General features: G+C 34.4%; 4 protein-coding genes and 2 non-coding genes across 7 annotated transcripts; 5 read left to right on the forward strand and 1 right to left on the reverse strand.

The window, feature by feature from the left end:
• Nucleotides 1–1,536: 1,536 nt before the first annotated feature.
• LOC128289800 (small nucleolar RNA R71) lies at nucleotides 1,537–1,643 on the forward strand. Its single transcript, XR_008279444.1, has one exon. It is a non-coding gene; the product is annotated as a small nucleolar RNA R71 (small nucleolar RNA).
• Nucleotides 1,644–21,967: 20,324 nt separating this feature from the next.
• Nucleotides 21,968–22,074, forward strand: LOC128289734 (small nucleolar RNA R71). Its single transcript, XR_008279378.1, has one exon. It is a non-coding gene; the product is annotated as a small nucleolar RNA R71 (small nucleolar RNA).
• Nucleotides 22,075–36,165: 14,091 nt separating this feature from the next.
• On the reverse strand, nucleotides 36,166–38,374 carry LOC108466786 (protein NEN4). 2 transcript variants are annotated; one of them, XR_008279083.1, is made up of 5 exons: nucleotides 37,861–38,374; nucleotides 37,670–37,780; nucleotides 37,422–37,586; nucleotides 37,146–37,337; nucleotides 36,166–36,384 (listed from the first exon to the last, which is right to left on the reverse strand). XR_008279083.1 is itself a non-coding variant. In XM_017767153.2 (4 exons), exons 1-4 carry the CDS (start codon nucleotides 38,308–38,310, stop codon nucleotides 37,245–37,247), a joined length of 819 nt encoding a protein of 272 aa, XP_017622642.2. In that variant the 5' UTR covers nucleotides 38,311–38,374; the 3' UTR covers nucleotides 36,993–37,244. The 2 variants fall into 2 exon arrangements, 1 of the variants encoding a protein (XP_017622642.2); XM_017767153.2 differs by lacking the exon at nucleotides 36,166–36,384 and having other exon boundaries at nucleotides 36,993–37,337.
• Nucleotides 38,375–40,155: 1,781 nt separating this feature from the next.
• LOC108466798 (uncharacterized) lies at nucleotides 40,156–41,428 on the forward strand. The gene has a single exon (XM_017767161.2). The coding sequence runs from the start codon at nucleotides 40,226–40,228 to the stop codon at nucleotides 41,273–41,275; it is 1,050 nt and encodes a 349-aa protein (XP_017622650.1). The 5' UTR covers nucleotides 40,156–40,225; the 3' UTR covers nucleotides 41,276–41,428.
• A 13,415-nt stretch (nucleotides 41,429–54,843) lies between these two features.
• LOC108466525 (L-ascorbate oxidase) lies at nucleotides 54,844–56,951 on the forward strand. The gene is made up of 3 exons (XM_017766890.2): nucleotides 54,844–55,311; nucleotides 55,406–55,807; nucleotides 55,884–56,951. The coding sequence occupies exons 1-3, from the start codon at nucleotides 54,916–54,918 to the stop codon at nucleotides 56,841–56,843; spliced, it is 1,758 nt and encodes a 585-aa protein (XP_017622379.1). The 5' UTR covers nucleotides 54,844–54,915; the 3' UTR covers nucleotides 56,844–56,951.
• Nucleotides 56,952–61,509: 4,558 nt separating this feature from the next.
• On the forward strand, nucleotides 61,510–63,245 carry LOC108465483 (uncharacterized). Its single transcript, XM_017765807.1, has 6 exons — nucleotides 61,510–61,704; nucleotides 61,762–61,866; nucleotides 61,942–62,049; nucleotides 62,226–62,361; nucleotides 62,425–62,606; nucleotides 62,877–63,245. The coding sequence occupies exons 1-6, from the start codon at nucleotides 61,510–61,512 to the stop codon at nucleotides 63,243–63,245; spliced, it is 1,095 nt and encodes a 364-aa protein (XP_017621296.1).
• The last annotated feature ends 8,844 nt before the right edge of the window (nucleotides 63,246–72,089 follow it).

Consider the following 72,089-nt stretch of genomic DNA (forward strand, 5'->3'; position numbering starts at 1 on the left):
ATTCAATTTAATCCTTTTATCTAATTATCCTTTATTTAAGCTAATTTGCTTCATTAAACTTTAATTAATCACTCTCTTAACTTCGTAAATATTTTTAATAAATATTTACAAATCTATATTTTTGAAACGGAGACCCGAAAATGTACTTTTTTGATAACTGTAAAAATTCGGGTCATTACATCTTCATCCATGTCAAGCACAACAAAATCAACAGGGAATATAAATTTATCTACTTTTACGAGTACGTCTTCTATAATACCCTTGGGATATTTAATAGATCTATCGTCTAATTGAATACTCATCCTAGTGGGTTTAGGTTCCCCAAGACCAAGTTGTTTGAACATTTTATAGGGCATCAAATTAATACCACCGCCTAAATCAGCTAGTGCTTTTTCAATATTCAGATTACCAATTAAGCAAGGGATAGTAAAACTTTCTGGATCTTTTAGTTTGGTTGGGAGCTTATTTTGGAGTATGGCGGAGCACTCCTCGTTGAGTTCTACTGTAGATAAGTCCTCAAACTTCCTTTTATTTGTTAAAAGCTCCTTTAAAAATTTTGCGTATGTAAGCATCTGCGAGATAGCTTCAACAAAAGGTAAGTTGATATGTAATTGCTTAAAAAGTCCAAGAAACTTACCGAATTGTGCATCAATGCGATCTTTTTTTAATTTTGCTAGATATGGAACCGGTGGTGAATATTCCTCCGGTACTGGTTTGTCACTATTTTCGAGTTTTTCTTCCTTCCTTTCGCTTTCCACGACTTCTTGTGCTAACTTCTTTTCAGATTCCCCTAACTCTTTCCCACTCCTTAGTGTAACTGCTTTGACATGCTCTCTGGATTTGGTATTACTAAATAAATTTCCTGGTGGTCTTTCCGAGATTAGTTTAGAAAGCTGGCTTATCTGAGTTTCTAATCCTTGGATCGATACTTGTTGATTCTTAAGTGTTGTCTCGGTATTTTGGAAATGGGTTTCTGACACCGAGATGAATTTAGAAAGCATCTATTCAAGGTTTGGTTTCTTCTCTTGTTGATAAGGTGGCTGAGGATTTTGTGGCTTTTGATTCCCTTGACCACCCTAGGAGAAATTTGGGTGGTTCCTCCAACCTGCATTATAGGTATTACTATATGGGTTATTTTGAGATCGGAAGTTATTGTTACCCATATAGTTGACTTGTTCTTCTTCAGTTGTAGGATTGAAGGATTGGTATTCTGTATGCACACCTCAGCCACTTGAGTTACACCTCATTACTGGATGTACCTGCGTAGAACCAAGTAAGCCGTTAATCTTTTTATTGAGAAGTTCTACCTGATTAGAAAGCATGGTGACTGAATCGATGTTATAAACGCCGGTTATTTTTGTTGGCTTAGTCCTCATAACTTGCCACTGATAGTTATTCAGTGACATCTCCTCTATAAATTCATAGGCATCTTTCGGTGTTTTATTGTTGATGGTTCCGTCAGCAGCTGCGTAAACCATTTGCCGAGTCGAGGGATTCAAGCCATTGTGGAATGTTTGTACTTGAAGCCAAAGTGGTAACCCATGGTGAGGGCACCTTCTCAGTAAGTCCTTGTATCTCTCCCATGCATCGTAAAGTGTTTCTAAATCCATCTGCACAAAAGAAGAGATATCATTACGTAATTTAGCCGTTTTAGTCGGCGAAAAATATTTTAGTAAAAATTTCTCGGTCATTTGTTCCCAAGTTGTGATAGACCTTCGTGGTAACGAGTTCAACCACTGTATAGCTTTGTTTCTCAATGAAAAGGGAAATAACCGAAGACGAATGGCATCATCAGAAATGCCATTGATTTTGAATGTATCGCAAAATTCCAGGAAATTTGCTAAGTAAGCATTGGGATACTCATCCTGCAAACCATCAAACTGAACAAACTGCTGCATCATTTGAATAGTGTTAGGTTTTAATTCAAAAGTATTTGCAGCTACAGCAAGTCTAACTATGCTAGATTCAATTCCTGTTAAAGAAGGTTTAGCATAATCATACATAGTACGTGGAGCAGGATTTTGATTAGCAGCAATTGCAGGAGGTAGCTGATTGCCTTGGTTTTCAGCCATCTGGTCGGTTGGGGATTTAGTATCGTCTTCTCTCTCGTTCTCCGTGTATCTTAAGCTCCGCCTTATTTCTCTTTGATTTTTGCGAATTGTACGATCGAATTCTTCGTCAAAAAGTAATGGTCCCGACGGGTTTCTTCTAGTCATAAACTATAAAAACCTTTCAAGAGAGAGAAAAAGTGAATTAATAAATAATAAAATAAAAGAAAATTGAAAGAAAAATAAATGGCTAAAGTAATAAAAATTTAGTGTTCCTAATATTTCAGTTCCCCGGCAATGGCGCCAAAAACTTGATCGCGTGATTCGTAACAAGTAATAAATATTTATAATGAAGATCAGACCTAGACTAACTATTATCATGATGAAAAGGCAAGTGCACCTATCAAACAATAGTATAGTAATGACAAGACCGGGATATCGTACCCAAGGGAACCAAAAGTACTAGTAATAACTATCTTTTTATTATCTAGCCTAAGAATAAAAGGGTTTGTTTTAATTAACTAATTATTTAAACTAAAAACGCGTAGAGAAAAGAATTGGGGAATTGCTTTTGGGAAAATCGATTGACTTGAGACAATACCTAAGGAAAAATCCACCTAGACTTTACTTGTTATTCTGGCTCCGAACCGGACGATTTATTCATTCAACTTGTTCTGTAGAGATCCCTTAGTTATGTTATTAACCCTATTCAAGACTAATAACGTCTAATCCCTAGATTGAATAACCGAGACTTTTCTCTAATTAACACTCTAGGGTTGCATTAACTCGATCTAAGGATCCCCTTATTAGGTTTCACCCTAATCCGGCAAAATCTTGTTACCCTATTTCTAGGCGCGCAATCAACTCCGCTTAATTATGACAAATGTACTCTTAGACAGAGTCTATTTTTCCTCTGAATAAGAGCGTGTCTTGAATCAGTATCCTGGGATATCAAAACAAGAATTAAGAACACATAATTAAGAACAAGTTAAATATTTATCATATGATTCAGAAAATAATAACAATATTCATCTTAGGTTTCATTTCTTTAGGTATTTAGGGGTTTAGTTCATAACTAAATAGGAAAACATCTCAGAAGAATAAAGAATACAAAACATAAAGAAAACCCAAAGCTCCTGCAGGGAAATTGAGGAGAGATCTTCAGTCCTGATGATGAATTCGGCTTCTGAGATGGATCAATCGGCTTCCTTGGGGTAATTTTTACCCCTCTTCTCTGACTCTATTTTCTCCTCCTCTAGTGCGTATTTATAGGCTTTGGAATGCCTAGAAACCCTCCAAAGTGGCCTTTTCTGAATTGGACTTAACTTGGGCTTAGCAGGGACACACCCGTGTGACACGACCGTGTGACGTGATTGCCAGGCCGTGTTCAATCCGTTAAATTGCACACGGCCGTGTGGGTCAATGGCCAGGCCATGTGAATCGTGAAAACCTTGGTCGACACCCTCGAAAGACACGGACGTATGAGCTGCCCGTGTGGCAAGGCTTAGGTCGTGTCATCTTCTTGATTTGGTCCGTTTTGTCCCTTTTTGGCTCGTTTTTGGCTCCTTTTGACTCTTGGTGCTCTCCTGAGTACAAAATATGAAATTAAAGCATTAGGAGCATCAAATTCACCAATTCTAATGAGAACTCATCTATAAAATGCATTAAACATGGGGTAAAAATATGTATAATTTACGATTTATCATGCTAATATGTACTACGTGATACATGCAGCTTTTCTATTTCTATTTTTACATACTCTACTCTAACGTGAAGATGCAAAATGTTATGTTTGTCGAAGATCTAAAGGTAAAAGGCAAAAGCAATATAAGATAAAAGGTTAAAAATAATATATATATATAAGGAAAAAACTGAGTAAAACATTAAAATTACAGAATCACTCACAAGGACACAAGCTGATTCAAAGATGAAAGATTTGATTTTTTATATCTAAAATACTTAAAAACTTATATTAAATTATCTGGATATCATTCAAACAAACTAATATTTAATATTAATCTAGAATTAGCCTCAAATTTGTCCATTTGGTATGACATGCATAGCGATGCTCAATTTCTTTCAACTTACTAAACCCATGTTCTACCACCAAATTCCTAAACCTGCCACATATTTTTATGGAACAAACTAGAAAGCACCAAAATGACAAGATAAAGAATAAATTACTTAGGTCATCCCGACATGGATTTGATGCTTCTAATTACACATCAGTTTCTGAACATAGTCTAATTGAATAGTAACCACCTATGAACTTCAGCCTCAATTAGTATACACAAATGGCAAGCACTGAACTATATAATATGAACACTACACCAACTCCCAAATGATAATTAACTTGTTTTTACTTAAAAATTGCAGCTACATATTTCCAAAACCTCAACACTAATTCAAACAGTAGCCATCATCTATGTTGAATCAAGAACAAATTCATAAAAGAGCATAATTTTAAGTAAAAGCCTAACAAATTACAACTTGAGAAAATAGAGATTAAACAATATGACCATGTGATTCTTGTAAGATAATAAAATCCCTTATAGTAGCCAAACACGATAGAGAGGGAATTCTAAATTTAAAACATCACAACAAAAAATGCAGCCCAAACACAAAAGTAGGTAGTACCTGAATTAGCACTTTCCTTTCTGTATGTAGCTCATCATTGCTTTGACACTCTTTGTATATAAGAGGTTTTTTTGTTGACTCTAGATCTTGCAGATCATCAATCTTATCTTGCATCTTATTATTCATCTCTTCCATCTTCTTTTGTACAGCTGCATCATCTTGACCAAGATATTATTCGGATATCTGCTGAATGAAGTATATTAATAAATATGAAGAATTACTATCTGATTAGAAGAAGAAATTATTTGGATGTCGCACTTTCTTCTATGGATTAAGCTTTCAAAGCAAACAGCTTTTTCTTACAAGAAAAATTACAGGATCCCTCAACATGAAGAAAAATTCAGTGAACATGACATTCAAAGCAAAATATGTATTTGGTCCCTCTTTTTTTTTTTTGAAAGGGCTTGCACTACAACACTTATAAAAATGGCATATAAACATTTTTTTCCACATTTTCAAAATTTAGATTCATAAAAAAACAAAACTATTAGGCTAGTTTGCTCTCTACATTTATCCGCGTATAAAGAAAGGTGGCAGTTTTTAATCGTAAAGAGTCTATTTTCTTAGCACATAAAGAAAAACACAAAGCTACTAATAAATCGTAGGCCAACCTTATCCCTGAAGTGTAAAAAGAGTCAACGATAGAAAGCTTTGTTGAAGGTACTGTGACAGCCTTAAAACGACCCTAGTCGGAATGTGGTTTTGGGACCACAAAACCGAGGCATAAAAATAATTTAATATTCATTTTGATGTCTATAATATGTGTTAATTCGTGTGTGACATTTTTGATGTTTTGATTTAGGGTTATAAATGTGAATTTCACTAAAAAGGACCTAATAGTAAACTTTGAAAGTAGGATGGGGAAATGTGTAAGGACTAATTGAATCATGCATGCAAAACAATGGTTTTGCATGTCAAATACCCCTCTTTTTATAAGTGGTGGCCGGCCATGACAAGGGAGGATGGGCAAAACATGTCATAGACATGTTTTGTTGGTGCATTATGGAAAAAAAAACAATAAACTAAGGTTAGGAATAAAGAAGTGGAAAAAAAAAAAGAAAAGAGAGAAGGTGTGATTCCCCCCCATTGCCGTGAGTTGAGGGAGAGAAAGAAAGAAAAAAAAATGTTCGTCATTTTTGCTTCTCTTGGCCGAAAATTCTAAAGAAGAAGGAGGGAGTTCTTGCTTCATGCTTGGTTTGGAAGAGGATTAGGAGAAGGTTTGGCCATACCTGTGTCTAGATTAAGGTATGTTTGAGGTTGTGCCATGAGATTCATGCATGTTTTTAGTTGCTAGCTTGAGTTCTAATTAGCCCATGGTTCAAATCTTTGCTATGTCATGGGAATGATGTTCGGCCAAGGTGGATTTTGTGTTAATGCCATTGCATGCTAAATATGAAGCTTGATAATGATACATGTGATGGTGGATTGAGGACTCTTGGATTTTCTTTTAGCATTTTTGGAGTGAGACATTAAGTTCTTTGTTTAATCATGACCAAAATTGAAACGGTATGGTGTTGTGGTGTATTCGGCCATGGTATATCCATAAGTATGATTTATGCATATTGCATGGTAGGTAAGATTTGAGCTTTGGATATATGTTTATATTTGGTTATAAGCGACTTGAGATTCGGCCCTTGCACCTACATGTATATATGTTTGCACATGATGTATTGGTATGACATATATACTATCTCAAGGTATATATTTACTTATGATGATGTTTCGGTTATGAAGTAAATGATAGATGTGTATTGAACTACAATATGTAATACATTAGTTAGTAAAATGTATGCCGTTCATGTGTGGTATTAAACATGTAATTGGCCATGCATAATCGGCCACATGAATGAGTACATAGGTTGATGTGTTGTTCGGCCATAAGTAAGCATGTTGAAGGCTTTATCTCGACCTAGAAAATTCGGCTAAGGAGAGTACTAACTAATGTGTTGAGTTTGATGCATGATTTCACATGTATGTGACTTTAATGTCTAATGTATAAGTGTGGGCTAAGTGCCTTGTGTTCCTCTTTTCGATGCTCAAATGATTAAATCGATTTATTTATTTAATTAAGCTCAAGAGCAAAGGGGAGCTAAATCCGATAAAGGGAAGGAAAAAGTGGTCGAATAGCCATCGGAATCATTCGACAACATCCGAGGTAAGTTCTTGAGTAATAGAGCTTAAATTATGATTTGATTAGATCATGTCTCAAGTAAATCGAAATCATGCTCTTTGTGTGTGGATATTGAACCGAAATGTGCAAGAGTGATAAGTGTATTGTATTTGAGTTTTGCTAATGAAAATGAAATACTGAATGTGTCATGATTTAGTGTTAAATGTGCATGTTTATTCGAATGATGTCCTGCTAAGTCCCAAGGCTTTTGTGCTAAGTGACTAAATCCGGTCAATTCAGAAGGCATTTGTGCGAGTTACCAAAATCGGGTTAAGTCCAGAAGGCATTTGTGCGAGTTACCAAAACCGGGTTAAGTCCCAAGGCATTTGTGCGAGTTACTAAATCCGGGCTAATTCCCGAAGGCAATTGTGCGAATTACTATAACCGGGCTATGTCCCGAAGACAATCGAGCTAGTTGCTATATCCAGTTAAATTCCGAAGGTACGTGATTCAGGAATAAGCAATCTTGCTGTAAAAATTTCAGTTAATACACTTGCAAAAATTCCAGCAATGAGGTATGTTCGTATGTGCATTGGAATAGTTGAGTTCCTTTGAATAATATTCGCCAGCTTGAGTAATGAGCTTCCGTATTTGGCTAAGATGATCCCTTATGTATGAACATAGGGGTTGGAATGTAAAGTAGAAATGATTTGAATATATGAATACGCGGAATTATTCGTTTAATTATGTGAATGCTATACTTCAGTTGTGTTTAAATTCTTGCTCAAAACTTACTAAGCATAAATTGCTTACTCCGTTTCTTTGTTCTCTGTTTTATTTATTTTGCTCTTTAGCTATCGGATTCGGGATCATCGAAGTCGAAGTCATCCACACTATCAAAGCCCTTTTGGTACTCTTTTAGTTGAACTCTGGATATGGCATGTATAGGACTACCCTTTGTTGTTTTTCAAGTACTTTTTGTGATGTATGTGTGTACGGCCATGCGAAAATGGCTCGTAGAAGTGGAGTATGGCATTAGACCATTTGTGTTTATGTATATATGTATGGTTTCATGATGTGACTATGGACTGGAATGGAAGTGTTGGGCAAATGATCAGCCATTGGAATGGCTAAATATGATTATATGTGGACCTATGTATGACAAAACTCTAGTTGGTCCATGGAAACCACGAAATAGGTAAAGTTTACCTTGAAAACAGATGCTGACAGCAGCAGTGGTGTGGATTTGAAAAATCACTAAAATTTGTAGGAATGGAATTAAATGGGGAATAAATTATGTAAATTAACCTTGATGAATCTACTTTCATATGGAAGAAACGAAATTGTCATATGAGCTATATGATAAGAGATATTAAAGTTCTCGTGAAACAGGGCCAGAATAGTTTCTGGATCCCCTATTCCGACTTTGGAAATTCACTATAAATTAACCAGAGATAATTAGGAGTCATGCCATATATTTATAGATTCCTCTTTTAGTCTAATTTCTATAGAAACAAACTTCATCAGTATTGAAGCTCTGTACAGGGAGATATTCAAGTTGTAAATGGCGAAGGTCAGTGTAGTCGATCCCTGTAACATGGGAGATTTTAACTAATAAACTGTACTAATTGGCTCGACCAAAAATTCTAGAAAAAAATCTGTAGATGGAAATATGAGTCTAGTTTCAGGGAAAAATTACGAAACTGATTTTTGAGTTTTGAAACTCAAGATATGATTTTTAAGGCGACAGTGATGCAGTAACCAGCTTGTCTGGAAAAATTTTTAAATGGACTGTGAAAATAATTAAGTCTGTGTGCACCTTGTGTTCGACTCCGGTAACGGACTCGGATACGGGGTGTTACAATTTTATTGGTATCAGAGCTATGGATTAGTCGATTCTAGGACTACCGTAATGCGTTTGGGTCTAGCTATACATGCCATTTTATGTGATTATTTGATAGTGTGGTGATTTCTGACATTTGCAAATGTGTTTATTTATAGTAATGGATCCCGATCCCGACCGAGCAGTAGATGATGATCTTGAGAGTGTAGCGCCTGCTCCCGCACAAGGGACAGCGCCGGCGAACTCTCAACCTAATGCTAGTAATCTGAATGATGAGGCTAGGCAAGCTTTTTATAGCGTGATGAATGATTGGTTCAACCAATACATTCGAACTAATAAGGCTGTTCCATAACCTCCATTCCCGACAAATACCACCTCAAGACCTACAATACCTCCCAGAATCGACCAAATAAGGTCAAATAAGCCCCAGTTGATAGAATCCGAAAACATGGGGCTACTGAATTTAAAGCTACGGATAGCGGCGATGCCGAGCAAGCTGAATTTTGGTTGGACAACACTATCTGGTACTCGATGAGCTACCTTGTACACCGATAAATGCCTAAAGTGTACTATCTCCTTGCTACGCTAATACGCCTACTATTGGTGGAGTACTCGACTTGTTGTGCCCGAGAGCAAGTAACTTGGGAGTTTTTCCAAACCGAGTTTGGAAAAAGTATATCGATCGAGATTTGTTGATCAAAACGGAAGGAATTTCTTGAGCTTAAGCAAGGTTCTATGTCGATTCTCGATTCGAGCGAAAATTTGTTAGACTTAGTAGATACGCGGGAATGTATTTCGTCCGAGGCTATCATGTGTAAACGCTTGAGGATGGGCTGAATGAAGATATAAAAATGTTCGTTGGCATTCTTGAAATACGAGAGTTCGTAGTACTTGTCGAGCGAGCTTGTAAAGTCAAGAGCTTAGAAAAGAAAAACAAAAAGTGGATGTGAGAACGGAGAGTTTCAGTAAAGATCCTCGAGAAAGTCTCTTCAACAGCATCGAAGAAATTTCGTGATGATGTGGGCGGTCTAGAGGTACTTCGGCCTTTTAGAAGAGATCGTGATCGACCCCACAATGGTACGAGGAGGCACTTGATCGCCGGTGTTGGGAATGAACGTCGAGACGAATCGGAGTGTCGACATTATGGCAAATGGCATTCGGAAGTTGTAGATTCCGTGACCACTCCTGTTACAAGTGCGGATCAGTTGACCACTTCATTAAAGATTGCCCAAGGTTGTCTGAACAGAATGTAGATCAGAGTGGGAAACCGGGTGCTACCACTGCTCGAGGTAGACCATCTAGAAATACGGGCAATGCTAGTAGTGGTCGAGAGGATCTAGAGATGCTATGACCAGATCCGAGGCTCGCGCTCTGCTAGGGCTTATGCCATACGCCAGACGTGAGGATGCTTCCTCGCCGATGTTATTACCGTAGTACTTTCACTCTCTTTGATATTAATGTGATTGCTTTGATTGACCCTGGTTCTACTCATTCTTATATATGCGAAACCTTAGCATCCAGTAAGACTTTACCTATTGAGTCTACTGAGTTCGTAATTCGGGTGTCAAATCCTTTGGGTCGTTACGTGCTTGTCGACAAAGTGTGTAAGAAATGCCCCCTAGTAATTCGAGGTTCCTATTTTCGGCGGACTTGATGCTGTTGCCGTTTGACGAATTTGATATTATCCTCGGTTTAGATTGGTTGATCGTGCATGATGCGGTTGTGAATTGCAAAAGCAAGACTATGGATTTAAGGTGCGCAAATAACGAGATGATCCGAGTTGAGCCTACGGACTTAAAGGGGTTTCCAGCTGTAATATCATCAATGTTGGCCCAGAAATATGTAAGAAAGGGGTGCGAAGCATACCTTGCGTATGTACTTGATGATAAAGAGTTAGAAATAAAACCCGAATCTGTCTGGGTGGTTTGTGAATACCGGATGTTTTTCCAAGAATTACGGGTTTGCCACTGTTCGGAGATAGAGTTTGGTATTGAGCTTGTACGGGGACTACGCAAATTTTGATAGCTCAGTGTCGTATGGCACCAACCGAGTTAAAGGAGTTGAAAGCTCGGTTGCAAGAATTGACGAATAGAGGTTTCGCTCGACCAAGTTTCTCACCTTGGGTGCACCAAGATTGTTTGTGAAAAGAAGGACGGAACCATGAGGTTGTGCATTGACTATCGTCACCGAATAAAGTGACGATAAAGAATAAATATCCGTTACAGCGTATTGATGATTTGTTTGATCAACTAAAGGAGCCTCGGTGTTTTCAAAGATAGATTTGAGATCGGGTTATTATCGATTCTTGGATTCGAGATTCGGATGTACCCAAACCGCTTTCGAGCGAGGTACGGTCACTATGAGTTCTTAGTGATGCCGTTCGGGCTCACTAATGCCTACGGTATTTATGGATTTGATGAATCGGATCTTGAGCGATATTTGGACCGGTTCGTAGTTGTGTTCATTGATGACATCTTGGTCTATTCAAGAGATGAGACCGAACATCTTTGAACACCGAGATTAGTGTTGCAAATTTTACGGGATAAGCGATTATATGCTAAGTTCAAGAAGTGTGAGTTCGTTAAGAGAGGTTAGCTTCTTGGGTCATGTGGTATCTCAGACGGGTATTCGAGTCGACTGAGCAAAATTTCAGCCATACTTAACTGGAAGCCTCAGAAATATTACTAAGGTTCGAGCTTTTTGGGACTTGCTTACATTACCGACGGTTTGTAAAAGGATTCTCGATGATAGCCACACCCATGACGGCTACTTCAAAAAGATGTTAAGTTCGAATGGACGGAAAAATGTCGAAAAGTTTTGATCAACTGAAAACTTATTTGACTAAGCTCAATTTTAGTGCGGCCGAATCGTGCAAAGAGTTTGTCATCTATAGTGACGCCTCCCTACTTGGGTTAGGTTGCGTATTGATGCAAGAGGGTCGAGTTGTGGCCTATCGCGTCGAGACAATTAAAGCCACATGAGAAGAATTATCCGACCCATGATCTCGAATTAGTCGCCATCGTATTCGCCTTGAAAATATGGCGACATTACTTATTTGGTGAGAAGTGCCATGTATTTTCGGATCACAAAAGTCTCAAATATTTGATGACTCAAAGAGACTTGAATCTACGACAAAGGCATTGGCTTGAGTTGTTGAAAGATTATGAGCTGGTCATTGATTATCACCCGGAAAGGCTAATGTGGTTGCGACGCCTTAAGCCGAAATCACTTTTCGCTTAACGAAGCGATGAATGTACACTTGTCTCGTTTCTACCCGACAATGTGTTAGTGGTGAATTAAAAGCCAAACCATTATTGATTCATCAAATTCGTGAAGCTCGTAAAGTCGATGATGAATTGGTTGCAAAACGGGATGAGTGTGTTCGAACAAGGAATCGGGGTTTCAAATTGATGATGATGATTGTTTGAGGTTCAGAAGTCGTTTGTGTGTTCCAAGGAATTCGGAACTCATTTCGATGATTCTGAACGAAGCCCATTGTAGCCGAATGTCAATTCACCCGGAGTACGAAGATGTACAACGATTTGAAACGCTCGGTTTTGGTGGCATGGTATGAAACGAGACATCTCCGACTTTGTTTCGAGATGTTTAATATGTCAACTAGTGAAAGCGGAACATCAAGTGCCTTCAAGATTACTTCAGCCGATCAAGATACCCGAGTGGAAATGGGATTGAGTCACAATGGACTTTGTGTCCGGACTGCCATTGTCCGCAAGTAAGAAGGATGCGATTTGGGTTGTTGTTGATAGATCGACTAAGTCGGCTCACTTTATCCCCGTGTACGAATTTTTCATTGGATAAACTCATTTGAATTGTACGTTTCTCGATTGTGAGATTACACGGGTACCGATTTACATTGTGTCGGATAGAGATCCGAGATTCACCTCGCGATTTTGGAAGAAATTGCAAGAAGCTTTGGGTACCAAGCTACATTTTAGCACCGCTTTTAATCCACAAACCGATGGTCAATCCGGCGGATAATTCGGATACTTGAGGATATGTTGAGATGTTGCATCCTCGAGTTCGATGGTTCATGGAAGCGGTATTTACCTCGATTGAATTCGCACAACAATAGTTTTCAATCAAGTATTAAGATGGCACCTTACGAGGCTTTGTACGGTAGTAAATGCCGTACACCATTGTTTTGGACCGAGCTCGGTGAAAGTAAAATTTTGAGTTGATTTGATTAAAGATGTGAATGTAAAGTAAAGGTAATCCGTGAAAGTCTGAAGGCGGCCATAGATCGTCAGAAATCGTACACGGATTTGAAACGAAAAGACATTGAATATCAGGTGGGAGATAAAGTATTTCTTAAAGTTTCGCCTTGGAAAAAAATACTCAGATTTGGCCGTAAGGGCAAGTTGAGCCCGAGATTCATTGGGCCGTACGAAATCTTCGAACGAGTTGGTCTAGTTGCGTATCGTTTGATTTTGCCCCCTGAACTCGAAAAGATTCACAACGTCTTCCATGTTTCGATGCTTCGACACTATAGATCTGATCCATCGCACATAATTAGTCCATCAGAGGTCGAAATTCAAGTTGATATGAGTTATGAAGAAGAACCGATTCGTATCCTAGCTCGTGAAGTGAAGGAGTTGCGAAACAAAAGGGTTCCATTAGTAAAAGTGTTATGGCTCAAACACGGGATGGAAGAAGCTACTTGGGAACCGAGAACTCTATGAAAGAGCGATACCCAAACCTATTTACTGGGTAAGATTTTGGGGACGAAAATTTCTTAAGTGGGGGAGAGTTGTGACAGCCTTAAAACGACCCTAGTCGGAATGTGGTTTCGGGACCACAAAACTGAGGCATAAAAATAATTTAATATTCATTTTGATGTCTATAATATGTGTTAATTCGTGTGTGACATTTTTGACGTTTTGATTTAGGGTTATAAATGTGAATTTCACTAAAAAGGACCTAGTAGTAAACTTTGAAAGTAGGATGGGGAAATGTGTAAGGACTAATTGAATCATGCATGCAAAACAATGGTTTTGCATGTCAAATACCCCTCTTTTTATAAGTGGTGGCCGGCCATGACAAGGGAGGATGGGCAAAACATGTCATAGACATGTTTTGTTGGTGCATTATGGAAAAAAAACAATAAACTAAGGTTAGGAATAAAGAAATGGAAAAAAAAAAAAGAAAAGAGAGAAGGTGTGATTCCCCCCCATTGCCGTGAGTTGAGGGAGAGAAAGAAAGAAAAAAAAAGTGTTCGTCATTTTTGCTTCTCTTGGCCGAAAATTCTAAAGAAGAAGGAGGGAGTTCTTGCTTCATGCTTGGTTTGGAAGAGGATTAGGAGGAGGTTTGGCCATACTTGTGTCTAGATTAAGGTATGTTTGAGGTTGTGCCATGAGATTCATGCATGTTTTTAGTTGCTAGCTTGAGTTCTAATTAGCCCATAGTTCAAATCTTTGCTATGTCATGGGAATGATGTTCGGCCAAGGTGGATTTTGTGTTAATGCCATTGCATGCTAAATATGAAGCTTGATAATGATACATGTGATGGTGGATTGAGGACTCTTGGATTTTCTTTTAGCATTTTTGGAGTGAGACATTAAGTTCTTTGTTTAATCATGACCAAAATTGAAACGGTATGGTGTTGTGGTGTATTTGGCCATGGTATATCCATAAGTATGATTTATGCATATTGCATGGTAGGTAAGATTTGAGCTTTGGATATATGTTTATATTTGGTTATAAGCAACTTGAGATTCGGCCCTTGCACCTACATGTATATATGTTTGCACATGATGTATTGGTATGACATATATACTATCTCAAGGTATATATTTACTTATGATGATGTTTCGGTTATGAAGTAAATGATAGATGTGTATTGAACTACAATATGTAATGCATTAGTTAGTAAAATATATGCCGTTCATGTGTGGTATTAAACATGTAATTGGCCATGCATAATCGGCCACATGAATGAGTACATAGGTTGATGTGTTGTTCGGCCATAAGTAAGCATGTTGAAGGCTTTATCTCGACCTAGAAAATTCGGCTAAGGAGAGTACTAACTAATGTGTTGAGTTTGATGCATGATTTCACATGTATGTGACTTTAATGTCTAATGTATAAGTGTGGGCTAAGTGCCTTGTGTTCCTCTTTTCGATGCTCAAATGATTAAATCGATTTATTTATTTAATTAAGCTCAAGAGCAAAGGGGAGCTAAATCCGATAAAGGGAAGGAAAAAGTGGTCGAATAGCCATCGGAATCATTCGACAACATCCGAGGTAAGTTCTTGAGTAATAGAGCTTAAATTATGATTTGATTAGATCATGTCTCAAGTAAATCGAAATCATGCTCTTTGTGTGTGGATATTGAACCGAAATGTGCAAGAGTGATAGGTGTATTGTATTTGAGTTTTGCTAATGAAAATGAAATACGAATGTGTCATGATTTAGTGTTAAATGTGCATGTTTATTCGAATGATGTCCGGGCTAAGTCTCGAAGGCTTTTGTGCTAAGTGACTAAATCCGGGTCAATTCCCGAAGGCATTTGTGCGAGTTACCAAAATCGGGTTAAGTCCCGAAGGCATTTGTGTGAGTTACCAAAACCGGGTTAAGTCCCGAAGGCATTTGTGCGAGTTACTAAATCCGGGCTAATTCCCGAAGGCAATTGTGTGAATTACTATAACCGGGCTATGTCCCGAAGACAATCGAGCTAGTTGCTATATCCGGTTTAATTTCGAAGGTACGTGATTCGGGAATGAGCAATCTTGCTGTAAAAATTTCAGTTAATACACTTGCAAAAATTCCAACAATGAGGTATGTTCGTATGTGCATTAGAATAGTTGAGTTCCTTTGAATAATATTCGCTCAGTTGAGTAATGAGCTTCCGGTATTTGGCTAAGATGATCCCTTATGTATGAACATAGGGGTTGGAATGTAAAGTAGAAATGATTTGAATATATGAATACGCGGAATTATTCGTTTAATTATGTGAATGCTATACTTCAGTTGTGTTTAAATTCTTGCTCAAAACTTACTAAGCATAAATTGCTTACTCCGTTTCTTTGTTCTCTGTTTTATAGATTTTGCTCGTTAGCTATTGGATTCGGGATCATCGAAGTCGAAGTCATCCACACTATCAAAGCCCTTTTGGTACTCTTTTAGTTGAACTCTGGATATGGCATGTATAGGACTACCCTTTGTTGTTTTTCAAGTACTTTTTGTGATGTATGTGTGTACGGCCATGCGAAAATGGCTCCTAGAAGTGGAGTATGGCATTAGACCATTTGTGTTTATGTATATATGTATGGTTTCATGATGTGACTATGGACTGGAATGGAAGTGTTGGGCAAATGATCAGCCATTGGAATGGCTAAATATGATTATATGTGGACCTATGTATGACAAAACTCTAGTTGGTCCATGGAAACCACGAAATAGGTAAAGTTTACCTTGAAAACAGATGCTGACAGCAGCAGTGGTGTGGATTTGAAAAATCACTAAAATTTTTAGGAATGGAATTAAATGGGGAATAAATTATGTAAATTAACCTTGATGAATCTACTTTCATATGGAAGAAACGAAACTGTCATATGAGCTATATGTTAAGAGATATTAAAGTTCTCGTGAAACAGGGCCAGAACAGTTTCTGGATCCCCTGTTCCGACTTTGGAAATTCACTATAAATTAACCAGAGATAATTAGGAGTCATTCCATATATGTATAGATTCCTCTTTGAGTCTAGTTTCTATAGAAACAAACGGAATCAGTATTGAATCCCTTTACAGGGAGATATTCAAGTTGTAACGTGCGAAGATCAGTGTAGTTGATCCCTGTAACATGGGAGACTTTAACTAATAAACTGTACTAATTGGCTCAACCAAAAATTCTAGAAAACAATCTGTAGATGGACATATGAGTCTAGTTTCAGGAAAAAATTACGAAACTGATTTTTGAGTTTTGAAACTCAAGATATGATTTTTAAGGCGACAGTGATGCAGTAACCAGCTTGTCTGGAAAATTTTTTAAATGGACTGTGAAAATAATTAAGTTAAGTCTGTGTGCACCTTGTGTTCGACTCCGGTAACGGACTCGGGTACGGGGTGTTACAGATGGAAAATTTCTGGTTAAGAAAATTTCTGGTGAAGATGGAAAATTTCTTCAAAGCTTTTTATTAAGAAATAAAGTAAGATTCACTTAACAACTTAAAAATTAACCAGTATAAAACCATGTGATCCATTCTCCTTTACATTATTCATAGGGTTTGTTGTCTCACTGTTGATATTATTCATAGCCAAATGATTAAACTATCACTACATATCAAAATGTGAGAAAGCAATAGACATTGAATATTGCATTAATTATTTTTTAATGAGAACTTGACACACGTCTCATATGCTTCTTCAATTAATTTATAATTTATCGTTGTGTGAACCCTAAGCTAGAAGCACTTAGAACATTCTAGATGGTATATGCTTGAAATTTCTTAGTTCTATTATACATCCTTAATGATGGTGCTCTTTATTTACCTTCTAGATTTGCATATTGGGAATCTAATGTTTCTCTGTTTTTTGCTCCTCATTTTGTTTTGTAGGCTGTAATGGAACATAATAAAATCTCATCTTCTTACATTTCTCTAATAGGTTCAACTTTAGGATGAAAATATACCTTTTGATTCTGGTCTATCAGCAATTCTATTAGGAAAGGAATCTCCTATAGGACATCTTCTTTTAAACCTTCTAAGTACTGTGAATAGAGGAGTCAGAGTAATGAACTGAGGTTTTATTGCTTACTTTTACCCCCAAACTTTAAATATCACTTAGCTAAAACGTTTTCTTTAATAGCTTTAGGTACCATGTGGATGATTTCCTCTAAAAATTTACTTTCACTTATAGGTCACATCTTAAATCCCTTTGCTTATGTAATTTTTCCCCCTGATATTGTAAACCTGATTATAAACTGCCTATATATGGAGAGAGATGAAGTTTACAAACCTTCATGAAGTTAGCAATAATAATCTTTCCATCTTCACTCTATGCTTGAATCATTTGTTTGAAATGGTGATGACTTATCTGAACAACCTGGGAGAGCCTCTTCATTCTCACTGTAAAAGGTTGGGGAATATTGAAAATTACCCCAATTTCTCCTGCCATATCTGTAGCTCCTAGTTTAATTCATCATGTGCATTTTTTAGGCTATTAGTAAAAGATGCCGATAATTAACTTGCTTCGTTTCTGGTTTCAGGTTGTTATTAAAACAAAGCATCCTTCACTTTGTTCATCTTTCAACAATATCTCTGTTACATGCTGAAAATCATACTATGATAAAGCCTACCCCACTTCCGTAATGATGGTCGCTAAACTAACTAAAAATTTTACCAAGGCAAGCGCACCTATCGAACAATAGTATAGTTATGGTGAGACCAGAAATATCGTATCCAAAAGGACTAAAAGTACTAGTAATTACTATCTTTTTATTATCTAGCCTAATAATTAAAGGAATGTTTTAACTAAAACTAATTATCTAATTAACTAAGATTACAACAGAGATAAAAGTTGAAAAATACTGTTTAGAAAATCGATGGAGAAGACAATACCCAAGGAAGAATCCACCTAGACATCACTCATTATTTCTGAATTAGACGATTTATTCACTTGACTTAATCCGTAGAAATCCCTGATTTATGTTAATATCTCTCTCTAGACTAAAAACAACTGACTCTAGATTGATTAATCGAAATCTCTTTCTAATTAAAACCCTTATTGTCACATTAACTCAATCTATGGATTCCCTTATTAGATTTGACTCTAATCTGGCAGATTTATGTCCTCCTATCTTTAGGATTGCATGCAACTCTGCTTAATTATGGGAGATCTACTCTTAAACAGGGAATTTTGCTCCAATGAATAAGCACATCAAAACCTGAATTAATATCCTGGAATATTAAAGCAAGGATTAAAACTCACAATTAAGAATAAGAACAAGTATTTATCATATAATGCAAATAGTAATAAGATCCGTCTTAAGTTTCATCTCCCTTAGGTGTTTAGGGAGTTTAGTTCATAATAAGGGAAAACATCTCAAAATTGGAAAAACAACAAAACATAAAGAAACCCAAAGAACTTCTAAGGAAATTGAATGGAGATCTTCAGTCTTGAAGTAGATCCTGCTTCCAAGCTACTTCCAATGGCTATCTTTGAGTATTTTCTATCTTCTACCCTCTGTGTCCCTTTTAATCCTCTTCTAGGGTGTTTATATAGACTTTGGAATGTTTCAAAACCCTCCAAATTAGCCTTTTTTTAGTAGAATTAGACTTGGTTTCATAACAAATCTGCAAGAAAGCAATTGACGAAATTAAAATAGATATGAGCCCATAAGGAATCAAAATCTTAATTAAACCAAACAAGAGAAATATTAATGACATTGACCTATAAAAGAATCTAAAAAGTAAGTGATGCATAATAATGCACATAATGAAACCACTATCAAGAAATATTCAATAGCATCAAGATCCTAATATATATATATATAATAATAAGCTATGTGAATACATCTAAAAATAAATGCTAACTAATCTAGTTGTACCAAATTAATATCCTCTAAAATAATAAGAGAAATTTAAACTAAAACTAAAATAGAAAAATAATAAATAATAAATAAATAAATAAACGAAACTGAAATAACATAAAAGTGCGGGTAAAAGGAGGAACCACAGACGGAGGTGGGGACGAGGTGGGTCAAGGAGGCTTGCGGTGGTGCGTGGAGGTTGGCGCGAAGGGTGGACGGCGAGGAAACTGGCTGGTGGTCATACGAGAAAGGGGGAAAGAAAAAGAAAGTAGGGAGAAAGGAAAAAGTGAGGGGAAGAAGGGAAGAAAGGGAAAGGGGAGGTTGTGGCAGGTCGACGGCCGGGGAGAGGGAGGAAGGAGGTGGTTGGTAGTGAGGGGAAAGGGGGACTGCGGCGGTGGCTGGTTGAGAGGGTTTAAGGAAGAAGACAAAATAAAAATTATGTTTTGGGGGGTTAAAATAGGGGCACGGTAGTGTTAAAGCCCCATGTTGGCTGTGTTAATCTCAAATATTGAATGCCCATTCGTCACACTGCTTGGGACACGTCTGTGTGTCCAGGCCGTGTGGCTCCCACGGTCGTATCGCACGGTCGTGTGCTACGTTGTTCATTTCTCCCACACCCGTGTATCTCTTTTAGCCCGTGTTTGTCGAGTTTGGGTAATTTTAAGCCCTATTTCTACACGGCCAAGGACGCGTAAAAAATAGATAAAATAAATGGGTTAGTGGTGTTAATGCTCAAGTTACCTCTCGAAAAGCGCTTATTTATAGTCTAAGCTCAACTCACCTCATATTTGCACGGTCATGGTGGTTCGAGGAGTTGAAACTCCTCATCCCTGCTATCAATTTTATCAAAATAAGGTTTTAGACGAGTACTGTTTACCTTAAAAGTGTCAAATTTGGAATGAGTTACCTCTACTGTACCGTATGGGAAAACGTTGAGTACCATAAAATGGATTTCTCTATTAGGTTCAGAAGTGGCAACACGAGGGTCTGCTTCATCTAATAGTACTTTATCTCCAACCGTAAGTTGATTCGATTCACCTTTAAGTTTGTCATGGCACTACCTTGATTCATCGTGTATTCCCGGTTTCTCCTTAACCTGTGTTTGCCATTCATCTAGTTCCTCGATCTGTAGCCTTCGCTCTTTATGGATAGTCTTGTTATTACATGGACTGGAACGTGGCTCATTTGTACTTCTCAAAAGTTTTTGCTGTAAAGAGGGTTGAACAACAAGGTTACTCACATTAAAAGAAGTTGTGTAATCATCTCAATCACTAGTCTTTTTTACAGAATCACGTGCTTGGATTTTAATCATGTCGTCGCCTACCCGAAGTATTAACTCACCTGTACTGACATCAATAATAGTCCTAACAGTTGCTAAAAAGGGTCGTCCTAAAATTAAAGGAATGTCACTATCCTCATCCATGTCTAAAACAACAAAGTCTACTAGAAATATAAATTTGTCGATTTTAACGAGCACATCCTTAATTATACCCCTAGGAAATCTAATGGTTTTATCATCCAATTGAACACCAATCCTAGTTTGTTTGGGTTTCCCAAGACCTAGTTGTTTAAACATTTTATAAGACATAACATTAATACTTGCCCCTAAATCAGCTAAAACATTGTTAACATTCAAACTACCAATTAAACAAGGAATTGTAAAACTCCTTAGATCTTTCAGTTTGTTGGGTAGCTTATTTTGTAGAATAATTGAGCAGACTGCATTTAACTCCACATGTGATGACTCATCTAACTTTTGTTTTTGATAAGAGCTCCTTTAAAAATTTAACCAAGTTGGGCATCTGAGAAAGAGCTTCAATAAACGGTAAGTTAATATGTAACTTTTTAAGTAGTTTAAGAAATTTACCGAATTGTTAGTCTGTGCGGTCTTTCCTTTTTGCATTGGGATATGGTATACGAGGTTTATACTCTTTGCTTACCGGCTTCTGTGTACCATGATTCATCTCATCCTTACCATTACTTACCACAGCTTCGTGCCTTGTTTCAAATTTAGATTCAACTACCCCTTCTTCGTCGTGTACAGTGATGGCATGAAGTTGCTCCCTTGGGTTAGTTTCTGTGTTACTGGGCAAGCTACCTTGTGGTCTTTCAAAGATCAACTTATCCAACTGTCCTATTTGATTCTCGAGTCCTTGAATCGATGTTTGTTGATTTTTAATTACAGTTTCAGTGTTTTGAAAATGGGTTTCCTCTACTGAAATTAACTTCGTCATCATCTCTTCAAGGTTCGACTTTTTCTCTTGCTAGTAAGGTTGTTGTTGGAATCCTGGAGGTGGTGGTGGTCTCTGATTTCCTTGACCACCCTAAGAGAAGTTGGGATGGTTCCTCCAACCTGCATTGTAAGTATTACTATATGGATTATTCTGTGGTCTAGAATTGTTACCCACATAGTTGACTTGTTCGTTTGTAGTACTATGGTCGTAGGCTAGCCATTCTGGCTTTTTTATCCCTCCTCCATTTGTATCACACTGCATCACCGGATGCACCTGCGTAGAAATACATAAGCCATCAATCTTTTTATTTAAGAGCTCTACCTGGTTTGATAACATGGTGACTGCGTTGAGGTTGAAAACACTGACTTCTATATTAGGCTTTGTCCTCATGACTTGCCACTGATAATTATTCAGCGACATCTCTTCAATAAACTCATAAGCTTCCTCAGGTGTTTTATTATTTAAGGTTCCATCGGTCGCTGCATCGACCATCTGTCTCGTTGAGGGGTTCAAACCATTGTGGAAAGTTTGAACCTGCAGCCATAAAGGTAATCCATGGTGAGGGCGCATTCTCAATAAATCCTTGTATCTCTCCTATGCATCATATAGTGTTTCTAAATCCATTTGCACAAAAGAAGAGATATCATTCTTCAATTTAGTCGTTTTAGCCGGCAGAAAATATTTGAGTAAAAAGTTTTCCATTATTTGCTCCCAAGTAGTGATTGATCTCCGTGGTAACGAGTTCAACCACTGTTTAGCCTTATTCCTTAATGAAAAGGGAAACAACCAAAGGCGAATGGCATCGTCAGAAATGTCATTGATCTTAAAGGTGTCACAGAATTCCAGAAAATTTGCTAAATAAGTGCTTGGATCCTCGTCCTGCAAACCATCAAACTGAACAAACTGTTGTATCATTTGAATAGTGTTAGGTTTCAGTTCAAAATTATTTGAAGCAATAGCAGGTCTAACTATACTCGATTCAGTTCCTATTAAAGTAGGTTTAGCATAATCATACATAGTACGAGGAGTAGGATTCTGATTTACTAGATTTTCAGCAATCACAGGAGGTAACAGATTATTTTGATTATCAGCCATCTCCTCGGTTGTAGTATGGATATTGTTCTATCACTCTTCCTCTATGTATTGTAGACTTCGCCTAATTTCTCTTCGGTTTCTGCGAGATGTGCTCTCGATATCACTGTCAAAAGGCAAAAGTCCTAACGGGTTCCTCTTAGTCATAAACTAAAGACACCTTCCAGAAGCATTTAAAAAGAAAAATTTAGAAAAGAAAAATTAAACTAAAAACAAAGAGCAAATTGCAATAAAAGTAAAAATGGCTAAAGTAATAAAAATCAAGCGTTCCTAATATCTTAGTCCTCGTCAACGGCGCCAAAAAATTTGATGGTCGTTAAGCTAACTAAAAATTCGACTAAGTCAAGTGCATCTATCGAACAGTAGTATAGTTATGGTGAGACCGGAAATATCGTATCCACAAGGACTAAAAGTACTAGTAATTACTATCTGTTTATTATCTAGCCTAACAATTAAAGGAATGTTTTAACTAAGACTAATTATCTAATTAACTAAGATTACAACAGAGATAAAAGTTGAAAAATACTGTTTAGAAAACTGATGGAGAAGATAATACCCAAGGAAGAATCCACCTAGACTTCACTTATTATTTCTGAATTAGACGATTTATTCACTTGACTTAATTTGTAGAAATCCATGATTTATGTTAATATCTCTCTCGAGACTAAAAACAACTGACTCTAAGTTGATTAATTGAAATCTCTTTATAATTAAAACCCCTATTGTCACATTAATTCGATCTATAGATTCCCTTATTAGATTTGACTCTAAGCCGGCAAATTTATGTTGTCCTATATCTAGGATTGCATGTAACTCCACTTAATTATGGGAGATCTACTCTTAAACAGACTCTTTTGCTCCACTGAATAAGCACATCAAAACCTTAATTAATATCCCGAAATATTAAAGCAAGAATTAAAACTCACAATTAAGAATAAGAACAAGTATTTATCATATAATGCAAAAAGTAATAAGATCCGTCTTAGGTTTCATCTCCCTTAGGTATTTAGGGAGTTTGATTCATAATAAGGGAAAACATCTCAAATTTGGGAAAACAACAAAACATAAAGAAACCCAAAGAACTTCTAAGGAAATTGAATGGAGATCTTCAGTCTTGAAGTAGATCCTGCTTCCAAGCTGCTTCCAATGGCTATACTTGAGTATTTTCTGCCTTCTACTCTCTGTGTCCCTTTTGATCCTCTTCTAGGGTGTTTAAATAGACTTTCAAATGCTTTAAAACACTCCAAATTAGCCTTTTCCGAGTAGAATTAGACTTGGGCTCGATAGGGACACGGTCGTATGCCACGCCCGTGTGAAGGTGCTGAAATCGTGTATATTTCTGAGTTGGTTTTTAGTTGACACGACCATGACACACAGGCGTGTGGCCTGCCCGTGTGCCTCACACGGGCTTGTGGCTTACTCGTGTAGAAGTGCCTACGCCGTGTGAAATACTGAGATAAGCCCATTTTGTCTGTTTTTGGTCCGTTTCTTGCTCTTTTCACCTTCCTATGCTCACCTAAGTATAACACATGAATTTAAAGGATTAAGAGCATCAAATTCACTAAATCTTATGATAAATCATCCAAAAATATGCCAAGCATGGGATAAAAATATGTATATATTATGGTTTACCAAGAAACATTATGAACACCAAAAGTAAAAGGAAAATCTGTAATATAGTTCCTTTTACATTTTTCCTAAGTCAATAGGAATGTTATTTATTTTTCTGACTCTCCTTTTTTTGGAAGTATTCATGTTCTACATCTTAAACATAATACAGGAATATAACCATTAACCCTCCAATGACCTTCTAAATGTACGGAAAAACTTCAAAAAGAATTGAACATACTCGCATTAGTAACATTCTTGTATTATCATTTATACTCGAGTATGAGTAATATAGAGAATATTATGCTCCAAGTCTATAAATGCAATCCTTCTGAATTTATACACTTAGTAGAAGGCATACTTGTTATGTTCCATTCTTGTATGTCAGCAAATCCTGCAGTTTCAAAAAGTTTAGGTTTTTCATCTTAGGTTAAATAGTAGGCATAAACATTCAAAAAATAATGATAACATACCACTGCTCCTGAGACTAGAATGTAGAAATCTGTAGGTATTTCATTTTGTAATATAATTTCCACTTTTGGAGGAAAGTTTTCTACTTTCATGTCAGACAGCTGAAAGAAGAAAATGCCATGAAAACATTCAGCACACCCCTTGCAATTGCCTATTCATAGAAATAAAACAGTGTGTAAGAATGGTACAGGAACTAAGTTCTTTAATATATGTAAGACTGCACCTATCCCTACCTCAAAGAATGAATTAAAATTCATTCACAAAAGGAAACGTCTAAGAAATGGAGCTCGCTGACTCCCAGCAATCCTGCTCCTGCGCAATATAGTATATAAAGAGTTTGATTTCTTGTTAAATTTCTAGAAAAAATGGTTCGGATCAATATCCTTTAAATACATAACCATGCAAATAGTAACTTGAATAATAAATTCCTAACAACAAGTTAATCAAACAACTTATATCTATCATTTCCTTTATATAAATTTGATCTATCTCAAACGTTAAAAAATTAGGCAAATTGTCAAAACCACCTAATGCCAAGTTGTAAATGATGTTGGAAATTCAAGGCACATGTCCATAATATTCACTAAGTCAAAATACTTATTTTTGCCATGTTAACTACATAAGCAAAAAAAAGATTCCAGATATGGGTACCTTAGTTATACGTTTTAGTTCAGATGTATTTTGACTACTTTCTGGGTTCTCAATGTTCCAACAAAACTGTAGGCAAAGATTCACTCTCCTGTCCCTAACAGTTTATTTTTGTTATACTTTGGTCCGGTGGTGCCCAACGTTCATTGTTATCAACCCTCCTTGGTAAGTTATTTTTTTACAACTAACCATTCCTCTAAATTTTTCCTTAAAAAACAAACAGTTTTTGTGGTTGATTGTTGTATTTTTTCATGCAACTCTATTTTGTCCCATCCACATTGCCCATATAGTGGCAAACAATAGTTGTTTCTGTTGGTCGCTACTTCTAGTAAGATGTTCCCTTATCCATTCCTGTATAGTATCATTTGATATTATTTCCTGTTTCCCAAAGTTGAGTTCTGACCATACCTCTTGTATTGCAGGACAGTCCCTAATTGCATACTCCAAAGTCTCTAAACCCTCATTGCATCTTGGGCACGTCGCTGACTTACTAATTCTTTTGTTCCATAAATTTCTAAATGTTGGGATATAGTTGTTGTATACCCGCCAGTTTGTAATTCTAATTTTATTTGGGAGATATATATGCCAAAGGTTGTTGTAAAATTCTTTACCTGTAATGTTATTGTTAGCCATTTCTGGGTTTGAATTTTTCGTCAATAAGTTTCTATAGCTGCTCCTTATAGTAGGTTCCCCCTGTAAGTTCGCCACTCCAAACACTTCTGTCCTCTTGCAAGTGTTTCACCAACGGAATCTCCATGATAGCCTCTGCCTTTTTATTACTAAAAAGTCTAGTAATTACTTCCTCTTTACACTGTCTTAAATTTAAATCAATCAAGTTTGCCACTTTTGTTACACTATAATCACTAGCTGACTCTTGAATTCTTTGGTTTTCTAGTTTAGGAACCCAAGCATCTTGCCAAATAGAGATGTTATCACCATTACCAACTCTCCAAGCCATACCATATTGCAAGACTTTCCTTTTTCCCAAATGTTTTGCCAGGTATAAAAAGGGAAGTTTCCTAACTCTGCTTACATAAAGTCTGTTTGAGGATAATATTTAACCTTTAATGTCAATGCAAGTAACGAATCGGGATACTCTAATAATTTCCAGCCATGTTTTGCGAGAAGGGCCATATTAAACTCAGGCAAACTATGAAAACCCATCCCACCATCTAATTTTAACGCACATAACTTCAATTGCACCAATGCATTCACCGCTTCCCCTTCTATTTTTGCCATCAAAACTTGTAAATAATCTGCTCCATTTCATGGCATAAAGAATTTGGTAAAAGAAAACACAACATAGCATAGGTTGGGTTTGCTTGTAACACACTTTTAATAAAAACCTCTTTCCCACCTTGTGATAATGCCTTAATGCACCAATTATTAACATATTCTGCCATTCAATCCCTTAAGCCCTGAAAACTCCTCCTCTTCTATTTTTCAACCATATTCGACAAACCTAGATACTTTTCTAGTTCCTCCAAAAATCTTACTTGCAAAGTTCACGAAATCAAATCTCTGTCTTATATCGGACTATTAACACTAAAAAATAAAGCTTTTTTGTTTACTCCAGATCTTGCAGATCATCAATCTTCTCTTGCAACTCATCATTCATCTCTTCCATCTTCTTCTGTATAGCTGTATCATCTTGTCGTCCTGCAGGTGTTTCACCAACAGAATCTTCATGATCGCCTCTGCCTTTTCATTACTAAAAAGTCAAGTAATTACTTCCTCCTTATACTGTCTTGAATTTAAATCAATCAAGTTTGCCACTTTTGTTACACTGTAATCACTAGCTGACTCTTGAATTCTTTGGTTTTCCAATTCAGGAACCTAGGCATCCTGCCAAACTGAGATGTTATCACCATTACCAAATCTCCAGGTCATACTATATTGCAAGACTTTCCTTTTGCCCAAATGTTTCACCAGGTATAAGAAGGGAAGTTTCCTAACTTTGCTTACATAAAGTCTGTATGAGGATAATATTTAGCCTTTAATATCAGTGTAAGTAACGAATCGGGGTACTCTAATAATTGCCAGCCATATTTTACGAGAAGGGCCATATTAAACCCAAGTAAACTGCGAAAACCCATCCCACCATCTACTTTTAACGGACATAACTTACTCCAATTGCACCGATGCATTCCCCGCTTCCCCTTCTATTTTTTCCATCAAAACTTGTAAATAATCTGCTCCATTTCATGGCATAAAGAATGTGGTAAAAGAAAATACAACATAGCATAAGTTTTGGATTGTTTGTAACACACTTTGAATAAAAACCTCTTTCCCACCTTGTGATAATGCCTTAACGCACCAATTATTAACACATTTTGTCATTCTATCCCTTAAGCCCTGAAAACTCCCCCTCTTCTGTTTTTTGACCACATTCGAAAAACCTAGATACTTTTCTAGTTCTTTCAAACATCTTCCCTACAAAGTTCACGAAATCAAATCTCTGTCTTATCTCGGACTATTATAACTAAAAAATAAAACTTTTTTTGTTGACTTCAGATCTTGCAGATCATCAATCTTCTCTTGCAACTCAATATTTATCTCTTCCATCTTCTTCTGTACAGCTGCATCATCTTGTCCAAGATATTATTTAGATATCTACTGGATAAAGTATATTAATAAATATGAAGAATTACTATTTGATTAGAAGAAGAAATTATTTGGATGTCACACTTTCTTCTATGGATTAAGCTTTCAAAGCAAACAGCTTTTTCTTACAAGAAAAATTACAGGATCCCTCAACATGAAGAAAAATTCAATGAACACAACTCTCAAAGCAAAATATGTATTTGGTCCCTCTTTTGTTTTAAAAAGGCTTGCACTACAGCACTTATAAAAATGGCATATAAACATGTTTTTTCCACATTTTTAAAATTTAGATTCATAAAAAAACAAAACTATTAGACTAGTTTGCTCTCTACATTTATTCGCGTATAAAGAAAGGTGGCAATTTTTAATCGTAAAGAGCCTATTTTCTTACCACATAAAGAAAAACAGAAAGCTACTAATTAATCGTAGGCTAACCTTATCCCTGAAGCGTAAAATTAATCGTAGGCTAACCTTATCCCTGAAGCGTAAAAAGAGTCAACGATAGAACACTTCGTTGGAGGCATGTTAGATACTACTCTCCTGTCAATAACAATAGAAAACTTCTTCAAAGCTTTCTATTAAGAAATAGAGTAAGATTCACTTAATAGCTTAAAAATTAACCAGTATTAAAACATATGATCCATTCTCTTTTACATTATTCATAGGGTTTGTTGTCTCACTGTTGATATTATTCATAGCCAAGTGATGAAACTATCACTACATATCAAAATGTCAGAAAGCAATAGACATTGGATATTGCATTAATTGTTTTTTAATGAGAACTTGACATGCGTCTCATATCCTTCTTCAATTAATTTATAATTTATCGTTGTGTGAACCCTAAGCTATAAGCACTTAGAACATTCTAGATGGTATATGCTTGAAATTTTTTATTTCTATTATACATCCTTAATGATGGTGCTCTTTATTTACCTTCTCGATTTGCATCTTGGGAATCTAATGTTTCTCTGTTTTGTTGCTCCTCATTTTGTTTGTAGGCTGTAAAAGAACATAATAAAATATGATATTCTAACATTTCTCTAATAGGTTCAACATTAGGATGAAAATATACCTTTTTATTCTGGTCTACCAGTAATTCTGTTAGGAAAGGAATCTCCTGTAGGAAATCTTCTTTTAAACCTTGCAAGTACTATGAATAGAGAAGTCAGAGTAAAGAACTGAGGTTTCATTGCTTACTTTTATCCCCAAACTAATCATGGAACCATTTATTCAAATTTAAATATCTCTTAGCTAAAACGTTTTCTTTAACAGCTTTAGGTACTATGTGGCTGATTTCCTCTAAAAATTTACTTTCACTTATAGGTCACATCTTAAATCCCTTTTGCTTTTGTAGTTTTTTTCCCCTGATACTGTAAACCTGATTATAAACTACCTATATATGGAGAGAGATGAAGTTTACAAACCTTCATAAAGTTAGCAATAATAATCTTTCCATCTTTACTCTGTGCTTGAATCATTTGTTTGAAATGGTGATGACTTATCCGAACAACCAGGGAGAGCCTCTTCATTCTCTCTGTAAAAGGTTAGGGAATATTGAAAATTACCCCAATTTCTCCTGCCATATCTACAGCTCCTAGTTTAATTCATCATGTGCATTTTTTAGGCTATTAGTAAAAGATGTCGATAATTAACTTGCTTCGTTTCTAATTTCAGGTTGATATTAAAACAAAGCACCCTTCACTTTGTTCAACTTTCAACAATATCTCTGTTACAAGCTGAAAATCGTACTTTGATAGAGCCTACCCCACTTCCGTCTCTAGAAACATTAGGAAGACCAAAAGCAAAAGGAAAATATGTAATTGTAGTTCATTTAACATTTTTCCTAAGTCAATAAGAATACTATTTGTTTTTCTGACTCTTCTTTTTTCTGGAAGTATTCATGTTCTACATTTTAAACAGGATAAAGGAATATAACCATTAACCCTCCAATGACCTTCCAAATGTATGGAAAAACTTCAAAAATAATTAAACATACTCGCATTAGTTACATTCTTGTATTATCATTTACACCCGAGTGTGAGTAATATAGAGAATATTATGCTCCAAGTCTATAAATGCAATCCTTTTGAATTTATACACTTAGCAAAAGACATACTTGTTCCATTCTATTTTTGTATGTCATCAAATCCTACAATTTCAGAAAGTTTAGGTTTTGCATCTCAGGTTAAATAATACGCATAAACATTCAAAAAATAATGATAACCTACCACTGCTCCTGAGACTAGAATGTAGAAATCTGTAGGTATTTCATTTTGTAATATAATTTCCACCTTTGGAGGAAAGTATTCTACTTTTATGTCAGACAGTTGAAAGAAGAAAATGCCAGAAAACATTCAGCACACCCCTTGCAGTTGCCTATTCATAGAAATAAAACAGCGTGTAAGAATGGTACATGAACTAAATTCTTTAATATATGTAAGACTGCATTTATCCCTACCTCAAAGAATGAATTAAAATTCATTCGCAAAAGGAAACGTCTAAGAAATGGAGCTTATTGACTCCTAGCAATCCTGCTACTGCACAATATAGTGTATAAAGAGTTTGATTTCTTGTTAAATTTCTAGAAAAAATGGTTCGGATCAATAACCTTTAAATACACAACCATGCAAATAGTAACATGAATAATAAAGTCCTAACAACAAGTTAATCAAACAACATATATTTGTCATTTTCTTTGTGGAAATTTTATCTATCTCAAGCGTTAAAAAAATTAGGCAAATTGTCAGAACCAACTAATGCCAAGTTGTAAATGATGTTGGAAATTCAAGGCACATGCCCATAATATTCACTAACTCAAAATACTTATTCTTGCCATGTTAACAACATAAGCAAATAAAAGATGCCAGATATGGGTACCTCAGTTATACATTTTAGTTCAGATGTATTTTGACTACTTTCTTGGTTTTCAATGTTCCAGCTAAACTGTAGGCAAAGATTCAAATTCCTGTCCCTAACAGTTTATTTTTGTTATACTTTGGTCCGGTGGTGTCCAACGTTTATTGTTATCAACCCTTCTTGGTAAGTTGTTTTTTTACAACTAACCATTATTCTAAATATTTCCTTATAAAACAAACAGTTTTTGTGATTGATTGCTATATTTTTTTCATGCAACTCTATCTTGTCCCATCCACATTGCCCATATGGTGGCAAACAATAGTTGTTTCTGTTGGCTGCTACTTCTCGTAAGATGTTCCCTTATCCGTTCCTGTAGAGTATCATTTGATATTGTTCCAGGTTTCCGGAAGTTGAGTTCTGACCATACCTCTTGTATTGCAGGACAATCCCTAATTGCATGCTCCAAAGTCTTTAAACCCTCCTTGCATCTTGGGCACATCGTTGAGTTACTAATTCTTTTGTTGTATAAATTTCTAAATGTAGAGATATAATTGTTTTAAATTCGCCAGTTTGTAATTCTAATTTTATTTGGGAGATTTATATGCCAAAGTTTGTTGTAAAATTCTCTACATGTGATGTTATTGTTAGTCATTTCTGGGTTTGAATTTTTCGTCAATAAGTTTCTGTAGCTGCTCCTTACAGTAGATTCCCCTTGTAAGTTCGCCACTCCAAACACTTCTGTCCTCCTGTAGGTGTTTCACCAACGGAATCTCCATGATCGCCTGTGCCTTTTTATCACTAAAACATCTAGTAATTACTTCCTCCTTACACTGTCTTGAATTTAAATCAATCAAGTTTGCCACTTTTGTTACACTGTAATCATTAGCTGACTCTTAAATTCTCTGGTTTTCTAGTTCAAGAACCCAGGTATCTTGCCAAACTGAGATGTTATCACCATTATCAACTCTCCAGGTCATACCATATTGCAAGACTTTCCTTTTGCCCAAATGTTTCGCCAGGTATAAGAAGGGAAGTTTCCTAACTTTGCTTGCATAAAGTCTGTATGAGGATCATATTTAGCCTTTAATGTCAGTACAAGTAACTAATCACGCTACTCTAATAATTTCCAGCCATGTTTTGAGAGAAGGGCCACATTAGACTTAGGCAAACTACAAAAACCCATCCCACCATCTACTTTTAACGCACATAACTTCAATTGCACCAATACATTCCCCGCTTCCCCTTCTATGTTTGGCATCAAAACTTGTAAATAATCTGCTCCATTTCGTGGCATAAAGAATTTGGTAAAAGAAAACACAACATAGCATAGATTGGGTTTGCTTGTAACACACTTTTAATAAAAACCTCTTTCCCACCTTGTGATAATGCCTTAACGCACCAATTATTAACACATCCTGCCATTCTATCCCTTAAGCCCTAAAAACTCCTCCTCTTCTGTTTTTCGACCACATTCAACAAACCTAGATACTTTTCTAGTTCCTCTAAACATCTTACCTGCAAAGTTCACGAAATCAAATATCTGTCTTATCTAGGACTATTAGAACTAAAAACTAAAGTGGATTTATCCAAATTAACCTTCTGCCCTGACATGCACTCATAGTTCTTCAAAATGTCTTTCAACTCATTTACCCCTTGCGTTGTAGCCTCTCTAAACAAAATGCAATCATTTGCAAAAAGCATATGGGTAATCTACAGGCCCCTTCTACTTACCTTCACTCCTTTTTATTTTTCTTTCCTTTCTCGTCATTCCCATTAACGCTAAGAGCCGATCCACACATATTAAAATAAACAAGGGCTAAGAGGGTCGGCTTATCTTAGTCCTTTAGTCGGTTGAAATTTCTTTCCTCTTTCTCTATTTAAACGAACTGAATAAGAAACAAAATTTATACATCTCATTACGAAATTAATCCATCTTATATCAAAGCCTATTCTTACCATCATCTCTTGTAAAAATCCCCATACCATTATGTCATATGCTTTGCTTATATCGAGTTTAAGCTTAAATGAGCCTATTTTTCCCACTCTCTTTTACTTTAGTATATGCAGAATCTCATAAGCAAAGAGTACATTATCGGTAATCATTCTACCTGGTACAAACGCACTTTTTGCTTTATCAATACTAACATCAAGCATTTTTCGAAAACAATTAGCCGTTATTTTTTAGATGACTTTGTATAAAACAGAACAAAGGCTAATTGGTCGAAAGTCTCTTAAATTACCTGGTTTGGAAGTTTTTGATATTAGCACAATGAGTGTAAAGTTAATCTCTTCCAGAGGCTTTCCTGCGTTGAGAATGTTAAGACAAAACTCTCTCACTTTTTTACCTATAATATGCCAGAATTTCTAAAAAAATAGAGCAGGGAACCTATCCTTCCTTACTGCCTTCATCGGGTTCATCTCCTTTAATGCTAATATGATTTCATCTGTAGAATGTCTATTGTTAGCATCATATTCAAGTTCTTTGTTATGCACTTCTCAACTCCTTCAAGGCCCCAGATCACTTCTCCTTTCCCAACTAATATGAAAAGATCTGTGAAATATTCCTTCGTTATTCCAGCCATCTCCTCCATATTGGTTGCATGTATACCATTCTCTCTTTCAAGTTCCTTTAAATTATCTTTTCTTCGTTTCTGAAAGGCAAACCTGTGAAAAAAATTTGTATTTCAATCTCTATTTTTTAGCCAATTCACCTTTGCCCTTTGTTCCTAATATAATTCTGTCTTTTCAATTTCCATGTTAAAGTTCTAATTTTGTGTCAATAAGATCACCAAGAATAGTGTTCGTTCGGTCCTCTTCCCTAAGCTCCTCCATTCTTTCCTCAAGGTCCTTTATCTTTCTAACTTTCATACTGCTCAATTTACCCGCCCACTTCATTAAACCTTTTTCCTCCATCTCAAGACGCTTTGGAACATTCAAATTACACCCCTCTTATAGCTCTCTTATCTCCTTTTCACATGATTCCTCTAGTAACTATTACTGTTCAAATCAAAAATAATGCACTCGAGATCTTTGATTATCAAGCTCTATTTCCAATAACAAAGGACAGTGATCCGAAATAGAGTGTCTCAAATGTTTGACCCTGTACTTAGGAAATACCTCTCACCATTCCATATTTGCCACAAAGCGATTAAGCCTTTCCCTTATATTGTTGTTCTCGAAGTTACCCCTTTCCCAGGAATACCAAGGACCGATAAACCCTATAACCTCCCATTGACATTGATCTAACGCTTCCCTGAATACTCTCATTCACTTCTAATCTCTTACCACGCCTTCTTTCTTCTCAAAATAATATAATATTTCATTAAAATCCGCCTCAAATTTTGCAGTAATGACTTTAATAGATTCTAAGTTGATTCCTTAAATCAAGTATCAAGAGACCCATAAAAACTTGTAAATCTCCATTGCCTTTCAATGGTCTCATCTTCCACTTCCACATTAATGTGATTTTTCGAAAAACTTTTTAAACTAACTTTACTTCCTTCCATCCATCCTAAACTCAACCCTCCTCTCGTACCCTCTGTCGGGACGTCAATCCCATTGTGATAATCACATCTTTGCCTAACTCGCTCTATTCTTTTGCTATCAAGTTTGGTCTCTATCAAATAGACCATGTGGGGACGCCAACAGTAACAATTTAAATTTGAATTCAATTGATTAATCCAAATGAATGTTACAAATAATAAATGAATAATCCATAAAAAAATGTGTCTTCCAAATTATTATATTAAATTATGAGATAAATTAATCAAGTCAATTCAATAAGCTAGGGAAAGACCCTTTTATTCTTCATGCTATATTCTCACCTTAAAGTTAGAAAGGATAATCGTCCTTTAATTTTTGTTCTTCCATATCAACAATAATGTAAATTTTGGCCTTTTGTCTTTTGATTCATCTAAGCACGAGAATGCTTAAGCAAGTTATTAATAAGCTAAATTCGACTAATGAATGTTTGATATGCATGCTTTAATTAAGGAAAGTTCATGAATGTTTGATGTACTTAATTGGAACACAAAAAAGTTCATGAATCAAATTGATCATTAAAGTCAAACTCAATCACTTAATTGAGATAAAAAAAAGACCTCAAGTATCAAATTAAAAAACCTTCAGGTACCAAAGTGAACATTAAAGCCAAACTTAGATACCAAATTGAGGAAAAAAATATTCAGGTATCAAATTGAATATTGAAAATAGACACAGGTATCAAATAATATATCAACCCTAAAAACTTTATCATTATTTTTCTTTGGCATAATAATAAATTTAGCTCTCAATGTTTACATTTTTTTTTGTAAATTTAGCTCTTATTATTTTTTAGCTAAATTTGACCCTTATCTTTCCAAAAAGAGTCAAATTACTTTTTTTTAAAACGAAAATGCTATCTAAAACATTAATTTTTTTACAATGTTAGTGTGACAACCCACGTGACAATCTACATGTACTTTACTAAAACATTAATTTTTTTACAATGTTAGTGTGACAACCCACGTGACAATCTACATGTACTTTATATTGACATGTCATTATTTGTCTTATATGCCACGTTGATGATCGTTTTATGAACCACTAAACTAGACTACGATCACGACTAAGACAAGCGCACCTATCGAATGGTAATATAGTTATGGGGATTCCAGAATATCGTATTCACAAGAACTAAAAATACTAGTATTAACTTTCTTTCTATTATTCAGCCTAAAATATAAGGGGTTTGTTTTAATTTGAAATTAACTAACTAATTAACTACTGCAAGCGATAGAGAGTGACGAAAATAATCGAATAAACCAATAATAAAGACAATACCCAAGGAAGAATCCACCTAGACTTCAGTTACTATTCTGACTCTGAATCAAACGATTTATTCACTTGTCTTGATCCGTAGAAATCCCTAAATTATGTTAATATCTCTTTTGAGACTAAGAACAACTGACTCTAGGTTGATTAATCGAAATCTCTTTCTAATTAAAACATCTATTGTCGCATTAACTCGATCTATGGATTCCCTTATTAGTTTGACTCTAATCCGGAAAATTTATGTCACCCTATTTCTAGGGTTGCATGCAACTCCACTTAATTATGTGAGATCTACTTTTAAATAAGGACTTTTGCTCCACTGAATAAGCACATCAAACTTGGAATAATATCTTGAAAATATTAAAGCAAGAATTAATAGCACATAATTAAGAATAATATCATTAAATTCAGAATATTAAATAATAAGATCCATCTTAGGTTTCATCCTCCCTGGGTATTTAAGAAGTTTAGTTCATAATGTAGTAGGAAAACATCTCAAAAATAGGAAAATAACTTCGAGAGAAATTGAAGGGAGATCTTCAGTCTTAAAGGAGATCCTACTTCCGAGCTGAATCCGCTGGTGTTCTTCAAGTAATTCCTGTGTTCTCCTCTGCGTCCCCCCTTAAGTCCTCTTCTAGTGTGTTTATATAGACTTTAGAATGCTCAAAAACCCTAAAATTTTGCTTTTTTCGCGTATTTGGGAAATAGGGAGCGATATCGACACGGGCCACCACATGGGCATGTGGCCAGCCCATGTGGATCACACGAGCGTGTGCTCAGCCCATGTGGAATTCGTCTTGGCCTTATGGACTTTCAATTAGCCCGTTTTGTCTGTTATTGGCCCATTTTATGCTCCTTTTGTTCCCCTATGCTCTCCTGAGTGTAAAACATGAAATTAAGGTATTAGTAACATCTAATTCACTAAATTATATGATAAACTATCCAACAATATGCTAAGTATGGGATTAAAATGTGTTACTTTTATGGTTTATCACACATCAACAAATAAATTAAAAATTATAAAATCTTCAAAAAATAAATAAATAATATATAAATAGTTCATAAAAATTCAAAAAATTAGCATGAAGTACACGTACATTACCATGCAAGCTAACATATTTAAAAATTTAATGCTTTAGTTAGTATTTCCATTAGAAAAACAACAATACGACCCTTTTTGAAAAATTGATAGTCAAAAAAGACTCTTTAAAATGATTGAAAGTGAAATTTAGTTCAAACAAAGAATAAGGGCCAAATTGACAAAAAATGTAAATGTTAAAGAGCGAAATTCATCATTATACCTTTTCCTTTCTGTAAAAGTTTGTTTTCTCTGCTAGTTTTTCCCTAACGGGGTAACTTTTCAATCTGATTTATTGATTTGGCTTAGTAAAAAAAAGTAATAGAGGGATAGTTTATGATATATATGGCCTGGTTTAAACGTGTTAATTGAATTCAAAAAATTCATTTAATAAAACTCAACTTGATTTTAAAAATTAAAAATTTAAATCTGAATTCAATTGATTAATTGAAATGAATGTTACAAATAATAAATGAATAACCCCCCAAAAAGGGTGTCCCCCAAATTCTCATATTGAATTATGAGATAAATTCATGAAATCAGTAAGCTAGGGAAAGACCCTTTTATGCTTCATGCTAATATTCCCTCATTGAAGATGGAAGGGATATCATCATTTAATCTTTGTTCTTCCAGATCAGCAATAATGTGAAATTTTGATTCATCTGAGCACTGAATGAGAATGCTTGAGCAAGTTGTTGATAGGCTGGCTTCCTTGTGCTTTACACAATAGATTCTTCACTCTTTCTGTCATCTGTTTCATTAAAATTCACTTCTCTTTGTCATTAATCAAAATTAAGAAACCATGTTACATAGCTAATTATTGACACATACAAACCTTTCCCAAACTTTCCCTTGTGTAGGGAACTGTTCTTTGATAAGTTGGTGATTTTCTGCTGGTTTCTTCCTTGCATGTCAATTTCCCTGCACTGCTTCTACTTCTTGTCGTTATTGTTGAGGGACTGTGCCAACTCCCATTCAATATGCTTGGGAGGCTTGACTCCTATACAAACTCAAAACCCTTTAAACATTTCTTCTTTCAAAACTGGGTGTTGAATTGAAATTGAGTAATGTTTGAGAACATACCAAAAATAGCACAGTTGCACAATGTTTTAGAACCTCTAAATTCATACGAACATCATCCAGGCTCCTGTGTTTTTGTTGCCCAAGCCCAAAGTAAGTAGCTAAGCTTGCCATCTGCATGAACATATGACAGGTTTATGATCATGTCTTAAAATTGCATGAATTTCAAGCTTGGATATATGAATGCTTTTTACCTTCATGTTACCAGCTCTTTTGCCAAACTTCTCAGTGAGGACACCTAAAGAATCAATGATCCCAACAGGTACAGGAGGTGGTCTACCAATGTCAGCAAAGGCCTCCCTAATACGAACACAATCGAATCTCTGAATGTTATGACCCCCCCAAACCCTACCATTCAAAAGGTTGAATATTTTGTCGGCAACTTCTTCAAATCCAGGTGCGTTTGCAACAGCATCTCTAGTTATCCCATCAGACCTGCCAGACCTCAATGCAACAACAGACAAGTCCTTGGGCTTTATCAAGGTACTATAACTCTCTAGCTCAACCAGGTTCCTTGGACATACTACAATGGCACCAAACTCCAATACACAGAACCTTTGTCCGGTTCTGTTGGGTACTGTAGTTTCTATGTCGAAAAACACAATTTCTGCTGACCCTTCTTGGCATGGAATAATACCCTCCATTTTTCTGCAAGTTTACTGGTTTTTGGTTTCAAGTTTTTTTTGGGTGATGTGGATTGAGATTGTGAATCCTGGTATAAATGGGGGATGGAAGATGGGAAAGAAAAGGAGATAATACAAGGGTGGAAGAAGAGAATTCTTGGCATTAGGGATTTGATTGTCTTGTAGTTCAAGTCTATAGTTTTTAGGCTTTGGAGGATTGCCTTATGCAAAGGGCTTTGGGTTGGTTTTCCTTCATTGTTATGTTACCATGTTGTTAGCCATTTCTGTTTGGAGCAGCAACCTTTTGGACAAGTTGACGCTTTTCTCTCCATTAAAATAATAAAGATGTAGAGAACATGATATTTACGTTGGAAGATATGAAGCAAGCTTGTTTGGAAAGGGAATTGATTCCTTAGAATTCTACATCTGCTTACCCTACAAACAAATATTCCTTGGGAACATTCACATCTCAGGGCTGGGAGAATTTTAGGATGAACATATACTATATTGACGTCATTGGAGGAAAATGGAAACTTTGGGATAAAGGCTCTCTTTTTCCATAATCCTAACCATACATGCATAAATGAAACAAAAATAAGGAAAATGAATATAAATTCTCTATTCTTTTGTATTGCAAGTTGCAACACACCTATTATGTGTTTGGTTGAAGACAGGAGCGGCCCAAGAAGCCCAAGGCAATTATATCAATTGGGCCAAAAAGTTCTCACTTCTACTTTATTCTGTAGATTTGTCCATAGTTGGATTGAATCCAGTCATTATCTAATTTATTTGGTAAAATACCCTTCTTAATGAGGAAATTCACCACTTTTAACGGTGTTAATATTTTCTGTTAATTATACATAATTTTGATTAGTTTGAAAATAATTTTAGTTCTCAATCTTTACATATTTTATGTAAATATTATGGCTAAATTTGTTAAATCAAAATTAAATTAACAAAATATTTAGATATTGCAAAAAAAAATTATTAAAACAAGACTAACTTGATAAAATGAATAAACATTTGAGTTAAATTTATTTAAAAAAAAAAACTCAATAACAGTGAGCTAAAATGAACAAAAATGAAAAGCTAGCAAAGCAAATATTGTGGAGATAAAACTCTATTATTTAATCAACTTAACGAGGAAACTATAGCTCCTAGCCATTTATAGCAGACTGTAGCAGCACACACATCACCATAGTGACCGTGCAACTGATTAATAACAGTTGTAACAGCTACAACAACTCATAACAAACTTACAACAAACTCAACCAGTCTAACAGACTATTAACAGCTTAAAAGAGACATTTAACATGTGCAATTGGCAACAAATTATTAGATAGTGATTAATTGTTTTTAGTTATTTATTTTTGAAGTTGACAATAATTAAATTAGTATGATTTTTAGAGATATCAATTTACTCAATATTAAATTAAGAGACATCAAAGAAATTTTTATTTATTTTAAAAAACTTGTAGACTGTTGAAGGTAATATTGATGTTAATATATTTATTTTAAAACTAAAATTAAATAAAATATTTATAATTATAATAAACATGATTCCAAGAGTCAATTTTAAACAAATGAAAACAAACCGACTAAAGTGTTAACAAAAACCAAATGGTTTGATCTGTTTTAAAAATGATTTAAGATTGTGTAGTTTGAGAGAAAATGAACGTGCAAGCATTTAGAAGCACAAATAAATTTTTAATTATTTTTGTATTTTGACAAAGTTAACAAAGTGAGTGGTGTTAGAGTGGTTGTGGCACGCATCAACTGTTAATTATTGTAAAGATAAGTGAATTTTGTAATGATCAGCCTTTAATCATGCGACATGCAAATCACTTACAGAGCTGCTCTACCAATATATGGTCCTGGCTGTTAGACGATCTCATCGTTTCATTTCATCCTCACATTTTTGTTTCTTTTCAATTCAATGGCACTTTCTACTTCGAAAATAGTTCCCACCACCAACAAAATTGCTCGAGAACTCGATGAAATTTACAAGGACCTTCATGAGCTTGACTTTGCTATTCAAGTGCCTAAGATCCTAGCCAAGAAGAATAGCCTGCAAAGGGAAAAACAAATATCCGTTGATCCAATTTCATTACGAGAATCATCCATGGGAGAAATAAGTTTCAACATGATGTTACCACCTCAAGCTGAAACTGATTACCCTCTTCCACCCCCTTTGCTCCCCGCAAAGCACAAGTTCTTAAGTTGCAGCCTTCCAAACTCCGCGACTTCTTCCCCTCGATTCGGCTCGAGGAAGAACTTGAAAAACGAAAGCCAAGCGTTGCCTCAACAGGTTGACAAGTTGGTCAATAAGAACCCATCACTTCAAAACACGACGTTTTGGAGAAGCAAGTCATGTGGAGATGGAAGAACATATGGACCACCAGATGAACTTGATGATCTATGGATGTACAAGCATCATAGGCATGGAGGTTTAATCTCCAAACCCAATGTTAACAATGAGGAAATGGATGGTAGTAATGAAGTTGACTTCAAATGCGGTGCCCTTTGCCTGTTGCTACCAGGATTTACCAAGGCAAAGCAAGTAAGGCCAAGAAAAAGAGAACCTATGGTGAAGGAGAATAATGTGAACGTGATATCCAGAACAGTTTCCCTTGAAAAGTTTGAATGTGGATCATGGGCTTCATCAACAATAATACCAGACCATGATGTTGGTGATCTATACTTTGATCTTCCATTGGAGTTGATCAATAACCTTGGGAATGATGCACATTTACCGGTTTCAACTGCTTTTGTGTTCGATAATAAAGATGTAAAAGGGGTATTGAAGAATGGTTCAAATCAAACAAGATCAACAACAACAGGAGGCAGGAAATCCCATGAATCATCATCTCGGCATGTTAGGTTTTCGACGTCATCCCCAACATCGTACCCTGCTTCACCGGCTTCTTGCATTACGCCTCGTTTACGTAAAGCTAGGGACGATTTTAATGCTTTCTTAGAGGCATGAAATTTTTCTATACTCGAATTTTGTTCTTTAACACTGTGTATGAATTTTTTTTTTCGGTCCCTCTTTTGTTTGCCGTTGAGGCATTGCCCCCCAAGAAAATAAAACTTTATGCAATAGGAACCCAATGATTTTAGAAGACGAGACCTACGCGATTGACGCAAATTTTTTTTCCTAGCTATAATATATACTGGTGTAATTTTCTTGCCAAATTAATATGTTGGATTTGCTTGATATAAAATGCAGAAAGCAAAATGGTGGAGTCCGTCAAGTAATCAAACACATTAGCACCTCCAAATAAATATCTAGCGTATTATGTGTCTAAAGTAAGCATTATTGATGGTATTAGAGTATCATTAGTCTCCCACGAGAATTCATCTTAATCTGCACATTTCTTTTTCTTTTTCTCTATTCTCGATCTACACAATCACATTCCATCTTTCTTACCACATCCACAATCAACACTCCCATTATCACAAATCTCAAATAATTTTATCGTCTCGAATTTGAATATTATGAATAAAAAATTAATATATCTTATTTTCAGCTCTGATTACAATTTTAATAAAGTCCCAATGTGCGCAATTTTAATAAAAATGCATTAAAAACAAAAAATAAAACATGTAACTAAGCCTATTCATAGGTTGGGTTAGTCATTTAAGTACAAAAGCTTATTTAAACTTTAGGAGAATTTGGGTAGAAATATTAAACTCTTTAAAATATAGACCAAGCTCAAGTTCAAACATTCGAGACACAATCCCGATCCATTTTATTGGTCTATAATATAATATATTATGTAATCTATAATGTAAACATTTAAAAAAGTTCATTGTTTATATTTTTTAATAAATGTAAAATATATATTATTTTTAAATAAAAATAATATAATATAAATATTTTTAAAAATAAAAATATAGTTGGACCTAAAATGAGTTTAATTTAGTCATTTACAAATATGAACAAACTTAAGCTAAATTTTAGACTCATATTTCAAATCAGTCGAGTTTAGACAAGAATAAAATGTGTTAGTATTATGATTAAACTGAACCTGATCTATAAGTACACCTTATGTAACTGAAAATTACTTGCATTAGAAACAAACTCTTAAAATTGCCTATTATTTTTATAAATATTTTGGAAGTTAGTTTCAATAATTTTTAGAATAATATCATAATAAATACAATAGTTGATATTTTTGTGATTATATATAACATTGTAGAATGTTGTTAGAACATTTGGCAGCAAAACCGAAAAGGAATTTTGGTTAGAACAAGTCAAGAATTAGGGGCCATTGGCTCATTTTAAAGAGCAAAATAAAAAATCTTTTTGATATTAAAATTTGCTGTGGTTGTACCAATTATGCAAGTGTTCACACATAAAAGAAAACAGTGCTTTAATACCATCGAGATTTTTGCTTAAAAAAAAGTGTTTGGAAGGTGGGAAAAAGTTGTAAAGGTTTTGAATTCAATATGAGAAAATGGGAGCGAATTATGGAGGATGGTGTGCTACAAATGCCACCACAGTTTCTTTTTGGGGGGCCAAAGATAAAAACCAACAGTTGACTCCTTTTTTAAGGTGACTTTGCAGTCAACTTTTTTTAGGAAAAAAATTTGTATTCAAAGGATATTATTAGTGAGAAGATAGACAATTACGCACAATGATACCCAAGTGAAGTTGAATTAACATATATATATCCAATGATCCTATCAACCTATATTGCTCTCCAGGTCATTGTTACAAGAAATTAGCTAGCTACTTAACAACTAAAGGACGTGCTCACTGAAAATATGACCATCTTTCTACGTAAGGTTGTTATTTTTGCTCCTTTTGATTTGGGTATTATGTAAAGACCCAAAACAAAAGGCCAGCATTGTTAATTCCCCCTCTCATTTTTCTAAAATTGTTGAAAAGGATCAAGTTTATGAAACTATAAAGTATATGTTGATGGAAGAGAGGGACAAAAACTCAATCGCAACTTAATCAACATCTGCCAGACCTTCCCAGGCTACTCGACAAGTCACTGCCTTAGGCACTTCTTTGAATAGAAAAGGGGAGGAAGATGGTGCGGTGTAGGGTTGATTGACGATGAGGGTGAAGTTTTGTTTTGCTTTGTTTTTGATTTATTTTTAATATGATAAAGTTTATGCCTCGTATTTAATTGTTAATGTGTATATTTCTTCGTATTAATGGTTGAAATCATGATTTAATTATATGGATTTAAGGAGTATTAAGTTAACTAATTCTGAAAGTGTTACTTGTCAGCTTCAATACTAATTGTAACTTAAAAAGAAAATTTGATAAAATGCTTTTAACCAAATCTGCTTAGACCTTGAAATTGGTAGTAAATGTTGTAAGATTAATTTAAGCAAGGATGGAATTAAAATTTTTGAATACAATTAAAGTGGAGTTTGATGACTAGAAGATCTTTGCTATTATGTCTATTATTGAAGATCATTTTACATGACTATTTTAAAGGAATAAGTGGTTGTAATTCAATAAGCCCTTTAATTTTATGTGTATATTGACATCTTATTTAAGTTGAAAGAATAGTTTATTGTTCAATTAATTAAGAACTATTTTATCTGAGTGCAAATATTGTAAGAAAATTAAATTTAGTCAAAATTTTGGTACCCATTTTCATTTATGCTATTAATATAACAAAGATGTGTCTATTGTTGTGCTTAGGATTTTGTAAGATTCTTAAGAAGAAAAGTCATTGTTGAAACATGAGTTAGTGAAGTGTTTAAAAGTATGGATTTGGCATTGGTATTGGTTAGGTTGGAATCTCTCTTTTTCTTTTACCCAAGACACAGAGTTTAATTAGTAAGTCCAAAATAGCAGAATTTAACTTGTTTCAAGAAACACGGTTTAAGCAACCACATACGCGGTCAAAAAAAAAAAAAAAAGAACAAATCATTGGGGGAAATTAAAATATCAAAAAGCAAAAGGAAACATATCAAGCCACGCGTTATTACAACCTGTTCTCACGTTTTTTGTCTTAAAAAAAAAAAACTGCTTATTCCCTAAAACCAATTCTGCATGTTATTTATGTTTTAGATACAGCGTTACGTAGTTTTTAATAGAAAATGAGACTCCAATTACTTGTAATTTGCCATTACAAACAGATTCTTCATTTAGCTTAGAATTGGATTTTTATTAATCACAACATTTTTTAATTTCTATTTCATTTAATTAAAGTCAATTGTTTTATTTTGAGTATTATTGTCCTGTTTCACATAATCACATTCAACAAAATCAAAATATTTATTTATTTTTACTTCATGATTTTCCTTTTTTTTCTTTACAAAGTTAATTTAAGACTAAAAGCTTAATTTTCATAATAATTTATTTGGCTCTCTACTCTTTCATTTTATTTTTGTTTTTAGTCTTTAAATTTATGTTTTTGTCAAATCATCTTAAAATAAATGAAAAAGTTAATATTTTTAACTTTGTTAACATTGCATGCACGTGAATTGCTACATGAATGAAATGTCAACATTTAATTAATTTTAAAATTTTAAAAATTCAAAAATATGAAACTATTTTTTAAAAATTAAAAATCATTAAAATTATTAAAATTAAAAAAATAGTTAAATGTTAACATGTCATTTAGATGGCAAGTATACCATATCAAGAAAGCTAATAAATATTAATTTTGTATCTATTTTAAGATAATTTGACAAAAAATAAATTTAAAAGTTAAAAGAAGTAAAATTAAATGAATAATTAAAATGATATTTTCTTTATAAAATTTGAAGGCAAAAATTCATTATACTTTTTGAAAATATAACTTTTTTTTCAAGGTATATAAATTTATTTATTTTATCTTTTTTATATGCCAATATATATTTTTTAATATAGTAAAAAATTAAAAGAAAAGTAAAAGCACGTGGACCTCAAAATTGAAACAACTTGTAAAGATACTTGCTTTATGTGGACCGTTGTTTTGTGGAAAATAAAGTTTTGTTTTACTTTTCTTTAACATGGAAAAAGGTTGACTGACAAATCAAAATTAGACGCGGTTTTCTTAAAAAATTCTCTTAATTTATAAATTAGCATTTAAATAATGCTTTTTTATTTTGGTATTTAAATTTTTTAGTAACAAAAGTATCTAAATTATTTTTCCCTAATTTGGTATATTGGTTAGTTAATCGTTAAATCTTTTTTATAAAAATATTCAATCCATAAATTAGTATCTAAATTATACCATTTTTTCTCAAATTGGTACCTAAATTTTTGGGGTTACAAGTGATACCTCAATTATTTCGTTACCCATTTTACACCAAAATGTTTAATCCATTAAAAGAATCTTAACCAATAATAAATTGTCACATCATATAAAATTTTAAAATTAATTATTATATTTTATACATTATTTTTCTCTTATTTTTTATTTGTTCTTCTTTTATAATATCAGACAATGCCAACAATACTTAAAATTGGCTCTCCTAAGGTCGAGATACTAGCAATTAATTTATTTTTGAACCTTACCACGTTCTTTCATTGATTAAAACTAATGTTTTTAGAACTGGACCAAACTTTCGATAGGAACTGGAATTGGTCAGGGTACTGATCTTGAGTTAGGGGTTAAATCAATTGACCTACTAACTAATACAAATCAAATGAACTGAGCTTAAAAAATCGGTTGAACCAATTGAATCGGTGTTTTGTATTTTTAAATTTTTATGTTTTATTTTTATGAATTTTAATAATTTTTAAATATATAAAGAAAATATTTTTTGTTTTTTACTACACGGTTATTTTTAATTTAATATCATTTTTTCAAAATAAACACAACATTTTGACTAACTATTAAACTAACATGGATATAAGCTACGGAAAAAAATGTAGTTTAAGTACCACTTATGAAAAAAAAATGTTTAGATACCAAAATGAGAAAAATGACATAATTTATTTATCAATTTGTGGGATAAGACTTCTTTTAAAATAGACTTAATAATTTAACTAGCGGGAATACTTGAAAAAAAAAAGACAATTTTACATGTTATAGTTTAAAATTTTCATTTACCTTTTTATTACTTACCTTGAGATTTAACAAAAAAATACACTAAGTGTTGTAAAGTCTAATTATTAAATGAATTTTAAATTAAAAAATAACTTTACGAGTTATTAATTATTATTCTATTTATATTTCTTACTATATATCTATCTTTATATTAATGATTTTTAATTCAAAATCTAATTAATTATAGCTTTTAATCGTTGTTAAATTAAACTATACATTGCTTTATATTCTAATATAATAACATGTATAATATGTTTTGTGATTAATATATAATTTTTAAGTTACAAGTATGGTAATTGCAAAATAAGTCCAAATAACTATAAATAAAAATAATTACTATGAAACATGACTGGATTAATAATTATAATATATTTAGACTTAGATCAAAATAAATCTATAAAAATACACATGATAAGACAAAATCATAATAAATATGAATTAAGAATTCAGGTATAGTTTACACAAAATGAGATCTAAAAGTTCTTGGGCCTTAAATTTGCAATTAACCCAAGATCTAATTGGATGTATTTTTAAAAAATTATTATCAATAATAATTATATTTTATTTTGTCTTGTCTTAGTTTTTATTTTTAGATAATTTTATGCAAATACATGTTAAATATTTAAAAGACATAATGATAAATTTAGATCTTAATGTTCACATCTTTTTCAAGTCATTTTTCTAATGAAAATGTTAATTAAAACATTTTTTAACAATGTTAGTGTGGTAACCCCTATAATAGTTCACATATACTTCATGTTAACATAACATAAACCTAAATGTACTAAATGTGTAAACCCAAACCCTGAAAATAAAACCTAACTCTCTTAAAGTTCTCTCAAAAGGGGTATAAAATTCTTCTTATAGTTACCACAAAAACTCTCACTAAAACTCATCTGCGACTACATTTTGTCGTCTCCAAAAGAAAAGCTCTGTTGTACTGCATTTTTAATTGCCTTATTGAAACAAGGATACAAGGCCCCTTTAAATAGGTTAAGTTTAAAAGGCTAAAACGACTAAATATCCTTGAAGTAATTAAAATTAGACTAGGAAAAGAGGTACGTCGAAAAAATTCTCCGATGAAGAGGATAAAAAATCACGAACAAAGAAAACTTCACTAAGCAGCAAACAAACATAAAATACAAGATGGAGAAAAATAAAAACAAACCCAAACCCCAAAAACAGAACCCTAATTCTCATAGAGTTATCTCAAAAGGGGTATAAAATTCTCTCTATAGTTATAAAGAAAACTCTTACCAAAACTCATTTGTGACTACATCTTACCCCCCCAAAAGAAAGGCCCTATAATACTACATCTTTAATTGACTTATCGAAACAGGGATACAAGACCCCTTTAAATAAACTAAGTTTAAATAGCTAAAATGACTAAAATATCTTTGAAGTAATCAGAGTTCAATTGAGAGAAGAAATCTTGTTTGACTGTCAAAATGTGGTTGTATTACTTGAGGAATACATCGTGTCGTCGTGACGTCCCATGCATGCTCGTCACGACTTCGCCCTCTCCGTCAATTGGAGAACTCGTTGCATTGTCACGATATCCCTCGTCGTGACGTCTCTCCTCGTCACGACGTTGGTGTCTTCCACGTCATGATGTCGTGCCTATTTCACCTCTGTCTTTTTTAAGTGCCTGCAAACTGTTCGATAAATGTGAGGCACACCTCACAAATAGTCTTTTTTTTTTCAAATTCAGTTTATTTAAGTTTTTATAATTAAAGTTAAAGGCTATTTGGAATGTGAACCCATATATTATAAGGCTAATGCTAATAATATAAATAGAAAAGATTTTCTTATATCATGCCGTAGGGTATGATACCATTAAGAGAATGGTGACCATAGACAACTTGCAAACTTTTTAATCTGAAACATTTAAGGCTTCAAAATGTAGTTAAGAAGACATTTATTATTCTAAAAAAATATTTCTTATATTAACAAGATCATGTTAGTATAACATAACAAAAATGTAAGATCGTACTAACATGTTGTTGAAAAAACGAGTTTGAAAAACGCAATGGAAAATAAGTTTAAGGAAAAAGTCAAAGTTTTAATTTTTTTTCAAAAAATAAAAACTTGGTTGTGATATCTAAAGTAATAAATACTTAATCAAAATTGTACTTTTTCAATTCGTCTAGAATGAATGCTTCGACCAAGTAGTCTTTTTTGCTATCTCAAGCTCACGTCTGCCGAGTATGAGCTCGCTTCAAATAAAAAAATTTTCACAAAATTACAAGTAGGGTAATTTCACAATTTTCTAAACAGCTAGGTTAAATTATAAATAAAAAAATATCTCTAAAAATCTTCTAAAATAATTTCTTCAAATAATTTTCTCTCTATAACTTTCTCTTGAAATCAAATGTGTGAAAATAAGTATTCATGGCTCTCTTTATATAGGAGAGCTTAAAAGTTCAATTATGATTAAACTTAATCACTTTAATATTAAATTAATATAATACTTATCAAGATAAATAGTAGATTAAATTTAATAATAAATCTATTAAATTAATAGAATATTTATCTATAAAATAAATATTAAATTTAATATTAATATAATAATTTTAATAATATATTATCAAGTATTAAATTAAATTTATTAAAATAATATTATTTTTGAAATATTTAATCCAAACAAATTATCCGATTAAGTCTCAGTGGGAGTGTAATTCTTCTACTGCTTAACCAGCGAAGAACCATTACTCACCACCGTAATGCTGCCATTTCCGCTACTGACACCGTCGTGTCCAGTTGTGCCATCATAAGTATAACACCCTCACGGCACCCCAAGCCTGCTCAGTCCAGGCCAGTGATGGCCCGACCGGTCCAATCCAGCCACCGGTTGAACCGTCGACCAATTTCACATATCAGGTTTGATTCAACCAATTTTTGAGTCTCAATCTCGGTTTTGGGTTCTTGGGCCCAATCTTCTATCTCAGGTCCAATTTTCAAGTTTAATTACCCATTGGGTCAATTTTCTAACTTGAAAATTAATTTCCAAAAAGTATCATATTTATTTTAATTAATTTAATTTTAGTTGATCAAAATTAATTTTCCCACAAATCACTAATATTTTCCAAAATTAATTTTTCAAGAAAATTCTTTAATCAAATTCTCTAGCTGAAAATTCTTACGACAACCCAATTTAATTCCACATCAAATAAACTGACTTAATTAAATTATTTCTAAAGTCGTAGAATTTTCTTACTTATTCAAATGCAGTGCGATCGAGCTTTTGTTGAGCTAGTGGAGGGACCAAATTGGACATATACAATTAGGCTCGAGTAATTGTAATTATATCCAAAAGCATTGTTCCAATAATTTACAATTTACTTAATTATGGGGTCAATCTACAAGAAGTACTATGATTGAATGCTCCTTATTGTATACTCTTTACAAAAGCAATTCATCCAACTGCTTTGTCCAATGACCTCATCATGTGTGTGTTACCCTCATATGATATCCTTGATTCCTTTGAGTTAAATCTGCTCACTCAATACAATTCCATTTTATCTCATTTTCACCACTATGTCTTTTTAATGATTAATACGATCATTGCCAACAAATGAATGTGATAAATTGGTTGCTTAAGAACGAGTAACCCGTTGCCACGTTCCATATTTATCAATCCACACAATGTCAATGAGAGGATATCATTAACTCTTTAATCGAGCTATGAATTCCATTATTGCTAGTAAAGCCATGTTATATACAAGTCATGTACCCAATATATCGGCTATGAGCTCGATCATCTTTAAAGCATAAGCCTCCACTTATATCAAAGCACACGAGTTACATACGCATGGTTAGTGACTAACTTAGGATTTAGATAAATCACGCCATGAATGTCACAAGTGAATTAGTTCATAAACAGATCCAGAATTAATTCAACTTGGGTCTAGTCCAATGTATCATTCTTCCAATGAATACATCTATACCTCTACCTATGGAGTCAACTACTCCGGTAGCCAAGACTAGCCATCTCCCCAATTGGAATTATAGACGACATAATAATCTTTTTAAGTATTTGAATCAAATGCTCACTTTGGTTCTTTTACGAGATTACAGACTCGTTTAGATTATCTACCGAAGTAAGTTGGCTTTCTCGCAATGTAAATGTTCTTATAGTGCCACTTAACATCAGTTTGAACTTAGACAATCAAATGAGCTAATATTTGTTTGTCACAATTTCTCTATGCATGCAAAACATGAAAAACGGAAACACAAAAGACACAATAGTAAAATGTGGAATTAACTTTATTTATTTATCATTCAAATGCATAGAAAACAATTACATGTTTACTGCAATATGGGCATGTAACACTCTAAAAATCATAGGGTTAGAATTAATAAAACCATCAAGAAAGAAGCCCTAGTTTAGATGGTAGAGAGCTTAATAAACTCCCTAAAGAGCTAACGTTCAAGTCCCCACTCTTTTCATTTTTCCTCTTTTATTTTTCAACATTTATGAAACAAACACAATCTAGTACATATATTAAATGTGGTAAAAAATGACTAAGTATGGTCAACAGACCAAGTGGTAAGGTTTCCAATCCCTTATTGTGTCCAAGTTTGATTCACGTCAAAACCACTCCCTTATTTCTTTTTCTTTTTTTCAATTTGGCAAAAAAGGGTCTTTTACCATTCAACTTTTTAAATTTTTGAAACCCTAACTATTTAATCCATTTTCTAATTACATGTGGATTTCTACTTCTTTTCAACCCTAATTGGAATTTATTTCTCTCTTCTTTAAATACATCTTTTTCTTTTATTCATTCATTTCATTTTCATAAAAATCTTCATCTTCTTTTGCAGGAAATTTTAATTTGATCCTGAGTTTGAAATCGAGTCCCGTTCAATCTGTTCTTTGTATAAATTTAGCGTAACACTGTCGACCTCGTTTCTAACATGCCAAGATCGATAAGCATTCTTGTTTCTAATTTCGTAGAACCTTAGAATATTTGAATAACACCATTCTTGATAATCTTTCAAACCGATTTTGAATCTTTTACAAGTTTTCGCGAAAATCTTTATAATTTCAATAAATCTTGAACATTGATATTAATTCTTGCATATTTTTCAATTGAAAGTCCCATTGTAGGTGTCCTGAGCCAAACTTGGATGTGAGGATCATCATGCGAAACCCTAAAATTAAGGGGGTGTGTGTGTGTTCTTTTATGAAAAATTGAGTCAAAATCAAACCTAGCCCAGACCACACGGTTTACTGGACAGGTATGTGGACTATACGGCCTCATACAGGGTCATGTCACCCTTAAAACACTAGAATGTTCAACTTTCACACGGTCTGTCGTACGGTCGTGTTTCTCTTGTAGGTTGAATTTTTGAATTACCACACAGCTGTGTACCCTTTCCACACAGCCCAAGGCTTCCCACACAGTCTAGTCAAACAGCCATGTGTCCCCTGTAACTTAGAAACTACAGTTTTATCTTAGAATTTTATGTTTTGAGCAGATTAGTCCCTAAATAGGTTTCAAACTATTTTTAGTGAATTAAATTATACAAATAAGTCTCTGATGAGATGAGATATGCTAGAATTCATGATTGATCGATTTAATGTGATATTTATTTATATTTATGAATAATTGCATGAATTATGAATAGTATATGTTACTTTTGTATATATATATACTTGTGATCTTATGAATGACATGTCTATATTATTATTCATATTGAATACATGAAAAGCTTGAATTACTACTGATTGGCCATAAGTTAGATTATTTAATATGCTTTAATGCATTACATGGGTTGGGTTGATATGAACGGAGGAAGATCAATCAATATATTTGCAAGAAAAATGACAAGTGCAGAGCATAACCATCCGACTATTCTTATTTGCAAATTTCTGTGTATTCACAGTTAAATGGAAAATTCCATCTGTAGGTACTGTTGTGAATCCACAGCCAAAGGCCGATTCCAACGACGAGTTTATGTTGTAGAATCTATAGCCAAAAAGTTGGTTTTATCTGTAGGAATTTTGTTGTGAACCCACAACCAAAAACAGATTCCAATTGCGATGACTTGTTGTGTGTCCACAACCAATATGACATTGTTATCTGTGAACCAGTAGTGGTTTATCCACAATGTGGCACAAAAGTAGAGGAGTTCTAGGCAGAAATTCTACTGTGGTGTGTAACAGTGGGGTAGGAATTATTCTATTTAAAACCCGAAACTGTATGGCATCATTTAAATCATGTGCATACAAATCTAAAAATTATGTTATGATACATATGCGTGAAACTATGTACATATGTCTATACATGCATGGAATATGATTATTGTGGCAATTCTGATGATTTGATTATTTTGAAAACTGTTATTTGATTTCTGATATATTAGTGATGGTTGCATTTGAAAAACCGATATTATGAACTGAATTGCTATCTTGATTATTCTATGCAATGTTAACAAATGTGTCCTAATGAGTGTCGCATTGGTTTTGTTGTAAATGGATTCACACTGAGCCTCAAAGCTCACTCCTCCTTTAATTTCATCCTTACAGATAACCCACTAGGTTAAGATGTGGCCAAGGCATTCGGAGGGTCTTGGCATAATCCAACTTATTTTCAATTTATTAAGACATATTCTTTTGATTTATTTTATTATTTGAGGTTTATAATATTTTATTTGAACTGTGGCATGGGATTTAGGACTTAGGATGTTTTTATTATCGCATGACATTTAATTGTGATTTTAATTAGAACATTAAATTTTTACTATTAATTGATGATGTATGAACCCCGATTTTTATTAAAAACTTAAGTAAAGACCCTCTTTTCCACTGCTAGAAGATAATTTAAACGTTAAGAAAATCATAATTGATATCATCCAAATTTCGAAGAGTATATGGAAGAATGAGATATAGATTATCTTAATGATGCGATTCAAATGCAAATGATGATGAACTTGATTAAGGACCAACAGATGATGATAAGGAGAGTATGTTAAATATTAAAAGAGAATATAACCCAATATATATGCACTAGATTAATTAGATAAAATTATGTATGATATTTATTTTTATTATATTTATTACTAATATAATACATATGATGATTTGATTTTAAATTTTTTTATAGAAATTATTATTATACTAATATTTTATAGTTTTTAAAATTTTTAAAATATAAATTATATAACTGTAATTACAGTTTGTACTACTAAACATGCACATGAAATTACACTATAATTACTCTATCAACCAAACACATTAAGGGAATTACAATTTTTATAATGACAAGATTGTAATTACACTTTCATTCAATTAATCTGTATTGTCTAAATAAATCCTATTATAATTATAAAATAGTAATAATTATACTTTTATTTAATTAGTGTTGACGAAATTTATGATTAATTTTTAAATTACCTTTTTAACATAATCTATTTATTCTTTTGGCATGCTAACATGTGCACTTGTCAACAAACTTGGAAGAAAATCCACGTTATTACTCGGCTTCTTCGTTTGAGGATACATATGCTTCTGTTCAACTTGTCTGACTGGTTTATTCGCCAAAAGTGGACTTTCTTAATTTCTTTATCTACAGGCATATATTTTGCCTTCATTTTATTAAAATTTAAAATTTAAATTTTTTATTTTTTAAAATTTAAAATTTAGGTCTAATTATTAATACTTTAAATTTTTTGGTGACATTTTCAAATAATTATGTAACTAAAAATTAATGTTGTAATGAATCTAAATTAAATAAAATAAATTTTAAAAATTTTAATAATGAAACTAAAATTTAAAATCTAAAATGTAGAAAGACTAAATTCTTAAAAATAAAAGTATAAAGACTAAATTTTAAATCTAAAAGAATACAGAAACTTATAATATATCTGAACCTTATATTTATTAAAAATAATTTATAAGTAATTAATTAAATTTAAATAAATTCAACTCAAATTAATTAACTAAAATAAATATAGAAAAGAAATCATATATTTATGCTTGATGAAACTTAAATATGAACTCTTAGTTTTCAAAATTTCAAACATGCTATTAAGCCAAAAATTCATTTGCCATAATTATACTTTTCTAATTTACTAAATATAAAAATATATTTCAGTTTTCACGCATTTATTATAATGATATTGTTGTTTTGACTAATAAATAAATAATTTATTATTTAATTTCTAAAAATCTTAGAAAAGGCAAGAAAATTCTAAAAGGGAAAGAAAAAGACGTGTTGATCTTCCCAACTAATTGACCACGTATGAAAGGCATAGATGCTAGTAAAATTATTATTGAAACTTTTATTAAAATAATAAGTATACATTAAAGTGTAAGTTAATTCTTTCTTTTAACAATTTCATTTTTTTATATTTTTAAAAATTAGTATGATTGATAGAATAATCTATAACATATTATATGTACTACGTAATTGATGAATTTTTAATAAAATAATTAATTATATAATTGACTAATTTATTTAATTTTAATTATAAAAATACAATACAATTTAACTGTTAATACAAAATTCCATTATACTTTTACCCTCTATCCCTCGACATACTATATATACTTTGCACGCCAAGGGTGTAACCACTCAAAATTTTTTTGTTGACTGAGTGGAAAGCTGAAAGCATGATCTTTAGCAATATGGTTTTGATACCAAAATGCAAAAGCAGAGTAATCTTATTTCTATGGTTATTAGGGATTATAGCTTTGTTAAATGGTTCGGCCGTTGAAGCTCGGATTCGTCGGTATAAATGGGAAGTGAAGTACGAATACAAGTCCCCTGATTGTTTAAAGAAACTGGTAATAACCATCAATGGCCGAACACCTGGTCCTACAATCACCGCACAGCAAAATGATACTATCATCGTTGAGCTCACCAACAGTTTGTTAACAGAGAATGTTGCAATTCACTGGCATGGAATTCGACAGATCGGAACACCCTGGTTCGATGGAACTGAAGGAGTGACTCAATGTCCGATTTTACCCGGAACCACTTTCAAGTATCAGTTTGTTGTCGACAGAGTAAGTTTGTGTTTCAAGTTTCAAGGCTTTTTTTTCTTTCTTCTAATTTGAGATTTATAAACTGAAATTCCAAAAAAATTTGTATTGGATTTAGGCTGGAACATACTTGTATCATGCACATTATGGGATGCAAAGAGAAGCTGGGTTATATGGATCAATCATTGTTGGACTTCCTGATGGAAAATCCGAACCTTTTACCTACGATTATGATCGGAATATTATACTCAATGATTGGTACCATAAAAGCACTTATGAACAAGCTGCTGGCTTGTCTGCTATTCCCTTCCAATGGGTTGGAGAGCCTGAGTCACTTTTGATCCATGGAAGAGGAAAGTTCAACTGCTCTACTTTAATTACTCCAAGTTTAGACGCTGGTATTTGCAATGCTACAAATCCAGATTGTGAGCCTTTCAGATTAATAGCAGTCCCTGGAAAAACTTATCGATTGAGAATCTCTAGTTTAACTGCTCTATCAGCCCTCAGCTTCCAAATTGAGGTATTTCTTAAGACTGTAAAATGGGTTCAAATTTTGCCTGTTTTTAAATCTGGAAGCTAATTTGTTTCTGTTTCAGGGTCATAATATGACAGTGGTTGAAGCTGATGGGCATTACGTTGAGCCATTTGTTGTACAAAACTTGTTCCTTTACTCGGGAGAGACATATTCGGTCCTAGTAAAAGCCGACCAAGATCCCACAAGGAATTATTGGATAACATCCAATATTGTTGGTCGATCAGCACCCAAAACTCCTCCTGGTCTCGGCGTTTTCGTTTACTATCCAAATCATCCAAGGAGATCTCCTCCCACAACTCCTCCACCTCCTCCTCTATGGAATAACACTGACCCTCGATTAGCTCAGAGTCACGCCATTAAAGCTCGCCAAGGTTACATTCACACTCCACCTTCACGTTCAGACAGGGTCATTGTGTTCCTCAACACACAAAACACGATCAATGGGAATGTTCGGTGGTCGGTCAACAATGTCTCTTTCGCACTTCCTCATACACCTTACTTGATCGCACTCAAGGAAAATCTAACCCATGTGTTCAATCAAAACCCACCTCCCGATGGGTACGATTTCCAGAATTATGATATCCGTATAGTACAAGAGAACAAAAATGCTACTTCGAGCAATGGGGTTTACAGGTTGAACTTCAACTCAACTGTGGATATTATACTTCAAAATGCCAACTCCATGATTCTTAATACCAGTGAGACGCATCCTTGGCATTTACATGGACATGATTTCTGGGTATTGGGGTATGGGGAAGGGAAGTTCGATATGTTCAATGATCCAATGAAGTATAATTTGGTGAACCCGATTATGAAGAACACAGTGCCGGTACATCCTTATGGATGGACTGCTTTGAGGTTTAGGGCTGATAACCCAGGAGCTTGGGCATTCCATTGCCATATAGAATCCCATTTCTATATGGGTATGGGCGTGGTATTTGCAGAAGGGATTGATAAGGTTGGCAAGTTACCATCTTCTATTATGGGCTGTGGTGAAACTCAAGGTCTTTACAGGCCCTAGTACATATCCTTACATCTTAATTCTTTCTTTCTTTTTTCTGTATTTTGGATTGTATAAAAGATTATATTCGTATTTATTTAAAAAAATAAAAATCATTTGTTTTATAAATTGAGTTATATTATTACGATTTTTTATAAATTAATAAAAAAATCGATTAAAGCTCAAATTAGGATAATTTTAGGAGTTGTTTGTATAAATGTCAAATCTTTAAAATGGTAATAAAAATAATATTTACAAAATATTCAAATAAAAGCTTTTATCCCATTAACTTTAGGTGAATTCTTACATGATTAAAATAGAACAAATGATATTATTTTGAAGCTTGATATATAACATTTGAAAAATTCTTATTTGAAGACTTTGAAAAAGGCGGTTATTTGATCATTTTGAATGATTTGACCTTCATTTAGGTCCCGTTTAGCAGTGCTTTTGAGATGAGTTTTTCCTTAAACAAGTACTTCTCACTTAAAAGTATTGCCAAACAAGTATCAATTGAATAAAAATTTTAAATTAAAAGAAGTGCGTTTTAACATATGAAAAAGTTGAAAATTTTAATTTTTTTTCTCAGTCAAAAGTGCTTTTGCTGCTATTTACATTTTTAATCTCAATTTATCTTCTCCAAAAGACACATTAGAATACCCATTTTTTCTTTCAAAGTTCTTTTAATTCCTCCACTGATGAGTTTCTTTTCTTCTTCTTCTCTTCAAGTTATTCATTTTTCTTCTCTTTCAGTTTAGTTATTTTCTGATTGTTTAAATTTAATAAATAATTAATATTAATTACTCAGAAATATTTAAAATTAATATTATATATTAAAATATTAACAATAAGTTATAATAAATTATTATTTATATTTTACTAAAATATCATAAAATTAACTAATTTGAACATTATTTAAATGTATATTTGTTACTTTATAATATAATGTCTAAAATGGACATTTTATTTCTCAAAAGTACTTTTTGACAGCAATACTAAACACTTAAATTTTAAACAAAACTTCCCAAAAGTAATTTTCAATAGTAATACTAAAGCACATTAGAAAATGTTTAACCCTTATGTCAACAACTCATAAAAGTTTAAACTCCAATTTAAACATTTAAAAATTACATGGAATGAAATTTTAAACTTATAATATTATAAAATTTAACTTTATCAATTTAATAAAAAATATTATATTTATTATATATAAAATTTTCAGTAATGTAATTTATTATAATAATTTGAAATTCAAGGGTAAGCTGGTTTCTTCTATAGCTTATTGTGTTTAGGGTTCAGAATATTTGACACTTACAGTATGTTACAAGACAAACCCTACCGACGGATTTATTTAATTTATACGTCAAGAGCAAACTTTCTGCCATGTGTTTTAGATTCCATTTTGTCAATTAATTCATGTTGAAATTTTGAATAAAAGGTGTGTATTTTCTAGGGAACAAAAGCCTTGTATTAATACAACTGTTTAATTGTAGATAAAAGTACGATGTCTGAGGCACGCTCTCTGTCTTCTCTACAGTCTAGCAATGATGTTGACGGAGATTCTCATTCAAGTGAGGATCGAACCACCAAGAAAGTGAGATTCAAGGATGGTTTCGATAATCTTTCCGATGATATGGCCGTAGATCACAATCTGCCTCCAAATCCTTCGTAGAAGGATAAGCTTTTGGGTGGCGCTCCCTCCGTGTCGGTGGTGAATCATAACGACACTTCCATTGAAAGTGACAGGGGAAGCGATGGAGAATTCGATCTATTAGATGAAGATGTGCAAACTACTATTATCAACGGGATTCCGGCCATTAATTTCTCTGATCGGATTAAAGAGATGCTTTTCAAAGAAATGGAACTAACAGTTGTCATTAAACTGTTAGGGAGGAATATTGGCTACAATACTTTGCACAATCGTTTAATAAATCTCTGGAAACCTATTTTTCATTTCACTCTCATGGACATTGAAAATGGATATTACCTGGTTCGTTTTTCTAACAAAACTGATTATGATTGTATTCTATCGCAGGGTCCATGGATTATTTTTGGGCAATACCTCACCGTTCAGCCTTGGACCAAAGAATTTAACCCAGCACAAACCTTATCCCATTGTAGTGTTGGCGTGGATTCCATTGCCAGGTCTGCCGAGTTTTTTGTTTCGACGAAAAATTGTGGAGGTGATTGGAGGTCTCATAGGGAAGGTGGTTAAACTTGACCTTCAGACGGACAACCGAACTTGAGGCCGATTTGCTTACCTTTCTGTTTTCCTTAACCTCGATAAGCCCTTAGTTTCCAAAGTGCTAGTTAATGGCGAAGTTCAAAGAGTAGAGTCTTTGGTTGCGGAAAATATAGGCACGTCAAAGACCTTTTCCCGATGGTGGTAGAAGATCGGGCCCCTGAGCGCCCTATGGAAGAGATGAATGTTGAATCGGCACCGGTCGCTGGTGAAAATGTTAAAGAAATGGGGTCGGATTTTGGTTCCTAGATGCTGGTCGAGAGACGATCTCAGCGTGGCCAAAGGAGTTTACGAGGAGACACCGGCGCAACTAACAGCGTGTAGGTTCTCGATACTCGACGTTGAATGAGGAAGGTGATTCGGTGTTGAATGAAGCTATTAATGGGGATCTGTCGGTGGATAGAGTTGATAAATATGCTGGGGGAAATGATGATAATATTAGGATTGTTGAAAAGCCTCCGAATGATATGAGGCCTCTTACTGATGCGGGTCTTAAGCCCAATTGGATGAAATTGTATGCTATAGGGGCTGTTGTGGTTGGAAAGGATTTAGCAGATTTGGGCTAGGAGGTTGGCGGGCCTGGTGTGGATATCAATATGGTAACACCAGTGGGTGCTAAGGAAGGCGCTCCTTCTGGCCAGCAAATCAAGGCCTAGAAAACGATGGAAAAACAACCTTTGATAGGCAGTGGAGTCAATCCAAGCTGCAGCGAGAAGTTCAATACTGGAATTTTTATTACTAATTCTAGTTCAAAATTTAATGTTTGCAGGATCTTCCAATTTTCATTCTTCGGGTAACGAAGCAAATTTGGAAGTTGAAAGTCTCAATGATTCTTCTACAGAAATTCGTGAGGGTTTAAATGCTAGAAATTTTACAAATATTACAGCCCATTTTAATCCTGCCTTTGAAGAATCTGGGGGTGTTAATATATCCATAACAAATAGTATGTTGGATCCCGGGAAACACTCGGCAATAAGTTTCAAAGGTATCACGCATAAAAAAGAGAAAGGTATTTTGGCTAATCCTGTTCGGGAAAGGCTTGGAGAAGGAATTCCTGTTTTAAAAGAAAAGCATGGAGGAAGGGATTCCAAAGGGCGTAGTAGTCGTAAATCTTCTAATCCGTTGCGTGGTCGAGGGAGTCGATTCAAATCTTCTGGAAACTCCAAAGTTCCGTTAGCCGAGTCCATGGAGGATATGGCTAAACTCATTTCCAATTCGAAGCTTAGTAGTAAGCTCAATGCTGAAATAGAATGTGTAGCCATGAGCAAAAATGAGGATATTGTCTCTCGACAGTAATGTATGTTTTTTTATATTGTGTTTATCATTATGAATTTTACTATTTTCTCTTGGAATTGTCAAGGCTGTGCTAGTGATAAATTCCCACGTATTTTTCGAGAATATAATCGGGAATTTAGTCTGGATATTATTAGTCTTCTTGAGACTAGAGTTAGTGGGGCTAAAGCAGATAGTATCATAGTAAAACTGGGTTTCCCACACTCACATCGTGTTGAAGCGATTGGTTTTTCGGGAGGTATTTGGGTGTGCTGAAAGAACACTGTTAGTGTTAAGATCATTTTTAATCATCCTCAATTCATTCTGGCTCGTGTTGGTTCTGCATCCTCTTCCATGTCGGTTTTTATCTCTTTCGTTTATGGCAGTCCGAACAAGCAGAAATGCAAAGATTTATGGGAAAAGTTGAATCTGTCAATCCCTCTTGGAAGCTCTCCATGGGTTGTAATAGGTGATTTCAATGCGATTCTCTCTTCCTCTGAGAAAGATGGGGGCATGTATACTGGTAGAAGATGCCCTAACTTTGGAAATTTTGTAGAGCAAGCAGAGCAACATGACTTAGGTTACAGAGGCCCTCCGTTCACTTGGCATAGGGGGTCGCTTTTTGAAAGACTTGATTGAGCATTGGGAAATAAAACCTGGGTTCAGTATTTCCCCAATTGTTCTGTTTCTCATCTTCCTAAAATAAAGTCTGACCATAGACCCATTCTCCTTACTTTAAATCCGGATTCTACTCTTCCCAAAGAAAGGCCCTTTTGTTTTCTGGCGGGATGGGTCGAGCACCCAAATTTTAGTGATTTTGTGAAAGATAAGTGAAGCTTTTCTGGCACACTATGACGGACACCTTAACTACGTTCACCCATGATCTTAAGGAGTGGAATAAATCAGTCTATGGTCACATCTCTGCCCCCAAAAAGATTCTTCTTAAAGAGCTCACTAAAATTCAGAGGATTATGGATTGTTCGGGTTCTAATAGTCTTGCTAAAGTAGAGTTAAAAATTTGGAAGGAGATGGAGAATGTCCTTTGACATAAAGAACTTCTTTAAAAACAAAAAGCCCACTGTGATTGGCTTCATTTTGGTGACTGTAATACAAAGTTTTTCCACGCTCGTACGTTGTGACAAAGGAAGCACAACCGGATCACTACTATTCAAAATGGGTTTGGAGATTGGCTGTATGATTCAGAAGCTGTTGAAGCTAAGGCCAATCATCCAAAAATTGTATGGGGAAAACCCTGGCCCTATGCAGAGTTTACCTCCGAGTAATTTTCTTCGTCTTGAACATGATGACATATCCTTCTTGGAGAAGCAGATCATTAATGAGGAAATCAAAGCAACTCTCTTTGATATGGTGCCACTCAAAGCTCCTGGTAGTGATGGGTTCCATGCTCTCTTTTTCTAAAACCAGTGGAATGTTGTTGGAGATATGGTGTGCAATTGGGTTAGAAGTATTTTCAATGGTGGTGCTATTGATTCTGAGCTTAACAATACACTTCTTATGCTAATCCCCAAGGTGACTAGTCCTGAAGATTTTACCTAGTATCGTCCAATTAGTCTCTGTCCTGTCTTATACAAGCTGGTGATGAAGATTATATCCAATCGCTTCAAGACCATTTTCCCGAACATTATTGGCCCAGAGCAAGCTGGATTCATTGCAGGAAGAAACATCATTGATAATGTTATTATTGTTCAAGAGGTTATCCATTCAATGCGAAGCTAACCTAAAAGAATGTGGATGACCATTAAAATTGATCTGGAGAAAGCTTATGACAGAGTGCGCTGGGATTTCATCAAGGCTTCTCTCCAAGCGACTGGTATCCCTACTTTCTCATTAATGTTATTATATCTGCTATCTCTAACTCCACAATGCAGGTTCTGTGGAATGGAGTTCCTCTGACTAAATTCAGGCTAGCTAGGGAGATACGCCAAGGTTGCCCACTCTCCCCTTATCTTTTCGTTCTATGCATGGACTGGCTTGGTCAAATGATTCATTCGAATATTTCAGAAGGTACTTGGAATCCTATTCGACTTTCTCGGTATGGTCCTTCTATTTCTCACCTTTTCTTTACAGATGATCTTGTCATTTTTAGCAAGGCTGATCTGAAGCATTGTAGGATTATAAAAGACATTTTGAGCAGGTTTTGCGATTTTTCTGGGCATAAAATTAATGCTAGGAAAACGAACATCTTCTTCTCTAAAGGAGTTGATACGACGATGGCGGATTCAATTAGCTCTCTGTTTGGATTCCAAAAGGTCTAAAATCTTGAGCATTATCTTGGAGTCTCACTCTTTCATCAGAGGGTTACCAATAGCACTTTGCAGTTCTTGGTTGAAAAGGTCAGGAATAAATTTCACAGTTGGGATACAAAAAGTCTTTCTATTGCTGGCCGTATCACTTTGGCCCAGTCCGTTCTCTTGTCTATTCTGAGCTATTTTATGCAATCCGTAATAATTCCTAGAAGAGTCTGCGAAGAAATTGAGAGTTTGGTAAAGTAGTTCATTTGGGGTTCTTTAAAAGTGAAGAAGAAGATGTCTCTTGTTCGGTGGGATTCGATTTGTCAACCTAAATGCTGTGGAGGTCTTGGCTTACGAAAATTAAGAGACCAGAATATCTCGTTTTTACTAAAGCTAGGATATAAAATTGTTGCTAACAAAGAGGTTCTTTGGTTTCGAGTTATCAGTGCTAAATACCATCTGACAGAAATATTTCCTGAGTCTCTTAAGCGAACAAGGAGTTCGTTTCTTTGGGGCGCTCTTTCTAAAATTTGGCCACTGCTTCGTGAGAATTTATACTGGTCGGTTGGAAATGGGCGCCAAATTCGATGCTGGGAAGATGTGTGGATTCCTAATGTGGGGCAATTGATCAAGTTCATCTCCCGAATGTCACCTTAGTGATATGGTTAATGAAGATGGCTCGTGGAATCTTGAGTTGTTCAGACTTTGGCTCCCAAAAGCGGTGATCGAGACGATTATGGGTATCCCTCCTCCTATTCCTTCTGAGGGACCGGATAAAATTATTTGGAGACATACTTCTTCTGGAAATTTTTCGGTTAAAAGTGCTTATAGGATTTGCAAGGGTGATACTTGGAATGAGATAGATGAAAAGTAGAAGAGTGTCTGGAAACTCCTAGGACCACAACGAGTCCGTTTCTTTATCTGGCTGGTCCTTAAAGTACGTCTCCTTAGTAATGTCGAAAGGGTTAAAAGGGGTTTAGTTGTGGATTCTTCTTGTTTGATATGTAGATACCATTCGGAAGATATTCTTCATATTCTCAGAAATTGTACTGCTGCCAAGGATATGTGGGACCAGGTTTTAACAGGTAATCGCTTAACAAATTTTTTTTCTCTTAACTTACAAGATTGATTCTTCGTAATGTGCAGGATGTCTCTGTGGTTTCGGAGAATGTAACGAGCTGGGCTTGCCTTTTTGGAATTCTTATTTGGTGTCTCTAGAAGAACCGTAACCTCTTTATTTTTCAAGGCCAAGCTTGGAGTGCGAGAGAAATCATCAATAACTCCCTTTGCTGGGCTAACTTGTGTCTTTCACCACCCAGAGCGACTACAGATGAAGACATGAGATCTCTTTTGACAGCGTAAGTTTCGGAGTCTAAGATTCTGCTCAATACTAATGGAGCAGTTTGTTTGGATACAGGATATGCTTCAGCTGGAGGGTTGCGAGTGATGAACACGGGCAATGGCTATTTGGTTTTAATTGTTATCTTAGGAAATACTCGATATTTGATGCTGAACTTTAGGCAATTTTTGAAGGAATTAAGATTGCTCCACGAAGAGGACATGATACTGTAATAATTCTCTCGGATTGCCTGGACGCTGTTCGGGCCTACAATGAAGTACTTTAGGAACATCAAACTCTGCGTTGATTCGACGAATCCAGAATATTTTAGCCCAGGAGAATTCATGGGTTCTGCGGTTCATTCCAAGAGAGCAAAATAAAGTAGCTGATTATTTGGCGAAAGCGACTGCTTATGATAATGTTGAGTTACAATTTTTTGAGTCTCCTCCTACCATGATCCAGAATTCCCTGGATTTGGATCAGTCTAGGGGGCTTTTCTCAAATTACTAGTTTGTAATCATTTAGTTATGTGCTTATGTTCTTATTCACCAAAAAAAAAAAAGCCTTGTATTAATCACTCAACATCTGACTCTTGATATTTACATTATTTTCGTAAGTTTTGATTGTAATAAAAGAATTTGAATGAAAGAAAAAAGTAAATTACAGATTCCCACCCAGAATTGGACCAATAAAATAATTATAATAAAATATATGGATTAAATTTAGAACAACTTAATTTAAATAATTACGTTAATTTGTGATTAAAACAAGTCTGCATTTGAGCGTGGATTTGAGGGAAAAATGTCTGCATTTAACCAAATTTTATTTTGATTTTAGCTTTCGTTTTTTCCATAAACATAAAATGTTTTAATAAATAGAAAAATAAAAAAATATATATGTTAAAAGAGATAGAGAAGGGAGACTATTTTATCTATAAAGGCCATTTTCCAAGTTTATTTATGGAAATGGGCCAATTTTTGTATTATTTACCAGAAATGGCCGAAAATGACAAAACGCGTCCACATAGAAGGCTTTTTGGGTGAAATTTCAGCAAAATGTGCCCCTTGGGAAGCGATTTTGCCATGTCAACACAAAATACGTTGACGTGGACGCGTTTTGCTGACATGGCAAAATCGCTCCCCTAGTGGCGCGTTTTGCTCCGTGTTTTTTTTCCCAATGGCTACTTAATTTTTTGATCATTGGGGGGCCCAACGGTTAAAAAAATCTGTAAAAACCCACACTTTATTTCTTCAAAATTTGACAAAAAACTCTAAAATTTCTCCCTAAATTTCTCAAAGCTCTCAAATTTCTCCTTAAATTTCTCAAAGCTTTCTTTAATTAATTATTTTCTTTTAATTTTTTCTAAATTAGTATTATTTTTTTTTTATAATTTCAAAAATATTTGATCATGTTAGTAATGGCCAGGGAATTAATTTGTCTCAATTATAAACATATCTCCGTCGAACAAATGAAAATGGTAAGGGTTAATTTTAATTTTTGAATATTATTTAATAATTTTTTTCTTTTATGTAATTTTAATTAATTTTTATTTTATAATTTTTTATAATAGTCTGTAGATAGGGTGTTACAATGTTATATTTGTAATATATCTGGTCCTCTACCACAGTTGATAGAAAATTACTTGAAGGAAACCAGTTTTTGGCACGTGGCCACTATAGGTCGGGGGTGCAAGTTGGACCCGAAACTCATTAGCGTGTTAATAGAGAGGTAAAGACTTAAGACGCACACATTCTATCTTCCATGCGGTGAGTGTACCATTACTTTGGAGGACGTGCAGTTACAATTGGGATTGCCGGTGGATGGGTTCGCACTCACTGGGTTTGTTCAATCTGCTAATTGGGGAGTCGTATGCTATGATCTTTTGGATGCGATTTCGGATAATATTTACGGAGGTCAGATCGAGATGGGTTGGTTACGAGACACATTTCCAGAGCTGGGGAATGATTCGATTGAAATAGAAAGAGTACGATATGTTCGAGCATACATCCTTGAGATGATTGGAGGTTATTTGATGCCGGACTTGTCACAAAACCTTGTACATCTGAGGTGGCTACTGAAACTCGTTGATTTTAGAGTAGCTGGCGAATTTAGGTGGGGGTCTGCCATGTTGGCAACATTGTACAGGGAGATGTGCGGAGCAACGCCACCAAATAAAGCTAAAATTAGAGGTTGCCTATCACTACTACAATTATAGGCTCGGTTTTACTTTCCATTTTTATGTTCTCGAGTGAACCACCCATATACATTCCCACTCATAACGAGGTAAAATTTATATTTTATTTTACAATTATTACATAAATTTAAAATATATTGTATGCTAAAAATTTATTTAATTAGGTGGAACCATTCAGCGAGTTATATTGGAATACCTACCATTTTTGAAAATATACGGCTTCTATTAGACCAACGGTCGGAAGCACAAGTAAGTATTAAATAAAATATATATACATAAAATAGTTGTTTCATATTTAGTATTTAGTATTATATATATAACTAATATTTTTATCACGTTCATATAGTTTCAATGGACACCATACGAGGATCCGGCAATTTGGGTAGTAATTCCAAATGAATTTTTTCAAAATCCGAACATTTGGCATGTTAAGGTCCCATTGGTCAACTATGCTATCGTCGAGATGCACTAGACGTATAAAGTGTTGCGACAATTTAGATTCTGACAACTGATTACCGAGGCACCTAAGGTGTTGGATGATGAGCACAAAATCGACTTACGACAAACGAATGCGAACTGGCCAGTATTCTTCTCGGAATATATTAAAATTTGGGAAAATCGATATGATTATATACCTACTCACGAATCGATCATCATTTCAGAATTAGAGTGTGTGTCGGATTACATGCCATGGTTTAGAATTCATGGCAAACTATATTTGCTTTCGGAAGAGCAGAGGCGTCGGCAAATTCATGTCAAAAGGAAATGACGAAGCCCTTTAAATCCAAGGAGAAGGGATGATGGAATGGGCCCATCAAAAATGCCCACACAATCACTAAGCCCAACGCTTCAATCGACGACACCCACACCATAGCCCCTTCAGATTATGCCAAGTGCATATCCTAGCCCTTATATGTATCTAAACCCTTATATGTTTCCTTTTTCCAATCTTACACCAGGTTGGAATGCATGGCCTGGTGCATCTTCTTTCTTGATGACTCTGACTCAACCTCCGATATATAGGCCATCGTCGCCGGAGAGATCGTACGAGGCACTATCTAGGAGCTCATCTCATTACCAATCCCCATCGTCTTATAAGATTCAAACACCTCCGTCGTAGGTGATGCAAATACATCTACATTTTTTATTCTATCAAGGTGGGTCATCCTCCCAATACCTACAACCGGAGCAACCACAACCCCCGCCGGAAGCTAAACCAAGGAGAAATTCAGCACGTAATCGTCGACCAACCCCATGTGGCACCGATTCCGACTGGCACATACATTGATTTTTTTAAATATATTTGTATAAATTTTTTTATATTATTTCATTTAATAAAATAAAATTTGTTTTTAATATTTTAATAGTAAATTATTTTTATATTTTTATTTAATAAAATAGTATTTTTTTAATAAGGCAATAAAAATAATGCAACATAGTTTCATTACAGCAATTATCAACTATTTCAGTTTGGATATGATCGAATTGTATGACCCGGGTTCCTATACCATCCGCATAAGTTCTGTTGCTTCGTTCTTTTCCGGATATCTATATTATTACTTATTCTACTCAAGCAAGGTCGATCTTTTGGTTTGTGATGCAATTCTCTATTCGGTAACAACTTAAATGGAGCAAGTGATACAGATGGCCACTTACGTTTATCTAAGATCGGTGGGAATACGTGTTTCTACACATTCTACATGTATTCTATTTTGTACACTTCGTCAACATATCTCATGGGATCCAAATGGAGATTCTAACAAGTTGTAATTGCATGAGCGCATGGATAACGAAGTGCGTTAAATGTCCCACAGTCGCAAGTCTTATTTCCCAAGTGTACACGATATTGCCTGCCAGTAATACCTTGGTTCGGTCTGTCAAACTCAGTCACATGAAACTATAGGTTGTCGCAATTATGACACAATATGTGTATGGTGTTGGCTCGTGCCTTCGCGTTGTTAATTTCTTGCAATACCTTCCAGAACCATACATGACCTCACTGCATTTGGCCTTTATAACTAGGTGCTCGTTTTGGAAATAGTGCCGCCAAATGAAAATATGTCTCTCGCACAACCGAGGTTATCGAAAAATGACGTGTTCCTTTTAAAACATAATTTATGCATTCAGCCAGGTTTGAGGTCATATAACCATATCATAGGCTGTTGTCGTATGCTTGTGTCTAATGTTTGAAAGGTATGTTATAGAGGTAGTTTGCGCCTTTTTCGTTAACTGAACGCAAAATCACCAACATCTCATAAAAACGGTCCTTATTACGCTCGTAACTTGCCAATATAAGTTGATAATGAAAATTACATACCACTATTCCATTCAGAATAAATTGAATATTACAAATGAAATTATATTAATAGAGATTAAATACCCATGTTGGTCACTTGTCATTGTTCAGTGGTAGACCGATATTGTTCGTAGTAGTTGGACGTAACGTACCTTAGACAATACCGATGGAGTGTGTAATCCCATAGGCTTTTTTGTTACTCAATTACGGCTAGTATTCCAGTGCCCTGATCCAATATAATGTAGATATCATGTTGGGGGCATACATGTCTCCTTAACTTAGAAAGAAAGAAATCCCAGTCATCACCTGACTCTCCCAGTTTTATTACAAATACAATTGGAAGAATTCTCCCACCGCCATCCCACGTCACAACTAGCAATAGCCGGTAGGTATATCTACCATACATAAAGGTACCGTCAATTTGTACCAATGGCTTGTAGTACACAAATGCGTCCCGGTATTGCTTAAAGTTTCAAAACAGATGCTTGAACACTTGATATCCACGGAGTAATTGATCGTTGTAGTACACAAGGCACTTTTCAAGCTCTATTATGCAACCTGGGACGTATGTCTCTAGCACCTGACTCCACTGCCACACCTCATTATATAAAGCGTCCCACCCACTATACATATTTTCCAATGCCTTCTACTTAGCTATCCAAACTTAACGGTAAGAGGGTGTACACCTTAATTGGCTACAAATATTGGCAATTAAGACCGATACAAAAGTCTTGGGATCCGACTTCACCATCGGTAGTATTAAGCTAGCTATCATACCTGAATCCATCTTGGGATGATCTTGTGAAACACCTATCAACTAAGTACATTAAATAATGCAACATTAAGTAATAATGTTATTATTCAAAAACCCTAAACACTCAGTGATGCTGTACTAGCAACACATGTATGTGGACCTTTGTAGTTTTTTATCTCCTACAAGCTTGTCTTTTTCTTAACTGAAGCCATGATTTTCCATGAACATGTACTGTCTTTCACTACACACTTGGCCTCGAACTTCTCAGATTTGGATTTAACCACGTTGTAGTTAACCCCGCGCTTGATGCTATGTTGTTTCAATGCATCAAGAAAACTATCCTTACTGGAAAACTCTTTACCAACTTCCAATTCACCCGAATTTAATGACGAACTTATATGATTACGCCTTCTGTGTGGTAGATCTAAAAACTCCAACGCATCATCTGCCGATATATCAACATTATGCATGTAAGCTAGAGGCGAGTACGCCCTAAATTACAGATCTTTTTATTCTTCATCTGAACCCCCTTCAACGTCTTCAGGTTCAGATAGAACAAGCTCCGATTCAGAAAATAATGCAACTTCTACATTATCGAGGCTGAGCTCTCGAGGTGGATCCACATCAAACTCATCATCCAACCCTCCATTATCTGCAACATATGAGTTCCCCTTGCTGGTGGACGTCGTAGGGAGTATATTATCCCTTCTTGTAGACGTTTTATAACGTCCCCAATCAGATGTGGATTGCCAACCACTAGAAGTTGATGTCATTCCCTAATACGTATTTCCAGCAACGTACATCGACCCACCGATGTGCATGTCCCATCCACTAACCAAGTGTCATAAAGGAGTTGTCTATTCTACATTACAACCAAATATGGACGCTTCCATGTTCTGCCTCCCACTAACAAAGTGTCGGGTAAGGGTCGTGTATTCCTCTCGAACAGTAGTAGATGTTGAAGTCGCAAATGCTTCATTTGGTTATGAAAATTGTACATATAACTCAAGATAGGGTGATCCACTAGCGAGATGAGTCTGCACCATCACATTTAAGCTACGACCAACTTTGATATCAAATGAGTCATATGTCACGGGATCAATCGAAGCAAATAATCTATACTTAATAGAAGAAACCCTCATTGGCGTCGTTCCGAAGATTTTTGTGCCTAATTCTTTTACGAAGTTCTGTCAAATCTATGTTCTGGATAAAAACCAGTCGCGTTATGTTCTTTGATAAAAAAACAATGCCGTTCTCGGTGTCACAGACCTCACCATAATAGTAATTAATAACACTAATATGTTCACTCATCTTTAATTTCTATTCTGCTGAGACTCTCTAATTTTTCTTGTTGTAACTTATGCAACCTGATAATGAAATTTGGCTCATTTATAGCGTAAGTCCAAACAGGAACTACTGTAGAAAAAGAGCGTCCATGTGGAAACTTTTTTTTTTATCAATTTTGCTAACAATGCATCTTGCTTGAAGCTTTTTTAACACTATTTGTTAGAAACGTCTTCTTAAAATTATTTTTTCAGGAACTACTGTAGAAAAAAAGTGTCCACGTGGGAGCTTTTTTCATTAATTTTGCTGACAGTGCATCCTGCTTGAAGCGTTTTTCACACTATTTGTTTAGAACCGTATTCTCAAAATTATTTTTTCAAGAACTACTGCAGAAAAAAAAATCCTTATTGTCAATACAAATTTCCCTAAACCCTTAACCTAAACACAAAGTTATTTTGAAAAAATCTAAACCCTAATTTAATTAATTTTCTTAAAAACTCTAAACCCTAATTTAATTAATTTTAAAAAACACTAAACCCTAATTTATTTTTTAAAATCCTTAAACCTTAAACCTAAATAATTTTAACCCTAAACCTTACAACCACAACCCTAAATTAGTTTAACAAAATTCTAACCATAAAAACCCTAAACCAAAAAACTCTAGGGACTAAACATGCAAAAAGCCCTAATCTAGAAAAACACAGAACAAATTGCGCCCCTGGGGGAACGATTTTGCCATGTCAGCAAAACGCGTCCACATCAACACGTTTTGTGCTGACATGGCAAAATCGCTCCCTTAGGGGCACGTTTTGCTAAAATTTCACAAAAAAATGCTCCTACGTGGACGTGTTTTGTCATTTTCGGCCCTTTTCGGTAAATAATGCAAAAATTGGCCAATTTCCGTAAATAAACTTGGAAAAGGGCCTTTGTAGGTAAAATAGTCGAGAAGGGAGGAAAACAAAAGGAGAAACAAAAGATAATGAACAAAATTAAGAAAAAGGAAAAGAAAAAAAAACATAAAAGAAAAAATTAAATTTCTCAAAAAGAACAAATATGGGGACCAATTATATAATTTAACCTAAAATTTTTGTTTGAAATGATGATTTAACGTGCCACGTCAGCTTACTATTACACCGTTAATGAAAATTAACAACTCAATGACTAAAATGTTACAACACGTTAATGTAAGTGACTAAAATGTAATATTTCAAAGATAAGTGACTAAAATATAACCCGAGGTAAACAAAAGCTACTATTTTGACAATTTATTTAAAATTATTTTGAATTATTTTTATTTAAAATTTTAATGATATATCTATAATTTAATTTTATTAAAAAACAAATTTAATGAATAATTAAAAGCTAAAAAATAAAAATATAAAAAAAGGAAACGCTACTTGTTGTAAATTTAATATTAAATATATATCATCATACAAAATCAAAATTTACTTACCGCAGAACTTTATATACGGTTAACGTTGAATAATAATTTTATGCTTTATTCCTAAAACTATTATTAATCAAAATATATGAATTGACCTTTTTATCCTATTTTTTCAGCCATACATGAGCCGAGCTGTACACCGAAACTAGTACAATAGCGGTTTCAAAAGCACAATTGAAGAGTTTCTTTT

The sequence above is a fragment of the Gossypium arboreum genome, chromosome 2 (assembly GCF_025698485.1).
Source record: "Gossypium arboreum isolate Shixiya-1 chromosome 2, ASM2569848v2, whole genome shotgun sequence".
Classification (NCBI taxonomy): domain Eukaryota; kingdom Viridiplantae; phylum Streptophyta; class Magnoliopsida; order Malvales; family Malvaceae; genus Gossypium; species Gossypium arboreum.

Bases quoted from the DNA above. Each gene is read 5' to 3' on its own strand.
- LOC108465483 (XM_017765807.1), top strand. From the start codon at position 61,510: ATGGGTTTGGAGATTGGCTGTATGATTCAGAAGCTGTTGAAGCTAAGG. The intron at 62,050-62,225 runs GTTATCCATTCA...TCCACAATGCAG, and splicing joins ATGTTATTATTGTTCAAGAG to GTTCTGTGGAATGGAGTTCC. The intron at 62,607-62,876 runs GTCTAAAATCTT...TTAAAAGTGAAG, and splicing joins CTCTGTTTGGATTCCAAAAG to AAGAAGATGTCTCTTGTTCG.
- LOC108466798 (XM_017767161.2), top strand. From the start codon at position 40,226: ATGGCACTTTCTACTTCGAAAATAGTTCCCACCACCAACAAAATTGCT.
- LOC108466786 (XM_017767153.2), bottom strand. From the start codon at position 38,310: ATGGAGGGTATTATTCCATGCCAAGAAGGGTCAGCAGAAATTGTGTTT. The intron at 37,781-37,860 runs GTAAAAAGCATT...ATGTTCATGCAG, and splicing joins AAAGAGCTGGTAACATGAAG to ATGGCAAGCTTAGCTACTTA. The intron at 37,338-37,421 runs GTTTGTATGTGT...TTAATGAAACAG, and splicing joins CAAGGGAAAGTTTGGGAAAG to ATGACAGAAAGAGTGAAGAA.
- LOC108466525 (XM_017766890.2), top strand. From the start codon at position 54,916: ATGATCTTTAGCAATATGGTTTTGATACCAAAATGCAAAAGCAGAGTA. The intron at 55,312-55,405 runs GTAAGTTTGTGT...TATTGGATTTAG, and splicing joins ATCAGTTTGTTGTCGACAGA to GCTGGAACATACTTGTATCA. The intron at 55,808-55,883 runs GTATTTCTTAAG...TTTCTGTTTCAG, and splicing joins CCCTCAGCTTCCAAATTGAG to GGTCATAATATGACAGTGGT.